Below are 63744 nucleotides of genomic sequence, written 5' to 3'. Positions count from 1 at the left end.
ATAGGTACCAGGCAATCAATCCATAGGAAGGTGTTAATGTTTGAATTATAACATCTCTGCATTATCAATTGCACAACCCTAACACTTCTGGGTGTGTAGAAATGAATTTCAATACACAGAATGAATGAATCAATTTATACTGCAGGTGAAATTCCACGAGATAAACATATATTTATTCTAAGTAAGTAGAAAGCTACATATTACACTGTCTGGGTAGAAATACCTGAAATTTCATGCTTTTGCATTGACATCAAGAACTCACAGCCACTTGGGCCAAGACCTAAGCCCAGCTGTAATGTCAATCCGCTAAAGAAGCAGAGAAAATTCCTGTGTTGCATTAAACTTTAGTTTCTTTCCAGAGCTATTATTTTACCAGATACTCATTATATGCATACTTCACTTCATTATCATTTTTTTCTCTGCAAGGTTAGTTCAAAGTGTAGGACTAAAACTTTATAGAAGGGAGTGACATAAAGAGTATGATCTGCATTTCTAATTATCCCAGTTAAAGATCACTTTTCCATACGTGGATGTTCAAATGAGTCAGCACCCCAGTGGACTGTGACATGTCTCAGGTGGTTAGAAATACCCTAAATTTCATCATTGAAAATACAGACACCCTGAAAAATTTATAATTCTGAATGAGTAGTAATGATAGTAATCATATTTGTATTAATACTATCTCTTTGAGTAAAGACTGGTGGAAAATTTGAGAGCTGGAAAATATTTATTTCCAATGTTCCTTAAAGGAACTGGATAGTTGTTATTCATAATAGGAGGCCGGCAATATTTGCATAGAAGAGACAGCATTCCCCAAAAAAGTTTAAAAATAAAAGACACTGTGGCCAAAGCAAATATTTCTCACTTGAAGGGAGAACGGAGTCATGGACTATGTGGATCAGTAGCCTAAAGACTCCATACTTACTACATAATAGGCCACGTTTCCATTTCTCTATGGTGGAAAACCTGGCAGCCTTCAGTGACCCCAACCAGAGGCTGGGGGCCATTTGTTATTTGGACTTTTCCAAGCAAACAAGTCAGCTTTTGTCATTTAACTGAGAACATTAGTATTTGTCACATTTTGAGGATATTTTGATAACCCATTCATGTTGTCCTCCCAAATACCTCACTCTCCTGGAGAGGCAACAACATATAGGAAATTTATAATCAAGATTGACCCAGGGTCACATTCTGGCTCCACTATTCAAACCCATGTGGGCCTGAGCAAGTCACTTACTTTTAGTTAAGCATTAGTTTCCTTATTAGAGAAAAAGAAATAATAAAAATTTCAACCTAGACTATTGCAAAATGCCCAGCCCAATGCCTGACATACAAGGCACTCAATAAACAGTTGCTGATAAAACTGTTTTTCCAGTATGGTACTGACTGGAGAATAAGGGATCCTTTGACCTAAATAATCTTGCAAGTTGTCTTGTACTCACTTGTGCGATGTAAAACATGACAGCTGGATACAGGGGTTCTAGAGGGAAGAGTTTTCACCAGGTTTATTCCAGCAGCCCTGGCCGCTTTGCCTTTCTTCCAGTACAAACACACTCAGTTCTTTCCACTTTTCTCTCTGCTCAGGGAGCATCTTACTAATGAGGCCTCTTCTGACCATCTTACAAAAATGTCCTCCTTATTCTGCTTTATTATTTCGGTGTGATACTTAGCATCACCTGAACATTTTTCTATTTATTGGTTTATTTGTAAACTGCCTACCTCCTATCACTAGAAAACAAGCTCCCTAAAGGCAGGGACTTTGTCTTGTTCATAAGTCTATGTCTTACAATACTGACTGGCATGCAGTAGATCAATAAATGTTTAATGTACAAATAATTTTCTCAAAAGAATAAACTGCCTCCTAGCAGCTAATGATCTGGAAACTCCAGAAGGCTGGCACCTCTTCCAAAATCCCTGGTGAATCTCCTTCAAGGAGGGGGCCTTCTGTGCCCACCTTCAGGGTGAAAATGAAAATGGAGAGTTTGAGGAATGTTTGCCCCTCTGATCTGTCAGTGGACTGTCTGTATCATATTGTCATACATATTTCTTTTACTTGTTTGGATAAGTGCCATCTCTCTTCATTTCAAGCTCTTCCACAAAAGCACCATCTCCATATGATTTTCTACCGCCACTGTTAGGTACTTCGCAAATGCTGAGGGATGTTGCTTTTTGCCCTCTTAATTTTGGCCTTGGAGACAACCTTTACATTCTAGAAATGGTAGAGAACAGGATGGGAGATTTCATCTATGTCTTTTGGAGATTTATGTTATTAAAAAGATACAATAGAACATGCAAAATTGATCATGGTTTTAAAATTTAAAAAGGATTATAGTAAGTTTTTACTCTTTTGTTACTGTCACTTAAAAATCTTGTGTAAGTTTGTCATGGTGACAATAAAAGCAGTGAATAATACTAGGATAATTCAAGAAAAAGCAGAACTTTACCTAATTATTTAGGAATGGTTGCTCTAAATTGCTATTTTCCTATGTATCAAATTAAATAATTAACTTTAAAATATTGATAGTAATCAAAATATACACATTCAATGAACTTACCCTCAATTGAAGCATATTTCTCTAGCAAACAGTACCATAGTTGGAGAAAAAAATATGTAAACTGTATTTATAACACTTACAAATTGTACACCACTTAAAATTGACTTTATTGAATTACAATTAAAGAGACTATTGACCTTCTGGATGTTGAGTGCACTTGGTTTTAACTTTAAACAATCAACTCTAGGTCAGTCGCTTCTTCAAGTCAATGTCCAGATTTTAATGGATAATTGAAGATTTCAAATCACATGCTCATAGCTGATTAATTGTGATTGACACGGTCCCTGCTGCTTAAGTCTGGATCAATGGAAAATTTACTCATATTCCAAAATTTGCTCATGCAGCAGTTTCCTTTTAAGTGCTGTCCTTAAAAAAAAAAAAAACTCCCAATCAACCTACACCAAAATGCCCTTTCTGGCTCAGAAAACAAGCAGTAAATATTTAATAGCCTTTTAAATGTCTAACTCTTTATAAAGTAAATTGTATTAAATTGCTGGACTATATGCTTTAAGCCCTCATGGACCAACTCTAAACTGCGAGATCCAAATGTTAGCAGTAATACTGTCTCCTTTGCAGCTTCTCAGGGAACTGACTACTACTAAGTAGTCCAGGAAAAAAAACAGTAAAACATAAAAAGATCCCACATAGAGCATTATTGATATGTAGTGCGTATGCTCATAAGCTACAGCAATCATTTCTAATGAGAAATACAGTATAATATTGAATAGTTATAAAGATATACTCTCAATTTCATTTCCAATATATGTTCATTAGCAATAGTGGAGGCTAAATCTTATTTAAGTAGAAATGAATTTCAATACACAGAATGAATGAATCAATTTATACTGCAGGTGAAATTCCACAAGATAAACATATATTTATTCTAAGTAAGTAGAAAGCTACATATTACACTGTCTGGGTAGAAATACCTGAAATTTCATGCTTTTGAGTGCCTTAATTCTTTTTTTATTTACAAAAAAGTCACACACCCAAAATGCTATTTTAAAATCAAAGAAATCTGCTCTGAATCTCATTTTACTATTTAATAGAGCAGCTGAAAAATGACTTAAAGATGTGGCCATATGGTGTGAAAATCCAGAATCAAGGAAAGAATGAGATACTGTAAACATGTAAAAAGCAATAAAAGGAGGTAACTCTGAGCTCAGTTAATGAAAAGCTGATGATGGAGACTGTCTTTTATTGATTACATTTGAGGACACTGACTCACTGGTGTTTTCCAAAACATGAATTCTGCATTTTAAGTGTTTGAGAGATTCAGCTAAGTCTCTTTCTCTCAGCCTGAAATTGTTTGCACAGAAAGACACCATAGAATAAATTACTGAACCTTCCAGCACAGCTCAATTAGCTGAACGAAGCCGGGAGAGAAGAGCTCCAATCTGGTAGCCACAGAACAGAACCTGGCACCATTTTTGCTTAAAGAGTTTACAAGTGGATCATGGGGCATTTAAAAGGCAGCCTGAATTTAAAGGTAAAGACAATAGAAAGAGGCCGGGTGTGGTGGCTCACGCCTGTAATCCTAGCACTTTGGGAGGCCACGGCGGGAGCATCATTTGATCTCAGGAGTTCGAGACCAGCCTGAGCAAGAGCGATACCCCTGTCTCTGCTAAAAATAGAAAGAAATTACCTGGACAACTAAAAATATGTAGAAAAAAATTAGCCGGGCTTGGTGGAGCATGCCTATAGTCCCAGCTATTTGGGAGGTTGAGGCAGAAGGATCGCTTGAGCCCAGGAGTTGGAGGTTGCTGACGCCATGGCACTCTAGCCCAGGCAAGAGAGTGAGACTCTGTCTCGGAAAAAAAATAAAAATAAAAAAGACAATAGGAAGAGATGTGAGGAGCTCAAACTCACTTCCTCCTGCTGGTGTTTCCATAGGAAGTAAGTCAGGTGTTTGCATTCTCGAGTCATTTCTCATCTGTTTTTATGAGGAATTCTGTTGTCTCCACCCCTATCCCTCACCTCACACAGAAGCTGAAGCCAGACTTTCCGTTCCCTAGAAGTTCCACACGGTTCTTCCCTTTAACTATAACTCATAAATGTAAGTCAACTTCATGCAATGAAGCCTCAAGCCAGTTGATAAAATGATCAAACCATCTACACGTAGAGAGTTGTCTAGCTCTGATCCCAAACCAGGGCTCTGAATTCAGTTATTTGTACGTTAATTTATTCACCAAAGATCTTCTAAGGCCAGACATTGGAATTACCAAGTTGAATAAAACAGTCTCTGCTCTCAAAGAGCTCACAGCCTAGTGGGAAAAACACCCTTGCAAACAAAATTTATAATAAATGAGTTGGGGGAGGGCAAGGGCAACATACGTAACCTAAACATCTGTACCCCCGTAATATGCTGAAATAAAATAAATAAATAAATAAAAATAAATGAGTTAAATACCTTGGCCAAGGTTCATAAAGTTTCCAAAAGCAGCTTCCAAATTGGGGAAGTGCTACAGGTTCCGCTGAGTTAGGGTTTATCTGTACCCTCAGAGCAAATTTAGAGATTTAGCTTTGTAGGAAATAAGGGGATGCTTTAAAGCCATCTGAGACATTTTCCTCACCTCCTTGAAAGAGTGGAGTGACCCTTCCCATCCACTCCTTCTGGCTTACAGAACAAGGAACGTAGACTCCCTGCCCCTTGGTTCCCTCAAACCACTTGGTGACAAGACGACAATGAGGAGGAATGATGCTGACGGTCTTAGGGACTGCTAACGCATTCACAACTGACAGTGGCCCTCAACCATACAGGATCCCACGGTCAAATCAGTCAGTAGCTGTGGAAGTTGAGAAAACCACAAGATAAATGCCGAAAGCCCCATGTCATACCAATGGTGTTTTCTTACAAATAGATGACATCCTCATCAGCAGCAAGTGCTGAAAACACAAGGACTGACTGAAGGATAGGAAGGGTGGGCCTGTGAGCAAATCTTGCAGAAAGGAAAGAGAGATTTGCAACAGCTGAGGGGAAATCCTGACACACCAACCTCCAAAAGCAGTAGGCCTCCTTTCAGCCCGACGTTCCCTCCTGCCTGGGGAATTTGGCCTCGTTCCAGTGGCAGTGCCTCCATGTGCTATCCTGAAAATAAAACAAAGGATCCCATTCATCATATTTTTCAACAACTGGTTTCTTTTCTTAGTTTGAAAGAAAAACTTGGCGATCATAAAGCTGAGTTTTTTATTTTTATATATTTTCTTCTTAATGTCAAAATAAACTGGAAAAGAAAAAAAAATAGCCCAATGGTAAGAAAAGGAAAACACACAAAATCCTTCAGAGTTTAGTTGGCCACACACTGCCATTCAACTGACACCAAACTGTGGAACGCTTCACTCTCATTTCTCCCAACCCGAAGAGCCGACTGCCTTCTGCTTCTGTAAGATGTGGCTACTTAGAGAAATTCAAATAGGCTCCCAGTGTTAACTATGCTGCATATTTACTTTAATCAAAGTGACATTTCCCAGATGGTGTCATCCAGAAACCTCATCTGAAATGAGGACTATAGGAGAATTCGGTTGTACATTCCAGGGAAAATTGAATACAGGTGTTCTCCCATTTTAAGATGACTCAGTTTATATCAGTACAAAACTATGAAACAGATATATTTATAGTATGAATGTCTGACCCCCAAGGATATCTGGTACATGAAATAGGTACCAGGCAATCAATCCATAGGAAGGTGTTAATGTTTGAATTATAACATCTCTGCATTATCAATTGCACAACCCTAACACTTCTGGGTGTTAATTCTGAGCCCGAATGGTGTGTAGTTCCAGACCCTTCCCTTGCCTAGCAGAAGAAAAGATGAGGAAAAAAAGTGTCTGAAGCAAGAAGCCGCTCCAAGGTGCCTCTGAAAATTAGTAGACCTAAAGGGACGAAGTCACTGAATATACACACTGAGTCTCTAAGCTGTAAATAAAACAGCTCCCTCCTTGAAGTTTCCAGTAGAATGATGAAATTCCCTTTAGTAAGTAATTGTGATATGAGCTATGAAAGAAAGGACAGACATGATGGAACAAATAACCTAATCTGGTGGTCTTAAAAGACTTTCTGAGAAAAATGACATCTCCATTGCTCTAGGAACTACAGAGCAATGGGCTAAAGAAAGGGCTTCAGAAAGGACAGAGCTAGACAGAAACCCAGTCCTGCCAGATGTATACCCTCAAGAAAGTTACTTTTCTGAGCCTCCGTTTCTGTACCTGTAGAATGGTAATAATATTCATCTCAGAGGGGTGTTGTGAGAATTAAATAAGATAACCTACATGTCAAGTGCTCAGCATGTGTTTAGTACACAGGGGCAGATCTAGGTCCTATGAAGCCTGAAGCTTATACAATTTTGAGTACCATCTTTAAAAAAATAATCCAAAAATAAGATTATATGTGAATTCAGATTGAGAAAATAAGTCATGACAAATTACACTTTTTTAAAATACAGAGATACTATCATTGTTATAAATTCTAGAAAAATAACATTTTTATTGGTCATCTATGTAACACTTTACATGTTTTCCACATTTTTGTGGCTGTGTACTCTTTGATCACCTATTCAAATAACGATCTTTCATTTTATATGAAGAAATATAAAGCTAATTCATTCCTTTTTCTAGAATTGATGATAAAAATATGTTTTTAATCATTAATGTTTGGGATGCAACTTTCCCAATATGCAACTTCCCACAGAGACATACTTGTTCTTTTTAGTTCTACCAGATTTGTGCCCCTAAAAACAGGAATTCTGGCCAATCCAATTTTATATTATTATCATGAAAAAAGAAATAATGTGGTATATTTATAATTGCACATACTACAATCAACACATATATTTCTATAGCAAAGAGCTTCTGTTAGGATGGACATTATTAAATATCATATCCTTTGATTAGAACTTTATGCTTCTAGGATGAGAAAGATTTTCCCCAGACTAGCTTCTGGCTCTGTACCTTTGAACCTTGTTTCTCCTCCACTTCTCGTGTACTGGTGATGCTAAGCACCGCAGCACTCACTCGTGATAACCCTCTGGCCCTGCTGTGAGTGTCACAGCACTGGCTGAGCCATCACAGGTGCTGAGAGGAGCATTCCTGGAACCGTTCCTGTGCTGGAAGATCCAGCAATGACTTACCTACATGTGGAAGTGACTATGAACCAAGTGTATCCCACTAAAACCTAATTATCCCCAACTCAACTTCCCCTCTGTCTGGGTCCAAAAATGTCTAGAGCTACTCCAAGAACCAGCTACATAATTTGTGGGGCCCAGTGCAAAATGAAAATATGGGTCCCCTTCTTTAAAATTATTCGTGACAGCAACAGCAGAATATGGAACCAAGCGCAGGACCCTGTGCTGCTGCACAGGCTTCGAGCCCATGAAGCCAACCCTGGTCGCTCCAATGCCACTTGTCATGAGGGGAACTACACTGAAGTAGAGGTGGGAAGAGACAGCAGTTTCAACAGATTGTGTCTAAAATACCTTACTTTTGCACATTTTACAAAGCCATACAGCCATGCGAGCATATTCCGGGGCCTTGTGAACATATTACCCACAGTTTATAAGGGCTTCATGCAAGTGAGGCACCTAGAGCCAAAGTGTCATTAGCATAAGGGTAAAATCTGCTCATGCTGAAATACAGCAGGTGCTCAAGAAATACTCGTGAATAAAGCTCTATCCTCAGGAAATTTATAGTCTAGTCAGCAAAACAAACAAGAGAAGATCAATAAAACCCTGCCACAATGTGTCAAGTCCAAAAATTATAATTGCATAAAATGTGGGGATGTGAACTCAAAGTAAAAGAAATACACAGGTGACTCTGCTCGTTTGACAGCCAGAAGTTCTGGAGTTTTGGCTGCCCTTTCTGAGTCTACCCGGGTCCTAGCAGCAGTGTTGACCTCACCTGGTGGCAATTTTCCTCCCTGAGTTAAATACTGATGGGGACCCTTCTGGGTCCTCTGGTGGATTTGGCTACTTGAGGATAGTGGGAGTGATTGCAGGCATTTCCCAATTAGTTGGAGCAAATTTGTGTCTCAACTCACAGAAATTCAGCTGGGAAAAATCTGGGGATGTGGGGTTCATCCTCCACTCGCCCACTTAATGAGAGAGGGTTGTGCCTAGCAGCAAAGAAGGCAGTCCTGCAGAGAAGACATCGACAGTCCAGAGGAAGAAGTCACAAAACTAGGAGCTGATAGGTCTTGCAGGTATAGAAAGGAAGAAATGGGCAAGAACTCAGTACGTGATAATTGTGTAAAAGACAGATCTGGAAGAAATTTTAAATGAGGAAAGAGTACAAAAGGATTAGAGAGAGGTCTAAGGTCTGGAAGAAGTCTCAGGATCCTGAGGTGGGCCATCCTATAAAACTGCCATAGAGGGGTGGGTCAATCCATGTTGTGAAAATCATGTAACAGTACCTAACACTCAGTCGGTACTCAATAAAAGATAGCTACAAATAATGATGCCAAAATGGTTCACTCAAGACTTCTTTTCCTATATCCTATTTCATCTTCCTTTTATCCTTGTGAACTACTGGAGTGGATAACACAAAGGAAGATAAACACTAAACATAATTTTGGGATAGACAGAGAGTAATACTGATCAGTTACCTAAAAGCCTTTACACTTACTAGTAACGATACAGTTTTATGACAACGGGTCATTGCTACATTATATTAATATCAATTATTACTTTTTCCAAAGCAGTTAGTCTTCATGGAGATACAGGCATCTCAGAAGTTAGGGAACAGTGACTGGTTGCAGAGGGGGTTTCCTAAGAAAAAGTGGATAAGAGGGTTCACAGGTTTGGGAAAGGTGTTTGGCTGGGAGCTGCCACCGGCTAAAAAGCATCATCTGTGTGGCAGGTGAAGACGGCTACAAAAGGACAGACAAGTAACTATTATAAGATTGAAAAGACTATAATTTTTTAAATTATATAATTATATTAATCTATATTTTGAATGGAATAAGCTACCACATGAAAGACATTCATTGGGAAACTCCACCCAATGTCTTACCATGGTATTTCCAATCCTCTCCTCTAGTCAACACTCGCACGCCCTACTCATTGAAAGAATAGCAAGAATGTCAAAGGAAACACAGTATTTGACAATAAGAAGAAGTGAGATAAGAGAATAAAGTCCTAATGAGAACAAAAAGAGAGTAACCACCAATGGGCTACTTTCCTCAGGAACTGGGTCCACACCGAATACTTTCTGCCTTCTTCTCCACACCCTCTCTGTGCCCCCCAGACACCCCCCATGCCCACATGGTCTGCTGATGGGTTTGTTTCTGCCAGGATCCAGTCCAGGCCCAGTTAGGGAAACAGAAACCACACGAAGTATTAAATATTTCAAGAGAAATCACATCAAAAATTGCTCAACAGATGTTGGAGAACTAAAAAAGCAAAAAGAGAACAAAACATGAGGTCACAGAGATGGCACTGCAGGAAACACTACCCCCAAGGCTGAAGGAACAAAGCGAAGAGGGGAGTCCTCAGAGCCTGGACGCTTAAAGCAGCCCTGGGGCTCACGCGTCTGAGGAGGTGGCACTGCCTGGCTGAAGCTGCGGCCTCGGAGGGACGGATGAGGCAAGCTCTGAAAGTGAGCCTGGAACCAAGAGCCACCATGTTGTGGGGGGAAGAGCCACTGCCGAGGTGGGGCTTGCAGAAACAGGAGGTCAACAGGAAGGAGTGATCCCTCGCCCTCCTCCAGCCCTGCAGCCTCCCTGACCACCCTCTGTTGGCAGAACCTAACAGGGAACTGGCTGGCAAAGAAGAAACATGGTTTGCGGAGTCCCAGTGTCAGAAAGCAGAGAATGAAAGGGGTGTGTGGCGCTGAGACAGTAGGTTGGCACCGCATACACTAGAAACGTGGAAAGAGAAATCCATCTCACAGTTAGGTCTGTATCTCCCATCTCAACTCACAGTATGCTAATTTGTCTCAAAAGACTGCAAATAAGGACAAAAGAAGGGGCCAACTAATCCAAAGGCAGTCTGAGTTCAATCAGAGCCATGCTTACCAGGACATTTGCTTACACCTTGGAGAAGCATTCTAAGAGATTACTGTCAGTGTCCTAACTGTTTTACCTATGAAAAATGGGCTCCTTGGAAGCCATGTGCAGGCTTGCTTAAAACAATAAGCTTTTCTAACCCCCCAAGCACAACATACTCCGGGAGCATGGTCTGGATGCTTATCAAACAAGTTCCCGGGCTGTTCTCTGAAGTTTCTGGGCAAGTACAAACAACAGAGGCAAATAAATGCCTTTAAAAGCAAGGCAGTGGAGCACGTACCCTGTCAGTGAGAGCCTCGTATTCCCACAGAGTAAACAGTAACATGAGAATATTTATACGAAACAAAACTGTGTATCAAGCCTGCTTTGGCTCAGCCAGAGGGAATGATAAATTCCTTGCAGATCTCTCATAGAGTGGTCCTTTGTTGACCACGGACGCCACTTCCAAGACAGTACAAACCAATTACAGAGCAAGGCTTTTCATTATGTCAAGGAATGAAAATATTACCCCCCATTTTGTTTTATTTCACAGTTATATTTTACTTACCCCACCCCCCCCTTATGTTTAAATAGTTTTAATTTATCGTGAGTCAAGCCCAAATTGAGGTTGGAAACAAATGACAACTCCCCACTGCGCCCCCACACACAAAACCTTATCACCCTCATAGCCCAGCTTGTTGCTTTCCTTATCCCTCTTTTAAGAAACTAAAAGTTGAAGTTTAAAGTTGGGTAGAATGAAAACACAAAAAAGACGATTAAAAAGTAAATTCTGTTTGTCCACATTGATTTTGGCCTGTTGACAACCAGCGTAAGTCATGGTCAATGTCAACTGGCAGGAGATGGAGGTTAAATGAGCTATGAAGCCACATTCCATACAATGTCCACTTTGTGGTAAGATTAAAAAAAAATACTGAACAAACATTTGCACAAACTGTGGGTCTGCTCCTAACAGGCCAATCTGAGAAAAGGTCAATATGAGTCAGGGTGTTTGTCAGATTTTTCTCAAAGCAATGGGATAACCGTTCTTAGTTATTATAGATCCACCCCGGCCACTTCTGCCACCTCATGCCTAGAAAGAGCTGATGGCAACACATCCATCTACCAGAAACCCTCAGCAGTTTACAGCTGGTTCTGATTTTCTAAAGAACCATGATGGAGCAAGGAAGAAGGGGAACAGAGAAAGACAATAGAAAGAAAAGCGGAATTAGAATATGAATGAGAGGTAATAAGTGTGATTGTGCTGGTTTTGAAAATTATTTATTTATAATAAAAATAGTAAATTATTGTTTTTAAATAGATAGCTGGATCAAAGGCTAAATTTAATCAACTCTATTTTAAACCACTAACTAAACCATATGTAGCACCAGAATCCATTATAATAGATTTAAAAAGGGTAAAACAGGTCTTATATATTTGTATACATTAATGGAGATTAGAAATTTGCCAACATTTTATTTAGAACATACAGACTTAGTAAAATTATCTCATTCAGATGTTTGTTTTTTACTTAACTTTTGTGGAACAAATATATACTTTTGTTCTTTTTTAATTGTGGTAAAATATACATAACATAAAAGTTACCATTTTAACCATTTTTAAGTGTATAATTCAGTGGCATTAAGTACATTCACCTTGTTGTGCAACCATCACCAGTATCATCTCCAGGACATTTTTCATTTTCCAAAACTGAAACACTGTACCCATTAAGTAGATGTTTGGATTTCAATCAGCCTTGCTCAAGGCCAGCAGTCTGGAATGCAGTGACAGGAACCTGGAGAAGCTGATTCAGGTAGCTGGCAAATGAATCAACCCCTCCCACAACCCAAAATGAATCAGTGGTATCATGCGCTTTTACCCACTCTCATCTGTTTAACACTGATGCCCACCACTGAAGTAAAGCTCTAGAATAGATCTGAAAAGACTATTAACATGTTTCATTTTTATATTACAGCTTACAGACATTTATTTTCCCCAAAATACAGCCCTCAGTCAAGGTAGGAATTATTTCCCCTATATTACAGATAATGGAACTACTGCTACATGAAAGGTAAAAGCAAGGACCAGAACCCAAGCTCTTCAGCCCATCATCCAGGGCTCTTTCCACCAGGCCACGTGGCCACTGCCAAAACAAGGGAAGAGCTGGGCACCACTGCTTCTCAGCTCTCAGAGGCTGAGAAACTGACTTCATTGGGTCTAACTGGACAGCGTTTTCTCTCTTCACCAGAGCAACTAAAATTCCTTAAGTCTGAAAAACATACCTAGTCCATCATTTTTGCCATCTTCATTGTAATTATATTGACAGAGAAAAGAAAACACCCACAGAATTGCAATTCTGGAACAAAACAAATGCAATCAGATTCAAGAGTCAAATATAAATAAAAAATATTAGAATAGATCACTGGATCCTGTAAAAAGATTGAATTCAACCTCTTTTATTTTTAATTCCTTAAAATAAATTCACATTATGTGCTCTTACTAGAGAAGATCATAATCTTTCTTGCTAAGCACAATTTGTGGAAAAATTCATTTCTCTGTGTTTTATGGCTAGAAAGCATCTTGTACTAAAGCAATATAAATACTAAGAATTTACATAAAATTGCCAGAATCAACAAATAGATTCTTTTAGTTCACAAAGAAGCTACACATTTTGATTTCTTTCAAATACAAGTTCTCTCACTGATACCTTTCTCTTTCCTCAAAAGCAATATATTTCCTAAACTTTTAGACCTTCCATTTAAATTCCAAAAAGAATAAACACTTCCTTGAAGTCATGCCCACCACAACCATGCACCTCCCTATATAAACATTAAAGAGTTAGAAAATCTGGCTTGTGGTGTTATCCCTTAATGAACAATAGGTCATCCTAAAAGTGGCAAGGAAAAAAAGAACAATCATGCTTCAAAAGAGATATTTTTATTTTATAATTTTCCCCACTTTTTAGTCACTTGGTACTTGATTTTTTTTAATGCGTACTTTTAAAAGAATGTTTACTCAAAAAATGAGAGTTGAATATGGAACTTAAGATTTCATTCAGGAAAACCAAATCAACTCCATTTTAGATGTTTTTTTTTTTTTTTCGCAATAATTTGGCCACCATAGCCATTTTACCCAGCTAATTCAGGAGAGCTTCTAAAGCTCACAAGTTACTAGCACCTGATATCAAGTAGGTTCTTTCAAAGTTTTAACGATGACTAGAAATACTATAGGGCGACTATGGATATCTATGAACGTTTGTTGTCGTTGCTAAACAAAAAATGCTTCCAATTTTCCAATACACAGCTACTACCAAGCTCTTTGTAGCTTCCCCATATCTTCACTGGCCAAAAGAAACTTGTAATGACTAATAATTTTCCATAAAATTTCAAGGAAGCCTTAGATTGGATCACATGAATACACCACCCCGAATCTTCCAGAATTCCCCAATATTTTCCTTTATAGCATATTCAGCACAGTCCTTGCACTCTTGGGGCGTAAATCCAACTAATGCTCCCCCTATGGTACCAATTCCCCGATCACCTGCTAACTTTTTAACTTGAGCTTCTATGTAATGAGGAGACACATAAGAAAAATGGTTGCCATGGACGCTGTAAGTCATATATTGAGAGTCTTGTGAGATTTCTGTAGCTTCTTGGTCTTCAAAACTCTCCACATTGCAAGCTATCTCAATTTTCCCTTCGTGGGGAAAAGCCATCGCTTGGACGCCCTTCAATCCATTTGCACTGGAGCCACGAATGACACTAGCGATCTCTCTTCCCGAAGACAGGTCTTGAGAATCTATGGTAACGTTGCAGTTCATCACGTATGGGCTAGCACCGACACCTAAATCATTAGAAGAGCATGTTAACCAAGCATAGAAAAAGCCTTATTTTGAAGATTCTATCTTTAGCCAATTTTAATCAGAGGAGTTTCCTTTACCTGGTTTTATCTTAAAATACTATAAATATTCCTCACTGTCAACTCCAGAATTTTCTAAAGGTCATTTTTTTTAAGTAATAGAGGTATTTGGGCTATAATCAGATAATTTTATCTACTCTAAAAGTATCTGAAGGATTTTTTTTTCCTAGAAGAGCTCAGAAGAGCCCAGACTTTCCAAAATACCAAGAGAGAAACGAAACAAGCACACTTGAGAAGAATTAAGTACCATCAGCAGCAATAAGCCTTGGATTTGCATTCATTTCTAAGGCCACCTCTACAAGGGTTGGAATTCAGTGCCAGGCCTAAGGGTCTTGGAGACAGAAGTAAATCACACCGCGACCCTTTCCCCCTCAAACAAATACCTGTCATTATTGAATTAAGTTAATATCAGATTAAAGTGAACCTCAAAACCAGTCTCGGAGCTCACTAAAAAGTAGCAAACAGCCTTAGAATTGGGAAGAGCAAAGGGACTCTCGTGTTTGATGATGATGTGAATTTGGCAGGATTTGGAACCAAACAAGACACGAGAGTTCCCTAAAGTGGACATACAAACCTCACGCCCTTCTTCTGTGCAACCTGTTGAAGGCACCTCTTTCTTCCATCCTCTGCTTCTCAAGAGACTGGGGCTGCCATCGCCATTCCAGAGCCCTGTTATTCTAGAGCTCAGGGGCAGATATCACGCTTTTTCCTGCCTCAGGGATGGTGCAGCTCGCGTTACATAAATAGCGCTGCTCTAATTATAGTTTACATTATAAGATGGACAACTTGGTTAAATTAGCATTGGTATAAAAAGCTTAGGCTTGCAATTTCCTCATTTTGGGGGAACCAGCCCTTTCTAAAAGCAAAGTTACTAGGGATAGATGGGCTAAAAGGCTGACCTCATCTTCAGCATATGATCATTCCTCAGCTACTATTTCAACATTATTTTACTGTCATTGCCTTTTCTTGCTACTTTCAAACTTATTGCTCATGATGTCAGTATCTATCAGCGATGTGCCTTTGGGTTCACTTTTCCCTGAACCATGGCGGTTTGGGGGCTTTGTTGCCTAGCCTGGCTACTCTCATACTAATAGACGTTTTACAGAAAATCAGCACACGTAAACCACATTTCATCTTTTCCCCACACATGTACATAATGAAATATTTCAACTCCCGAGGCTGGGCCTCTTCCTATTGGGAATTCTGCAGGAATGAATCAGATTACAGTATTTCCCCATAATGCTGATTTCATAAAAATTAAATTTCCTAACAGTCAATACATCTCTTTCTCATAATCTCATGCACCAATCACTTACTCTAAATATCTTTGAGAATTATATCAGTTTTAACATTTAACGGAGTACAGTTGGAATTATTTTTGTCAATACTCATGTTGCCATTCATTAACAGAGAACATCCAGACATAATTTCTCTCTCATCTACCCCTCCACAGGTAATGTTACAAACAGTCCCATTTCCTAAAATCTGATATACATACCCTACTCTGGCTCCAGATGAGGCAACATTGTTACCATCATTCCAACAAATAGTTGGATCACACTCAGGTTTTGCTGAAGAGCATATACACTATACTCTTCGCCGTCAGCACAACTATTCAAAATCCATAAGGGCCTATAGTGCTTCACTATTGTGCTTTGCTATTCCATACTTGATATGCCCAATCAACATTCAGATATTCACAGGTAATTTATCAGCCTGGGGGAGCAAGTCACTTTCAAAGAAGTCCCTTCATATGGACCCAGGGCTCTTCCTGCACACTACCATGGCAGCAGTCATTCACACGGGACTTTTCCTGAATCCCCTACCCAGAAAATTCCAAGGCATCTCTTAACCACCATGTAGCCAATAATGGTCCCCTTTTTAGAATTTCTAAAGTTGATCATTCTTGCTATAAATAAGCTCATTCCCCAAAACAAATTATTAAAGATAGAACAAGTTTAGATGTTAAGCTCTAAGCACAGAGTTCCATAAAGAATACAACATGTATACTGTACAGCATCCCAACACTGATTTACTCGATTAAAATGAAACTTTGTCTTTAAAAATTACTTAAAAAGCATACTTTAAAGTTATTTTTTCCTAGAGAAAATAAAGTTAAACATCAGAAGGAACTTTTATATGCTCTGTTAAATAAAATAAGAGGTGGCTGACCACAGTGGCTCACATTTGTAATCCCAGCACTTTGGGAGGACAAATCTCAGCGCTTTGGGAGGCCAAGGCAGGAGGATCATTTGAGCCCAGGAGTTCGAGACCAGCCTGAGCAACAGAGCAAGACCCCCATCTATACCAAAAAAAAAAGTAAGCTGGGCATTGTGGAATACACCTGTAGTCCCAGCTACTCAGGAGGCTGAGGCAGGAGGATCCCTTGAGCCCAGGAGTTTGAGCTTGCAGTGAGCTATGATGATGCCACTGCACTTTAGCCCTGGCAACAGATCAAGACTGTCTCAAAAAAGAACGGAAAGAAAAGAAAGAAGGGAAGAAGGAAGAAAGAAAGAAATGAAGGAAGGAAGGAAGAGAAGAATCACTTAACACAGAATAATTATTTTTAATATACGCCCTTGTTACGTATATTTTAAATTTTTCTATTAAACTTTAGTTACATAAATAATTTTATTTTGTTCTATTGCTACATCTTACTCAAGCAGTGATTAAATGGAGATGGTTAATGAATCTGAAAGGTTTCTGACCTAATCCGGGTAGCAGTTTCCTCTCTGAGTGGTTATGAGGCCATGACCCATTTCTCCATTGGGGGAAAAAAAAAGAAAGAAAGAAAAGAAAATTTCTCTTTCTGCCCAAATTTATGCTTTTCCAATTTCCTCCATTTAACCGTTCCAAGTCAAAGCCAATATGGTGATCCAATTATACTGAATCAAATTCTGTGTTTAAATCCAGCAGTCCCATTGACCTTATTTAAATGCTGAATTTAATTTTTTATGTTAATTTAAACTACTAAGAAGGTATTTTAAATGAGAGATAATTAATCCCAGCAAATCGTATTTCTAGTTAAATGTCATAAATTAAAGTAATTCCATTTTTTGCTCTAAAATTAGAAACCTGATGTGAAAGTTTGCTTCTCAGTTTGCGGTTTCGCTCCGCTCCTGCCTCCCGCAGACTGGCACTCGGCTGCTCTGGTGGCGGCACCGACCCCCTCACTGCAAGGCTGAAATTCCGATTTTATTCCAACACAACTGTCACAACGCCCTGAAGCAAGCTAAAAACAAGGAAAAAAATCTTTGGTATGATTTCACTTCCCATGTGTTCTTTAATGAAAAATTTATCATTCTAAATATTGGTGTTTACTCCTAGTTAAAGACTTTTTTTAATCAAAAAGAAAAAGAAACTGAGATTCAGTTGCTATTATTTCACAGGAAATATAACAGGCCTGATGTTTTCCTCACAATTCTGTTATTTTCTTGTGTGGAAACACTGTATTTATCATATACTGCACGGCTGGTGATTCAGATATTGTTGAGACCTTATGGTGAACCGATATAGATGTAAACTCTTTATGCCAGATTGTTTAAGCAGAAAAAAACCAAATGCACTTAATTAACATCTGATGTGTAGCTTTTGCAAACACAAATGCAATATTTGTGTTTGAGCACTGGCAGTAATGACTGTGAACTATGCTATTAATGTCTGGTTTAAAGATGCTTGTGGTAGGACCACGTCTGGAATAACACAAATAAAAAACTGCATTCAGACAAAACAATAGTGAAGAGCCCATTAGGAAAACGAAAAAGCAGAACTCAGAAGAAACACATGTATTCTTTCCCTTTAGATCAAAATTATTCTCAAAAATAGTTCCAGGAACCATCATATTCCATCAATCAAAGGTGAAAAAGTTCTATATATTTTACTTTCACTTTAGGAGATCAGAAGTTGCTTTGGGATGTCTTCAGAAATTCTATTTATTATATGAGGTCTGTCCGGAAAGTATCCAGCCATGCAACTGTTCTTGTTATAGTAATAATTTGGCAGGATACTTTCCGGACGGACCTGGTATTAAGCTCCTCTTTGGTGGCTAGTATCAAAACATGCATGAGGGGAGAGCCAAGGTGGTGTTTTTGGATATTTAGCATATTTATATCTAAAGAGAGAACTTCAAATTTGTGGACTGCATTACAGTTTGAATAAATAGATTCTCCACAACCAATTCAACTCCCTCTTTAAATAGTTTTTTACTGAAAACCTGAGTGCCAGGAACCATGCAGGTTGCTGGGTATAAAAACATGAAGAAGGTTAAAATAAGGTGAAACCCTGGTCTGCGGGCTGTCCTCTCGCCTTCCTCCTGGGACAGCATGAGCTTCGCCACTTGCTCCACCAACTAGCAGTCCCTGGGCTCCGTCCAGGCACCCAGTCAGCAGCACGTGGGCTGTGCAGGCACTGTGGGCTCGGGCTCCTGGATCTCCGTGTCCCACTCCACCAGCTCCCAGGGCGGCTGCGGGTCCAGGGGCCTGGCTTGGGGTTGGCCGGGGGTCTGGTGGGAATGGGGGGGCCATCCAGACCAAGAAGGAGACCATGCAAGACCTGAACGAGCACTTGGCCTCCTACCAGGACAGAGTAAGGAACCTGGAGACTGAGAGTTGGAGAATGGAGAGCAAAATCGAGGAACATCTATCTAGAGAAGTAACTCCAGGTCAAAGACCAGGGTGGCTGGGGAGATTACTTCAAGACCATCAAGGACCTAAGGGCTCAGATCTCTGCAAATTCTGTGGACAATGCCCGTATTGTTCTGCAGACTGACAATGCCCATCTTGCTGCTGATGACTTTAGAGTCAAATACGAGACAGAGCTGGCCCTACACCAGTCTGTGAAGAGCGACATCTATGGGCTCCACAAGGTTACTGATGATAACAATGCCACTCGGCTGCAGCTGGAGACAGAGATCAGCGCTCTCAAGAAGGAGCTGCTTTTCATGAAGAGGAACCACGAGGAGGAAGTAAAAGGCCCGCAGCTCAGATTGCCAGCTCTGGGTTGACTGTGGAGGTAGGCATCCCCAAATCTTAGGACCTTAGCAAGATCATGGTGACATACAGGCCCAGTATGATGAGCTGGCTCAGAAGAACTGAGAGGAGTGGACAAGACTGGTCACAGGGGAATGAGGAGAGACACAGCAGTCACCTCACAGTCCACTGAGATCGGAGCTGTGGAGATCACGCTCACAGAGCTGAGATGTACAGTCCAGTCCTTGGAGACCAGTCTGGACTCCATGAGAAATCTCAAGGCCAGCTTGGAGAACAGCTCGAGGGAGGTGCAGGCCTGCGAAGCCATGCAGATGGAGCAGCTCAATAGGGTCCTGCTGCACCTAGAGTTGGAGCTGGCACAGACTCGGGCAGAGGGGCAGCACCAGGCCCAGGAGTATGAGGCCCTGCTGAACATCAAGGTCAACTGGAGGCTGAGATCGCCACCTACCACCACCTGCTGGAAGACAGGGAGGACTTCAATCCTGGTGATGCCCCGGACAGCAGCAACTCCATGCAAACCATCCAAAAGACCACCACCCGCAGGGCAAAGTGGTGTCTGAGGCCAACAACACCAAAGTTATGAGGTGTCGAGGCCACAGCAGCAGGGTGCCCTTATACCAATAAAAAGTTCAGAGGTAATTGGACATCAAAGAATAAACTAAAATAAATAAAGTAAAAGTCTAGCCTAAATGTGGTATTTGCTTCAGAGTAACAAACAGAGCAAGGCACCAGACTCAGAACTTGGGTTCAAAAATATACACAGTTATTACACCAAAAGCAATTAGTTATCATTACATACTGGTACTTCATATTTTTTTAGAACACGCACTAAAGAGAAACCACAGCTCAAACAGGACATTTGATGACTAAAGCCATAAAACTTAAACATAATTGCTAAGTCCAATGCCCCTATGGCGGGAAGACTACAGGACTCTTACCCATGTGGCTGAATATACAGAAAAGAAAGTTGAGTGATGTTTTCCCGCTCTGCAAAGAATTGTGAACCTCATTCTATTGACTTTGAATCTTTCATAGTAATGATAATTCAGAAAAGGAAATGACAGACATAGGTACACATCAACCTCATGCAATGAAGCCAGCCCAGATGAGGGCGACCTCAGCTGACTTGCCTGCTCCCACGTTTTTCAATAGTACAACAGGGCCCGTCCTCATTTCAAGCAAAGTCTAAGTGCTTCGTGTTTCAATTATAGGTTACATACTTAGTTACACACAGAGACTTTCATTTTCCATCATCCCAACTAGACTTACTAGCATCAGAAAATAATGAAAATAGGCTCTTTAAAACAAGACTCATTCTAAAACTATAAAACTAAAAATTATTTTTCAAAGACCAGGCAAAATTTTGGGTGTGGAGTAAACTGGATTATTTAATGTCAAGAAAAGTACCTGATGATGACTTTCTTATTTATAAGAGAAAGAAGTAAGCAGGGCAGCTCTCAGTAACCCATTTAAATAACTAAACAGAAGCCCCTGATTCCAAGCTGTACCAATTACCTCCATCTATGATTCCTGAGGCATCATATGAAACTATAGTTCAAAGAATTTCCCTTGCATTTTCAAACAATGATGCATATATGCAGGCCATTCCTACAACCTATCAGACAGCAGTGTTTAAATTATCCCATAAATGTTTAGGGTTTTAAATATATATGCACCAAGTATTTATTTATAGATCTAAAAGTATCAGCTATTACCACTTTGCCCTTATTTATGTTCCCCATGAGCTGGCCAACTAGAAACTTTTAAAAGGAATTTGGCTTAAAAGATTTTGTGTGTTTGGCACTGACTATGGGTGTTAATCATTTCTGAGCTCACTTTTTTTTTTCTCTTCTGTTTATAATATTCTTCGGGAACTTCAAAACAGAAACCTGTTCCCTTACAGATTCTGCTTCCTCTCCGGTACTGTGTAAATTAATTTGTCACTGGAATGTCGACTATAGTGTTCAGTTGATAGCACCAATCATTTCTATTTAATTTTTGTAGGAAAAGAAATAAACGTAGCAACAAAGTATTGAGGCTTTTCTGTTTTGGTGGGAGAAATGGAAAAGTATATTGGGAAACACTGACACAACCAAAAAAAACATGTTAGGAAAATACATAAAGCCATTAAATTTAAAAATAAGGAAGAAATCGCTATTGTTGGGAACCAAATTCATTGGAAAATTAGATTAATAACATTTCTACCCCAATGAAAGAGGTGTTATAAATTAACTTCATAGAAGTTACTTCAAAAAATGAAAGCAATTTACTCCTTTCCACATGAAATTTTTAAGGAAGAATATGTGCAGTTAAGGTAACCTAAGATTTCACTGAAGAGCCTTAAACTCTACTATTTGGTTTGTGGAATATTAGAGATTAATTGTTTATCCACATCCCATATTCACTGCTCATCCTTGAACTATTTTATTTTTCTGCTATTAACACCTGCTTTGAGCCCACTGAATGCGGGATGAACAGACTGCCTCAACTCGGCAACTCGTGATTTTCATGTTTCTTCCACAAATGAAGGTTTTTACCTTTTGTCAGCAGACATTAGTGAAAAAAGACATATGGGGAAAAAACTGTGCTACTTTTCCTTCCTTATCATGCATTTTCCAGGAAATCTAATCCGAATGAATGTACTAAAATCTAGCATTTAAAATTTACCACTAATAAACCTTAATAATTACCCTTTGAGGAAGATGATGGAAATAATCACAACATCAGTTTAGAGATATTATGAACATAATTTGGGAGCTTTAAGAATTAAAATTTTTTCCAAATATATGATATAAATAAAATATATCCATATACATTTTACAATATTGAGATCATACCGTTTATACTACTTTGTGTCTTTTGGCCTTGACTCTGGCTGTTCCCTCTACCCAAAACTCTTGTCCCCATCTCCATGTGGCTCATGGCTCACTCCTCCAAGTCTATGGTCCAATACTTCCCTTATAATGGGGCCTAATTTGGATGATCCCATTTAAAATCACAGTGCAGCCCCATTCCAGAACTTGTAATGCCCTTGTCCTGTTCAATTTTTCTTTTGGCTGTAGCACTTACCATTTTCTAATGCACTACATACATTTATTAAGCTTGTTATTTGTTGTCTTGTCTCCTCACCTCTCCCACAATTACAATATAAATTCTTTGAAGCCATAGAAGTTCTATTTTGCCCACGGATGATACCGCCTGGCTGTTAAGTAGGTACTTAGTAAATACTTGTTGCATTCATTAACTAACTACAAACTCTCTCTACATTAGATTGTATTTTCCATGTCTCTAAAAATTCTTCTAAAACATCATGCTTGGGTATGCCATAGTTTATAGAATCATTCCCAATAGCAAACATTCCTGTTGTTTCCAGTATTTGCTGTTATAAATAATGCTTTGATAAAGATAATTGTACATAAGTACATTACCTTTTATTATTTCCTTAGGATTTATCACCAGAACTAGAATTCTTGAAAAACAGTTACATACATTTTTAGAGCCGTTGGTACGTATCACAAACTCACTTCTAAAAAGTCTACGCCAATTTACACTACCATTAGCAATATGAGTGTCTCTAATTACATCTTCGCCAGTATTAAATAATACCTTTAAAATACCATGTTTAAACATTTGTTGTGTCAATTTTGGCATCTTAAAGTTGAAACTTGGGATTTGCAGATTTTGATGAAATTCTCTATGATGAAATTACAGATATCTGTGTAGAATAAAAATAGAGAAAAATCAGAAATCCCAACAGGTTGTCCGTTTCAATCAAATGATATAAATAGGTGATGCTGGAGCAGAGGCACAGATTATCCCAACCACAGGCAACTGGCAGAGGAGACTGGGACACCAAGTTCACTGTGGCTTAAACAACCTCATATCAAGTTTGTTCTTAGGAGATGAAACATGATTAGTGATAATACTGGCATTTCGTCTTTAACTCAGAAATGCCTTTCATATCAGGTTAAAGTTCTTCCCAAATATCCACCCATTTATTCTGACAACACTGCAAAAACAAGAATTAGGTTATTCAAGTGTCTGCGTAAGCTAATGCTGAAACCAGTTCTGCTGTGCGCTAACACCTGTACCTGCTCCCCCTTCCGTCTGCCTGACCGTCCTGCCAGTCCACCTGGCACTGCGCTGACTGCACTCGCAACATAATCCCTTTAGTTAGAAAGGCTCAAATTAGAAACCAGGAAATAGATTTCTGAAAATTTAGTCATCAAACTTACACTTCTCCATTTGTGAGACAAATCATGGGAAAATATGTGAGGTTCAAATTGGCAGACAGCAATCAGTCTCTTCCTTTTTTCTATCACAAAATACTGAATGAAATACATTTATAGCAACATTTTTATAAATCTCCTCTTCATGGGGAATAAAAAAACAGCCCTTTAGTACTGTGTTGTGCCCCTTACAGACATTATTTCAACTTGACAATATTAACAGGCAGAAATTACTATGATGTGCATGTTACAGGCATGGGAATTGAGGCCTAACGAGACTAAGCAACTCCCCGAGGTCACACAGCCAGTGAACAGCAAGGCCCGGATTTGAGCACAGCTTCAAAACCTGTGTCTTTTTTTTTTTTTTTTCATACTATTCTACTTGATTATAGATACTCTTACCTTAAGATCAAAATTCTGTACCAGGGCTTAGCAACCAAAGGCCTGTGTGTAAAAGATCCTGAAGGGCTTTGGCATAGCTGTACCATGTTTCTTATGCCCGCCCCTTGCCTATCTAGTATTTTAGTAACTGCTAAGGTATTCACTGACCACCAAAATGTGATCTAACGTGGTTTAATTTGTGACCCCTACAGAAGATATTTGGGAAAGAAGAATGACACTAGGATGGTGGAGTGCAGGTGACGGGGGTGGGGTTCTGTCTTGTGCTAAGTAATCCCTAAGGGGTGGGGTGGGCGTGAGGGCTGGAGTGGCAGAAAGAGGCAAACGTTGGTGAGACCCAGGGGAAGGAAGAATTTCACTCCCTGGTGTTTGTTCTCTCTGTTCTACAAGCTTATTGTCTGGAAAAGCTTCTCTGCAGGGTAAGAAAAACTGATTTCCAGCTATAAGCACCAACTTGGCTACCCTTGACATTCAAGAACTGAAATTCATTCCTACCAGCTAGAGGTAACCTCTTCCTAAGTGCCCCCACCCCAAGTGTCTCCATCACGCCCCAGGATGCAACGCCACCCCTGGCACAGATGTGGCCCCGGGTTCCTGTCCCAGGGCAGGAGCTGCATGCACTCTCATCACCAGTGGTCGCGCTGCAGGGTTCGTTACATATCTTGAAAATCATTCTTGGGGGCCCTCATCAAATATCTGACAGAAGTTTCTAGGCTTATGGGTTAGCCTGGGGAAGACTAAGAGCCTACAGGAAACCATCACCTGATTCAGGAAGAAGCCAGTACTGTAACTCTCCCTGCATTATGAGGGTGTGACTCCGTAAAGGGGACCTCAGCATTCTGTCAAGTTAAAACAATGAAACAGAGCAGGGCAAAGACCATACTCAGAACCTGTCAAACCACATCTTCGGGCAGGGGCAGCTCCCAGGTCAGGCTCGAGAGCACTGAAATCCCTCCTTGTGAACCAGCCCAGCTGCTTCCTTCTCTGGACGAGACTGCGCTTCTCAGGCAGGTCGGCTTCACCGAAGAGAAACACGCTGCAGCCGGGAACGTGCAGGATCAGGCTCTCAGCAAGGCCTACGGCAGTGGGACATTTTGACAAAATTAAATCAAAATCGGACCCAATAGAATAAAACAAAATGTATCATTTTTTATTGTGGTAAAATATACCTAACACAAAATTTATCATTTTAACAGCCCAGTGACATTAAGTTGCACATTGTTGTTGGACCATCACCACTACAGCACATAATGTATATAAATCTTAAAAATCAAAGTTTGATCACAACTAAGTTTCCATTGAAGTTTAGTCTCATAATAAAAGTTTGCCTTTGTACAAAGAGGCTTGAATTTCTAACCTATTACAAATCTAATTTCACAAAGAAAATTTATCACTAAGATTAGTAGTAACATTGGTGCCTTTAGTTTTTGAACAATTTTAAATCAGCCCCAACTTATATATATTGTTAGGAGATATAAAAAGTTAAGAACGCAAAGGCCAGTAACTGCCTTGTCTAACATGGTAACCCCTAGCTACATGTGCTACTAAAATTTAACTGATTAAAATTAAGTTTTAAAAAATTAAGTTTTTCAGTTGCACTAGCCACACTTGAAGTGCTCCATAACCACACGTGAATAATGGTTTGCATATTGGACAGCACAGAAAAAGGACATTCCCATCATCACAGAAAGTCCTACTGGATAGCTCTGGGCCAGGTGTGGTGTAAGGAAGCCTAATATTTACACACAATCGGAGGCTACTCTCAACGACAGAACATTTTTTCATTCTCCTCTGCCATTTTCTGTATCTGGATTCCCTGGACCTGACTTTATCTTCCAAAGCAAAATGTAGAATTGTTTTCCTGTTTTTTTCGAGATTACTGTGTCACAGGACCTCTGCCTGTAGCTATGGCATCTTTTCAAGGGGCTAATGATAGTTCCCTTGTAAGCAAGGACGGATAGCATACATTTTTCTGTCTGATATACAAAATGTAGGTGCTTAGGGAATTTCAGCACTGGCCTGGGATGGCGGGACTGTGGGCCTCGTGCACTTGGAGGTACAACACGGAACATCAGGGCTGAGATGGGGCCGCTGGCCACAGTAAGCACAGGAGACCTCCCCAGCTGCCATTCAGTGTTTGTTATTGGTCTGTTTCTAATGCAGGCTGCCATGTTAATGTACGAAGCGAAATATGGAAGACACCAAAAACAGATTTTGTGCTGCTCGGGCATAAAAAGTCTTGGGAAAACTTCTTTCTCAGAGTCAGGGAGGGACTCCAGCATTGGAAGCCCATGATGTTGTAGACACCATGAAGCCAAGAAAATCTCCTAAGTGATTTCTGCTTTATTATCACTACTTTAACATATAGGCATACCTTAGAGATACTGCAGATTTGGTTCCAGACCACAGCAAGAAAGCAAATATTGCAATAAAGCAAGTCACAAATTTTTTGGTTTCTCAGTACATATAAAAGTTTACACTACTGTAGTCTACTAATTGTGCAATGTCTAAACAATGTACATACCTAAATAAAAAATTCTTTATTGCTAAAAAATGCTAATGCTCATCTGAGCCTTTAGTGAGTCATCGTCTTTTTGCCTGTGGAGGGTTTTGACTCGATGCTGATGACTGCTGACTGATCAGGGTGCGGTTCCTGAAGGTTAGGGGTGGCTGTGGCAGTTTCTTAAAATAAGACAACAACGAAGCTTGCCTCATCGATTGACTCTTCCTTTCACAAAAGATTTCTCTCGAGAATGTGATGCTGTTTGATAGCATTTTACTCACAGTAGAACTACTTTCAAAAGTGGAGTCGATCCTCTCGAAGCCTGCCACTGCTTTATCAACCCAGTTTATGTAATATTCTAAATCCCTTGTTGTCATTTCAACAATGCTCACAGCATCTTCACCAGGAGTAGATTCCATCTCAAGAAACCACTTTCTTCATTTCATCTATAAGAAGCAACTCCTCATCTGTTCAGGTTTTATCACGAAATCGCAGCAATTTAATCACATCTTCAGGCTCCACTTCTAATTCTAGTTCTCTTGCTATTCCCAGTACATCTGCAGTTGCTTCCTCCATGAAAGTGATGACCCCCTCAAAGCCATCCATGGGGGTTGGAATCAACTTCTTCCAAATTCCTGTTAATGGCATCTAGAATGGTGAATTCATTCCAAACGGTTTTCGATTTACTTTTTCCTGATCCATCAGAGGAATCACTATCTATGGCAGCTATAGGCTCACAACATGTATTTCTTAAATAATAAGACTTGAAAGTCAAAATTGCTCCTTGATTTATGGGCTGCAGAACAGATGAATATTATTCTCCTTGTATATCTCCATCAGAGCTCTTGGGTAACCAAGGTTATTATCAAAGAGCAGTAATATTTTGAAAGGAATCTTTTTTTTTTTTGAGCAGTAGGTCTAACAATGGGCTTAAAATATTCAATAAATGGCCAGGTATGGTGGCTTATAACTGTAATTCCAGCACTTTGGGAAGCTAAGGTGGGAGGGTTGCTTGAGGCCAGGAGATTGAGACCAGCCTGGGCAACATAGTGAGACCTCATCTCTATGAAGAATTTTTTTTTAATTAGCTGGGCATGGTGGCACGCACCTGTAATCCTAGCTACTCGGGAGGCTGAGGCAGGGGAGGATAACTTGAACCCAGAAGTTCAAGGGTAAAATGAGTTATGGTGGCACCACTGTGCTCCAGCCTGGGCAACAAAGCAAGACTCTGTTTCAAAAATTAAAAAAAAATTAGTAAATCATTTTGTAAACAGATATGCGTCATTCAATCTTTGTTGTTCTGTTTCTACACAGACAAAGTAGATTTAGTATAGTTCCTAAGGGCTCTAGGATTTTCAGAACAATAAATGAGCACTGGCTTCAAGTCAAAGTCATCAGCTACGTTAGCCTCTAAGAAGAGAGTCAGTCTGTCCTTTGAAGCTTTGAAGCCAGGTATTGACTTCTCTTTAGCTACGAAAGTCCTCGATGCCATCTTCTTCCGATACAAGCCTGGTTCATCTACATCAAAAATCTGTTTTTAGTGCAGCCACCTTCATCAATTTTCTTATAATTACATGATCTTCTACATAACTTGCTGCAGCTTCTACATCAGCACTTGCTGCTTCACCTTACACTTTCATGGTATGGAAACAGCTTTTTTCCTTAAACCTCATGAACCAACCTCTGCTAGCTTCAAACTTTTCTTCTGAAGTTTCCTCACCTCTCTCAGCTTTCGCCTTGCTCCAGATTAGGCTTTGGCTTAAGGGACTGTTGTGGCTGGTTTGATTTTCTATCCAGACCACTCAAACTTTCTCCATGTCAGCAATAAGGCCATTTCACTTTCTTATCATTCATGTGTTCACTAGAGTAGCACTTTGAATTTCCTTCAAGAACTTTTCCTTTGCATTCACAACTTGGCTAACTGGCGCAAGAGGCCTGCCCCAGCTTTCAACATGCCTTCCTTGCTAAACTTAATCATTTCTAGCTTTTTATTTAAAGTGAGAGACGTGCGACTCCTCCTTTCACTTGAACACTTAAAGGCTACTGTAGGGTTATTAATTGGCCTAATTTCAATATTGTTGTGTGTCAGGGACTAGGAAGACCCAAGGAGAGGGAGAGACAGGGTAACAGCTGGTCAGTGGAGCAATCAGAAAACAGGCATTTATCAATTAAGTTTGCCATCTTCTATGGGTGCAGTTTGTGGTACCCTAAAACAATTAGAATGGTAATATCAAAGATCACTGATCACAGGTCACCATAACAGATATAATAACAATCAATCTGAAATATCACAAGAATTACCAAAACGTGACAGAGACGCAAAGTGAGCACCTATTGCTGGAAAAAATGTAGTTTACAGACTTGCTCAATACAGGAGTGCCACAAACCTTCAATTTGTAAAAAATGTAATATCTGCAAAGTACAACAAAGCAGAGTGCAATAAAATGGGGTATGCCAGCAGTAAAGGGCCATAGCTCCAGGCGGTGGTTGAGGCCAGGTGCCTGGGACATAGTCAATTGAAGTTTGGGAATTGCAAAGTAATGTTTAGACAGTTAGCTAAATTGTCCCCCCAAATCTAAAATGGTAGTGGGGGGAGGCAAGAGAAACAGGAGAACTGTTAGGAAAGATAAGATCTGAACCTCTGAACATCTGACAACTCTCCAGACGGTTCTGTTCACGTGTATCTGCTCCAAGCATAATTTGGAGTGACTCACACTTTGGCTGCTGCAGTAGCCTAAAGCACAAACTGTGATCCTAAAAACCTCTCCTACTAAGTACTGTGACATGTTTTCTGGTCCTGTCCAGCTCTTTGCCTATCCAAACCAACATCTCCCTTTGGAGTTACAGTTCCAGGGTATGGCTTAAGTTTATACAGCCAGAATGCCTGCAAAGGAGGGTTCTTGGAGCTTAGTTCCCAAAGCGAAAAATAATGGGAGATATTTGTAGTAGCAACCCCCAGCTGTCTGCAACTGGGGCTTCGAGGGCAGGGGTGCATTTTGGTCTCATGGAAATATACACTTTTGAGGCCAGAAGATACAGAATTGAATACCATTCCTGCTCCTTACCAGCTATTTGGGATCTTGAACAATTTACTTGACATCTCTGAGTTTCAACTTCTCTATCTGTAAAATGGGGGTGGGGGAGAAGGTTCCTCTATAAAGCACCAACTCCTTGTCTAGAAATCTGTGAATTCAAAAGAAATTTTTTTTTAAAAAAAAAAGCATTTATCCTCCCTTTCCTGTATAAAAAGTATTCAGGGTAGTCAGATAGCCCAAGCTGATGAGAGAAAGAAGGTTTTCAACAGAAAAAAAATTCAACTAATAAATGTGGGAGTGATGATAGAATCAGAAAATCACCATTGTGCAACCCCTAAAAATATAATTGTTTTAGGCAAAAACTATCAATGAATGAAACCCTCATGAAAAGTCAATTAGGAACTTTACAATGGCAGACAAAGGCAACTCATGTTTGTATCACCAGAAGTGAGATACCCAGACGTCACAGCCTCCTGATGTGATGCAGTATGGGACACACAGCCTACCTTTGAAGAATTCTTGCCAAAAAAATTGAACTTCAAACCAATGAAGCCTCTAGAGCTAACTCAGAGTTTGCAGGAAATGTGAAGGACAAAGACAAATAAAATAACACCATGAGGAAGCAAACAGATTCAGAATATAGAAATTCTATTCTACAACAAGTAAATGATAGGAAAAATGTGGGGACAGGAGGACTGGTTTACATCAAAAGAGACTTAGAGACACAACAACCAATGTGATGTGTGAACCAGTTAGATCTAGATTCAAACAAGAAAGATGTTTGCACAGATTACACACTGGGTGTTAGATGGTGTCAAGGAATTATCATTTTGTTGGGTATGATAATGGTATTGTGGTTATGTAAGAAAATAGCCATATTGCTTAGAAATACATATGAATTATGTAGGGATGAAATAACATGATCTTTGAAATTTGCTTTAAAATTATTTAGTAAAACCAAAGGAAAGAACAGGGAGATGAAAGGAGAGAAAAATAACAGAAATTAATAAAAAAAAGAAAAGAAAAAAAAGAAATTACCCCATAGAATAGATAGAGAGATTAGATAAACTAAGAAAAGAGTCTAGCCAATGCCTGGTATATAGTAGTTACTCAGTAAATACTACCTTCTTTTACCTTTTGCCAGCATATACCATTGATGTGAATCAGAATTCTGAAAATTCTGAATACCTTTCTGGACTGGCATGTTTCTACTTACTAGAAATCACCCCATATTTTAACAATACTTCTCTTCCATTATCTCTTCTACATAAATTCATGGTGGAATAAGTCAATTTGATTTTTGTTCTCTAATGAGGCAAGAAAATGAAATATTACATTATTCTCATTACAATGAATAGATAACTGAGGCCAAAAATGAGATTTAGTGATAAAGACAGTACAATATACTATTTGTACTCAAGGAAATAACATTTGTGTTTTTAATGATTGCAACCTGAGGGCCTATGGCAGGTAGGTATCTGAGAGATACCCATGCCAGTTGGTCTTACATCTGAACCACCTGTTCAGAAAGAGTATTATGCCATCATGCAGTTTTGAAACAGGCCAAACAAAACTTTTGCAGCTTCCTTAATCACTCTTTACTAAAAGACCCATTTTTTTTTTTTCTTCCATTTTGAGTTTCTCCCACCACCATTATTAGTGGTTTGGATGTTTCCATTTTCTCTAGTCATATTCTGAAAGGGCTGATTGAATGGCAATACCTTTTTAAAAAAACATATTTTTATCCTTCATGTTTAGCTAACATTATTTACTAGAAAAATACTTTTAGCCATTTCTATACATGTATATTCAGCATTTTCTTTTCAGTCTCAACTTTACAGATGTCTATGAGTTTGGTTATATTCCTCTTTGCAAGGGAGAATCAATGCAATGAGGCATTTCTCAGTGCAAAGAGAACTTTAAGCTTCATATTCTTAACACAAATGTCTTTTCTAAGTCTGTAACAGACATAACTGTGGCTGAAATGTACTATTTTACTGAGAATATACAATTATAAAAGTAGTACATGAAGACAGTGCTTAAGAATCTGCTTAATTAAATGTATCTGCCTGCTTTATACTAACACACACTTCATGTCTACGGTGGTATTTAACATCATCCTTTTCCCTTCTGCTTTAGTTTCTTTCAGGAGCAATTTAGGACTACTGTTATAAATGGAGTTGAAACTGAACTGTTAAACAGAATTGCATTTCGGCAGCTCAAGGAACATAACTCATTAGTTTTATTACATGTTTGATACCAGCCAAAATGCACAACTTAGAAAAAAGACCTTAAGTCTGTCATTCCCTTTCCTCTGGGAATAAATTCTCTTTCCAGTGACCCACTGCATGAATATGTGGTTTGTTATTATTCTTCTTACACCTGTAGTCTTATGATACTTATGAAATGTTTTCATAAGCACATACCAATCAAAAAGAGTATTTTCCAACCCCTATCACCTGATACTCAAAGCAAGAAGAAGTGAAAAAGTACAAAATCTAAAAATTAAACTGGGTGCTAGACTTAAAATCTTACAGGCATCCTCTAGTTTTAGTATAGCTCTCTTAATATAGCCAAGTTTTTTGTTTAGTTGATTTTGTAACTTATGTATTTTTTAATGAGAAGGGGGAAAAAAATTCTCCACCAGAAGCCATAAAAATCCCAGATGATAAAACAGATAGCCCTAAAAGTTTTTGCCCAAACTCATACACATAAACTCAAACTGGATGATTAATCTCACTACAGTACATTTTAAAAGAGTGGCATTGGAAATACAGTATAGCAGTGTGATGCTGCGCTGCCTCTAATTAAGTGCAGACTAGGAAAAATTATTCTCAGTTTAGTCTATGAGAGGGGGGTGGTAGAAATTTCTCTTTTTGCAATTCAAAATTATTTTAAAGATAGAACATTTCTTTTCCAATGTCTTCATTAAACAGAGCTGTTCAGAATTGTCTCCCAACCATCCCCAAAGAGTACAAAGCTAACCAGTATTCGCCCCATATGCTCGGCTTTGAAGTGTGAAGCTGTGACCATCCCTCTAGACTCTTACACCACCATCAAAGCCGTCTCATTATGCCCAGTGCTGAGTTAAAGCGCGGGGCCGTAACCGCTCCAACACAAACACTGCATTAACAAAGCAACCGCAATATTCCTCCCCCACATGGCTAGAACGTGAAGAAATTTTTACCATATGTACACAGGCACGAGATACAAAAATTTATTGTGCTAGAACATCATTGAGAAGTACATTAAACATGCTGACTAGAACTGGATGTTATTCTAAGGGACTGGAAAAAATAAAATGCAGCTGATCTTTATGATGAAAGAACAGAAACATTAGGCTGAAAATAAGATCAAGTGCAATTCCTAAATCGCATTTTAACTGACATGTTCTGTTGCCTGTTCTTTCTTGAGGTAGCAGAAACAATTTAAGGTGGGGGGGCAACAAAACTCTACTGTACATCACTGGATGCTACTGTTTACTCTGTAATGTTTCACTTTAGGCCAAATAAGCTTACAAATAATGATATGCTGATAACAACATCTATGATTTGAAATGAACAGGCCTTGCTAAGAAAAAATAATTTCACTTGCATCTCTGAGTTGTCAATTTATTATTGGCACGGCAGTAAAAAATAAAATGCAAAGAAAAAAACTTGTTATCTATTATGGAAATGAGGTCAGGATAAGCACTTGATTGATTTTCATGTAAAATCAATCTGCAAAAAAACATTTTTAAGTGTTTGAACCTAAAAATTCCATTCCTTTATATTCGCTCTAGAAAAAAGCCTTGCATTTGTGCATAAGAGAGACTATTCATGAGTGTTCATCCTTACATGATTTGCAGTAGGAAAAATAGGAAACAATCTAAATGCCCACAAACAGGGGAATAGATAATATGTGATATATTCATACTATGATGAATAAATGAAAAGAATGAACTAGAACAGGGGTGGGGAACCTTTGCATGTTGGAAGGCCGCATTAATTTAGCTGTTATCAAATAAGGGCACATTTAAGAAACTTCAATTAGATATACTTAAAAATGTACATTATTTTGTAAAAATCTAACTACTATGTACTTAATAATTTCAAGAAATGAAAACTGTTTGTTAACTTTAACTAAATTTTGAATGATTTTGTTGTGTCCGTTTTTTGTTGGAAAGCATTTGAGTATTTGGTTGCAGCATGGAGGTCTGCAGTTTCAGTTGATCCTCTAGATGGGTATCAGTCATTTGTGACTTTAAGGGCATCTTGATTTGGGTTAGGTAGGAGAATGTAGATTTGCAGCAGTAAGTGGTTGAAAAGCAAGAAAGCATTCTTCAGGCATGTTGCTGAAGGCATGGGTATTCTACTGCATTTTTCTATATTTCAATTAAATCTTAGCATCAAACAATGACTTTAAAATGTTATCTACTGAGAGCTCCATCAATTCTATCTGTAGTTCTTTAGGTGCCTTGGTGATATCAACTAGGTGAGGCTGAAATGCCAATTTGAGTGTGATGTCATGATTCTCAATGTCAGTGAACCTTTCATTGTATTCTCCAACTAATAGGTCTATAACAGCTGCATATTCCTCAAATGAGTCACATGTATCATCCTGCTCATCAGTGACCTTTGCTAACTGGGGAAAATGCTCATCCAAAATTTCCTTTTGAAGAAGTGTTTTTAAGAGAGATAGCTTATTTTGAAATGCTTGGATTTTTTTGCCACGTATCATACATAGACTTAGTTTTACCTTGCAAAGAAATAAGTCACTTTTATCTGACATATCACACAGAAATGCTGCATTCCTATAGAAATATTCTTTCAATAATTCACCTTGCTGGTTCTGTTTTTCATAAAATTTAACTATCTGTTCTCGCAGAGATAAAATTTTGGCTAACCCCTGTCCTTGCAATAGCCAATGCACTTTAGAATGATACAGCAAATCCACACTGAATACCAGCAAATCCACACTGAATATCTCATCCTTCAACTTTAGCATGTTACGAAACTGATCGGGCCATGTTGCATTTGCATGAATATAGTTAACAATACTTACGATTTGTTGTAAAATGTCACTTAAAATAGTAGCTTTAGCACAGAGATTTTGCTGATGCAAGATACAATGAAAAGAAATGAGAGCATCTGGGTCTGTTAATACTTTTATCTGTGCAATAAACTCTTCATGTTTTCCTGTCATGAAAGGTGCACCATGTGTACATACACTCACTTAATTTACCAAATTCAGTCCAACATTTATCTTGAAAGTTGTTGAAAATATCTATTCCCCTTGCTCTGTCCACAAGAGTGCCCAAAGCGAGTAACTCTTCATAGCAAAGAAAATCTTCTGTTAGGACCCGAATGAAGTATAAAACCTGTGCAGAGTCAGTAATATCACTTGATTTCATCAAAAGCAATTGAATAATTATATATTTTCCTTTTGAAGTATTGCATGAAGTTGCTCTGTTAAGCTGAAAGCCAAATCATGCTGCCCATCCATTATGGTTCTCCTTGAAAGAGGTAGTTGTTTGTATTAATACTTTGAGGCATTATCAGGGTCCAAACATCCTACAACTTTGACAATGCATTCTTTCACAATTTCTACATCACTGAATGGCTTTTTTTTCCCAGCAATATAAGCTACTTTATAAGTTGCTTCAGTGGCATTATTTCCAGGTCTTATTGCTGCTTGAAAGAATTGTCTTTGCTGGCTGGGCGCGGTGGCTCATGCCTATAATCCTAGCACTCTGGGAGGCCGAGGCGGGCGGATTGTTTGAGCTCAGGAGTTCGAAACCAGCCTGAGCAAGAGCGAGACCCCGTCTCTACTAAAAATAGAAAATAATTGGCCAACTAAAAATATATAGAAAAAATTAGCCGGGCATGGTGGCGCATGCCTGTAGTCCCAGCTACTCGGGAGGCTGAGGCAGAAGGATTGCTTGAGCCCAGGAGTGTGAGGTTGCTGTGAGCTAGGCTGACGCCATGGCACTCACTCTAGCCCAGGCAAAAGAGTGAGACACTGTCTCAAAAAAAAAAAAAAAAAAGAATTGTCTTTGCTTTTTCTTTTCATCTTTTAATTTCTGCAATACAACCTTTCATGCCTCTCCCTCTATTTGTGGTCCTTATGAGTGTTATAATGCCGATGAGCATTTAATTTCTTTAATGTTGATGTTGCAGCATCACCAAGCAAGCAAATCATCTTATCTTTAGCAGAAACAAGATACTATTGCAATTCCCAATCCTCATTAAAAAATCTGTTTTCTTCCTTCAGTGTTCTGTTGGTCTTCTTTGACATCATGGCTGTTAAGCAGACAGAATTAAAAAATACTGTCAAGCTACGCAACTATTCACAAATTCCACTTCAAGCAGAAACACAGTACACTGTTGTCAAAAGCTGATAACAGACTGGCATACTCAGCCCTCATAAACTCTCGACAACCAGCCTCATTCCGTAGTGGCGCCAGTCAGGCGGGGAAGTAAGAACTAAATCATGAGTGTAGCAGTCATCGATTTAGCCCTTATGGCTTACTAATGTGCTAATTGTGCCAGTCAATCTGGGAGGATTATTTTGTTGAAACTTATTTTATTCTTTGGCATTTTAAATACATTCATTTTAAAAATAAAATAAAAATATAAAAGACAAACAAAACTGTATTCATAAAAATAAAAGGATTTGTCCTGTAAAATTTGGATTCAATCAAAAAGCTGCACTTAAGGACGCAGAAGGCCACAGGTTCCGCACCCCCGAACTAGAACTATTTGTAATAAGATGGATATATTTCTAAGACATCTTCCTGATTAAAAAAGTTATAGTATGATAGCATTTGTAATACAAATACATACAAGCAATACTATATTGGATTTATGGGTATACATAGTGGTGCTATCATAGACATATCGGTTTTCATCCACAGTTCCTATGGAGTTTCATAACTCCCATAGTCCTTGCTATAATGTTGGGGTGCTTCAGGCCTCAGGAGACAGAATCTCTTTCTGACCTTCTCCTGTCCTCCTTTCACTGCTGAAGGCAGGGCTCTAATCTGATTGTGGGTTGAAAGACTCTCATTCCAGAGAGGGTCTTGCTCCATATCCTGGAGGAAGGAATGCTACACAAAGAGGCCAGGAAGAATCTGAACAGACAGGCCTTGCTGGGTTTAGAACATGTGCTTTTGGTCCAGTCACATTTCTATACAGTTGGCAATCATGCCTATGTAATGAAGCCTCCTTAAAAATCCAAGCAGATGGGTTTGGAGAGCTTCCAGATGGCTGAATACAAGGAGGTTCCTGGAGGGTGGCACCCCAGGGAGGGCATGGATGTCCTGAAACCCTCCCCTAAAAGCTTGCCCTACATATCTCTTCATCTGTATCCTTTGTAATATTCATTACAATAAATCAGCAAATGTGTTTCCCTGAGTTCTGTGAGCTGCCCCAGCAATTACTCGAACCTAAAGAGGGAGGGGGTCATGGGAACCCAAGTCGAACCTTGTCGATCAGTCAGAAGCTCTGGAGGCCAGGACTTGAGACCGGTATCTGGGGTGGGAGTGTCTTGGGCACTGAGCCCCTGTGGGATGTGATACTCTCTCCAGGTTGAGAGTATCAGAATTGAATTAGAGGACACCCAGCTGGTGTCTGCTGCTTGGTGCGTGGGGAAAAAACCCACATTTGGTCACAGAAGTCCTCTTCTGTGTTGACTGCTGTGGAGTTTAGAGGAAAGCATAGTCTGAGAAGTGTTTTCCCAAAGCATATCGACATGTAAGTAAAAGCATGTAGAAAATTCTGGATTGGAGCATATTATACTCAACCATAACTTGGCAAGGGGAGATTCAGGGAACCAGGAATGTGAGTGGGGATGAGAACTGAATTTTAACCTTATCTGTAGTGCTTAAAATTTTGAAAAAGAGAATTAATTTTAAAAAGTTTCAGGCAAGGACTAATATAATAAATAAATGGTTGTGAGGACCCTTTATTCTGCTGCTGTCTTTATGGAAAACTAAGAGAGAGTTTTTTAATGTGTCTAGGTTTGTTTTTCAGCTATAGAATGAAAACATTGGACCTATCCTCTATCCTTATTATAAACAGAAGAATGATGTGCCCCCAAACATTTAATATTTCATATGCTTTCATGGAGATGTAGGTATTCATGAAAGTATATGGTACATTAGGAGTTTGGCGGATATTTTACATACATATTTTATATCCAGTAATCCAAGAAAGTTGTTGTTTCCTTGTATATAACATATTCTTTCATGGAGATATATATACAAGAAGCTTGTTATTTCTTTGCAGGGCATATGCTGATATATTTACCACTTTGTGCAGGCGTAATATCATTCCTTAAAGAACTATACTTTCTAACATATTTAACTTATATTGTATTCAGTAACTTACTTTATTCGGTCCTATGATGCTCTCTAATTGTTTCATGTACAGATTTCATGACCCCAGCTTTGTTGGGAGAAGATACTCTATTATACTTCTCTGATGGTCACAACAGCATTTACTGCAGGAAACGGAAACATAACAGGCACTCCAGTACTGTTTGGATGTTCCCAAATACCTCTCCATTTATCTTCATAATATTTCTCTGAAATAGGTACTGAATATCATTTTGTAAATGAAGAACTGATAGAGAAGGTGTTTGCTATAGAACTTAGAATTTTAGAGCTGAAAACACTTTAGACAGCTCCTGCTCAAGTGGTTTCCTAACATCTTGTCATGTACTCCCTTTTCTCCAAAAGCACTGTATTTGGAATCTTGGTACATAAAACAGAGAAGAGGAATCCATTCTCTTTATGGTGGAAGCAAATAGGCTGGGCTCCAAAAGCTCAGCACCCTGCTCGGCAAGACCATAGAGAATCACCAAAAACGACAGCTAGCAGGAGGCAGAGTACCAGGGGCTTTACACACAGGCATTGTTTCTCATAACCATCCCGACAGGATGATATTATTCTTCCATTTTATAGACACAAAAACCAAAAAGATTGAAAAAGAGACTAAAAATTTTTTTCTAAAGTCAGTTGCTAAACAAGTAGGAGATCTGGGATTTGAACTCAGGTTGTTCAGCTCCCAAATTCTTACTTTGCCCACTTACGGTGGGCAAAATAGGCAGAAACTCATGGGCAAATACATGTACAAGCAATGAGTGGGTGGGAGTGGTGTTGGGCCTTTCGCTTCCGTCTACTGCTTGCCCTTGTTAAGGACTGCTCTCTCTCTCCTACAGGAGGGCTACACAGAAGCTGAGGGTGCCCCAAAGAGTAGTTCAGATGGGACATGGCAAAGCCTTGAAGGTGACCAGAAATCCCTCTGCTGGACAATATACTGGTGAGGTGCACACAGCCTTCAACTCAAAGCCCATCCCCCACAGCAACAGAGAGTGAACTTGGCTCTTCCACCCATTCAGTGCTCCCTGAAACGGCAAATAAATGGTTTGCACGAGTTACTTTGAGTTACTTTGGTTTCCTTGCATGTGTTCAGCTCCCAAGCATCTTCCTGGCCATGGCCAATGCTCAACAATCTCTCAGTAGTCTCAAACCCAGCCCTACCTCTCTCCATCTGCCCCCAGAAATATGCAGTCCTGCCCTTCCCCTTCCCACACCCCCGCTTACCACCTCTCAGACAATGCCCACTTCCCCACACGCAGCGCGCCCTGCCCATTCCTGATGTTTCCTTCCACGCGGAGAGGGTTCTGCTGGTCTTGCTGTCTGCTGTGGGTTGAATCGCATCCCCCACAACTCTGTACCCCCTACTTAGATGTGGAAGTCCTAGCTCCCAGTACCTCAGAATGGGATCTCGTTAGGGAATCGGGTCATTGCAAATATAGTTAGTTGAGATGAGGTCACACTAAAGTAGGGTGGGCCCCTAACACAGTATGACTGAGTCCTCATCAAAAGGGGACATTTGGACATATACGATATACAGAGAGGCCACGTGAACATGAAGAGGGTCACAGCCCTCGGAGGGAACCACCCCTGCTGACACCTGGATGGCAGACTTCCAGCATCCAGAACTGTGAGACAATACATCTCTGTTGTTTAAGCCACCTGTCCGTGCTCCTTTGTCACTGCAGCCTAAGGAACCTAAAACACTGGCCTTACTCCGGGCACAGGTCTGCCTCTGCCGCCCTCTTCCTCTTAGTACCAACTGCCAGCAGGAAACACATCCAGTCCGCTCCTCCCTGACCGCCGCGCAGTGGAGGGCCTGTGCCGTCCGGTGCTGTGACCGGCCGGCTCAGCCTGTCTAGTTCTCTGGTTAGGTAGGCGCAGCCACCCATATTAGTTTTATCAGTCATAACGGTAGTATGTCCATCTCTCATCTGCCATTGTCTCCCGTGGAATTGATTCAAAATTTGGGAAAGGAAGAAGTGAACCATTTATCATGCCCTCTTAAACCCCACCCCAGGCCTCTTATCTCCCAGCAGGCAGGGAGTGAGGTGGCCTCCTTCTTTTGGTGTTCTTGTTCTCATTTTATTGCTATGGTATAACCCTTGTGGCCTACTTTCCCAAGCCTCTGCCTTCAATTGTCAAAAATTCAAACAGGAACACTGACCTACATCTTCGTTCTCACCACAACAATCCTATAACCCCCTCAAGGTAACAGATAATTCAGATGGTCCTGCACAGGCTACTGGGGAAAGAAAAGCACAATAATTAATATCGCAAGATGCTGTATTATTGGCCGGGCGCAGTGGCTCACGCCTATAATCCTAGCACTCTGGGAGGCCGAGGCGGGTGGATCATTTGAGCTCAGGAGTTCGAGATCAGCCTGAGCAAGAGCGAGACTCTGTCTCTACTAAAAAAATAGAAAGAAATTAGCTGGACAACTAAAAAAAAAAAAAATATATATATATATATAAATTAGCTGGGCATGGTGGCGCATGCCTGTAGTCCCAGCTACCTGGGAGGCTGAGGCAGGAGGATCGCTTGAGCCCAGGAGTTTGAGGTTGCTGTGGGTTAGGCTGACGCCACGGCACTCACTGTAGCCCGGGCAACAAAGCTCTGTCTTGTCTCAAAAAAAAAAAGATATTGTATTATCTTACTATTTTGCTTAAACTTAGCTTAGAGAATGAGTTAGATATGTAATTTTAATAGTCACATAAGAAATAATACTTAATTTAATTTAAAATGATGCTATAATTATTGTGATTTCATAATACTATAACCATATGTTGTTATCATTATTGTCACATGCTCTGAGTCTCCTGAGAAGCACATCCTTACTCCACCAACAGAGACCAGGCTGATGGGTTGGTGGGTGCACGAGGGTGTGGAGAGAAGAGACTTAGGTTTATACACTTAATCTTATAGGCCCATCAATATCACCAACATCATTATGTCATTTCCTCAGAGTTTTCTAATCCTATTGGCCTTGACACTGGATGTCACTGTAAATGCTAGGAAGGAAGGACAAAAAAGAAAAGAAATTCAGGAAAAGCATCTCCATGGTTAGAGGGCCTGGGCTCAGAAAGTGTGCATGGTATTCAGTCACCTGCTATAAATTTCCTACTAGGTCCACATTCTCTAGAAAACCATCAGCAATCTCATAAAATATCAAGCTCTGGGTGATACAGTTATCTGCTGACAATCGGAAAACCTAAAGCCCCTAAACTTTGAGGCCTCCCCAGGCTGCCTTTGTTAGTAAGGGGTGAATGTTTAATGTCTCCCAGAATGACCCAGGCTTAAGCCTGCATATCCTAAGAGACCCTTTTTTAGGTGAAGTGGTTGGTGGGGGAGGAGGACTCCCAGTTTTGAACTATAAATCTTGTATGTGGCTTCTAGATTGGGAAAGAATTGCAAGAAGTGTAGAGTCAGGCAGGAAAGATTTCGAGCACTCCACCTACTTGTCCCCGTCAGAAGACTGTTATAGAACATTTATTCCTGTCAATATTTCAATAAACCCTATTCAGTATGTATCAAGAGTGAGCCAGGGGAAGAGTAAAAGCCAACAGTAGGCTGTGTTACTGAGCTGGTCATGGCGGTGAGCAACTGGGACTCGGTTCTGCTGGGATGGGCGTCAGAAATGCCCATCTCAGGGGCAAAGGAGTAGAGCATTTATCCACCAGCTCCAGTCCCCCACTGGCCCAGGGCTGCCCCATAGGGTGTTAACTTGCTCACATTTCAGGTTGCTGCAGAGCCAAAGTGAGGCAAAAGAATGCAGCTTTTCCAAACATGGCTGGGTTCATCCATAATTGCTTGTTATTGCAGATCAAGTCAGTTTATCCCGGTTCTCCCATTTGGCCTCTCCTTCCTCATTAGTACCTCTGTTTTAAAGTGGTAGATAAAATCCTCTTGCATTTATTAAGCCTGTGGCAATATGTACTTATGAACAACCTGGTAACGCTCCTTCAGAGTTACAATGTACTGAAGTCACTGGAAATCAATCTTAATGTTAAGTAATTTCCCAATGCACCACCCCTTGTTTTTTCAGCTTTTTATACAGTGGCAGTATCCTATAATTCTCAAACCAAATACTAAGTCTAAGTACGCTTACACACACTTGTAAAATCGACTATTGTTTTTATGCTATGGCAATGAGGGGAGCATCAATATGGTGGCAAGAACTGTATCAGGACTCAGAATCTAAACTGACTGATCTCAACCAAATCCAATACTCTTTTATGAGACAATCTCCATAGCAACTGGAGAATCAGAGTAGAAATTCTTAAAGTGAAAAGTTGCTCCTGATTTGCCAGATCAGCCCATGTTTTGACAATCTGTAATAAGGTAATCAAAGGGTCTCAAGATTACCACACAAGTGTTGACTGCTGTGTGAATTTGTCATGGCACACGTCCTCCAAATCATAAAAATACGTTTAAAAAACGTCTATAAGGCTGATAATTCTAATCAAATTCATTAATGTTTTATATATTTTAAGTTAAATCAAAAAATAAAAATCAATTGTGTAAGAGCTATTTTTTTATTCATATAACTTACATAGCTACTATTTTATCTTTCCAGTCATCTAAGTAATAACTTCAATTTATAGGGCATTGTGAAAACATTATTTCACTTGATCAATAACATAAAACAAAAATCAAGTTTCTGTATCACTTACAAAATTTATCACTATGGTCCAGACTCTTAAAGCTAAATATTAAGAACCTACATGTTAGGTGAGCCTGTTTTCACTGGAAAGTCATTGGGAGAATTTGCCTAAGAAACTTCCACCCTGACCCCTCCCCTCCTTCTTCACTCAATCCTTCTCATGGAAGGTTGTATGTGAACGGGCAAAAGGGTCATATCACAAAGACACTGGCTCCTGCACATAAAAACACTGAGTAAGGAAGATGTAGAAAACATATAAGAAGCACTATGGTCCACAGTAATCCTGCAGAGAAATTGTCTGTCAAAAACTTATAGCAGTCCAGAAATTCAGACTAAGTATCTTTAATGTTGAGTTAGAAGTCAGACAAAAGAAGAATGAATATTCCTATAAATTTACCAACAATTCCAAATTAGGTGGATTCATTGTTCTTGAAAGGATTCAAGACAATTAAAAATTGCTAAGAATCAGGGAAGTAAGGACTTCTAGGAAAAGATGGGAATGTGGATCCAAATGTTTACTTTTGTTTCACTTCTTCCACAAACCCCAGGAAAAAGATGGTAAAGAGATTTCTTTTCAAGCATTTACTCAAACAAAGAGAAATGGAGGAGGAGGCAATCATATTGGAGTGGGAGAGCAAACATACAAGTGGTAGGTGATTTAATAAGGCAGCAAGAGGGACAGCAGAGAAGCAGCCTGACTTGTACCACAGACACCTGACCATGGTCAGAACTGACAGCCCCACTTTGGGAGGGAAGGTAGAGGGAAGCTCACAACAGGAAGATTGATAAGAAACCTGTATAAACAGCAGTCAAACCCCATCCCTGCTCCACATAGATAGACACCTGCTTTGGCCCACCCTGGCAGGATGCAAGAGGTAAGGCATGAGGTGTCTGGGCTGGGGAATACCGGGCATGGTTGAGAGCAGTGATACGTAATGAAAAGAAAGGAATTAGCCCTCTTCTGCCAGTCAGCTTCTAAACCACTGGCAGCTGTGTCTACACTCCAGGCTGAAGACTGGAAGGCCCTTCTATGGGGAACTTGAATAGCTCAAGAGAAAAGACCAAAAACTATTAAAGTGGGGTTCCCAAAGACACGACTCAGCCCTACAGCTGATAAACTCCACCTATATACTCAGAGTATCCATTCAGCCTTCTAGCAGCCACTCTTAGAGTAAGCAGCCGACTAGGGATCATCAGATATCTGAGGAAAGCCTTTAAGACAAACAGGAAAAGGCAACAGAGTGGAGGGGCAGGGAGGTGGAGGAGACAACACAGGAAAAAGAAATGCCCAAATTATCCACTGATGATGCCATCACAAGATAAAACCAGGATGTTATTTTAAAAAATAAAATAAAAGGAATATTTACAGAGTAAATAAAAGCACTTGGAAGTTAATATAGAAAAAATTTAAAAACTTATGGAAGGCTTGGGATATAAAGTAAGGAAATTTTCCAGAAAGTATCATAAAAATATAGTGGAAAATAAGAGAGAAAGTAAAAGAAACACATATGGAAGTAACATTCATTGGGTGTTAGGCAGGTGGGAAGGGGAGGTGGGGGTGGATAAATGCACACCTAATGGGTGCAGTGTGCACTGTCTGGGATGGGCATGCTTGTAGCTCTGACTCGGGCAGTGCAAAGGCAATATATGTAACCTAAAAGTTTGTACCTATGTAAAATTTTGAAATAAAAAGAAGTAAAAGAAATACAGAGGACCAGTACAAGAGTTCTAATATCTAAATAATGGAGTTTCCAGAAAGAATCGAGAAAATGGTAGAAATCATCAGTGGAATAATTCAAGAGAATTTCCAGAACTGAAAGACAAGAGTTCCAAGAGTTAAAAGGGCCCAGCAAGTATCCAGCACAATGGATGAAAGACTCATACAAAGGCATATCACAGAAATTGCAGAACAATGGAAACAAAGGGAAGATCTCAGAAGCTTCCACAGAGAAATGACAGATCACATACAAAGGAACAGGAATCATAATGGCTTGAGAAGTCTCAATAGCAACATGGAAATAAGAACTGAATGACACAATGTTTTCAAATGAAAATTATTACGAACTCAGAATTCTATACCTAGTCAAACTAACAATTAAGCGTAAAGACAGAATAATGGCATTTCAGACATTTGAGGCAAGGTCTCAAAAACATACTTCACTTTTTTTTTAGAAAGCTACTAGAGGATGTATTCCACCAAAACAAGGACATAAACTAAGAAAGAAAACAAAAGAGAGAGAGAAGACATGGGATTCAGGTTTAGGACAAGGGGATCTAACACAGAGAAAGGTGAAGGGAACATTCAAGACGATGGCGAAGGGAGATCCCAGAGTGACAGTTATCCTCAACACACTGAGGGCAACCAGTCCTAACTGGAACAGGTTAAAGAGTTCTAGAAGATATTTAAGAGATGAAATTGACAGAACACTCATTGCATGGAGTGTTCTATCTGAATGTATGGAGAGATGTAGTTATTAACAGAGAATCCAGGGTTAAACCAGTGATAAGTATAATAAAACACTAAGCAAACAGACAATCAAAAAGATAATGATCAACTCCAGCAGAAAGAAAAAGTTATGTAGAAAAGGTAAAATAATAATAACATTCTATAAATAAATAAATTATTCATTGTGACTAGTGTTTACATAGTTATAAGCACCATTGATCCAAATTTTGATATAAATATATAGAGAGAGGGAGGACTGGAAAGTGTTTGTGTGTGTTGGAGGTGAGGGGAGGGGTAAGAGGGAGATAAATTCTCATCTTCTGCAGTGAGAAGTCAATAGACAATGCCTAAAACTGAAAAACCAAGAAGTACCAATGTAAGTGTGATATGTGGATATCTAGAGTTCAGCGGGCTGCAGTGGCTCACGCTGTAATCCCAGTGCTTTGAGAAGCTGAGGCAGGAAGATCACTTGAGCCCAGGAATTGAAGACTGCAGTAAGCTATGATCAGACCACTGAATTCCAAACTGGGTGACAGAGCGAGACCCTATCTCTACCAAAAAAAAAAAAAAACAACAACCTTGTAAAAAATGTTGACAGTACTTACAAATCCCCTAAACTCCAATTTTGGATCCACCTTAAAATCCCCTTCCTTAAGGTTTAATAAGCAAGCTTATAACTGATAACCAAAAAGTTCTGAAATATATTCTTCAGCATTTTTGCATACAAAGCATACATAAGTTACACATATCTATCAAAGTATTAACTATCTTTTATGTCACCAGGATGCTATCCACTGCTCTTTGTCCAAAGAAGGTTGGCTAAATTATTACCTTAAAGTTGGTTTCCCTGGGAAAGCCTGATTCTAGTGAAAAACATCCTTTCACTGTTCTGAGAACAGCGGGATCCTAGAATGTGAATACTTCTGCCTCATAAGAATGCCTGAGCATGCTGTTACCAAAAAAAAAAAAAAAAAAACTTAAAAAAATTTGGATGATATTAGATGAACAGCTGTGTAGAAAAGGGAATGTAAAAATAAAAACTGCATGTTGGAGCATCAAAATAGTAACCATGTACAGTATATGACTGTTTTTAATCAGATGAAGATTGAAGCTATTACATTTCAAATCAAATGTTATAAATTAGTTCAAGAATGCAGCTGAGCTCTCATTTAATTAGAAATGTCCATGTTTAAATCATGAGGTATAGTAGCTGCCAATGAAGCAAAGGGCAAGGGAAGGCAGAAACGCTGTGTCCAGGCCCACTGATTCGCAACCGTCTCCCACACAGGACGCACATCTGGGGTGGACGAGTCCTGACGGAATGAAGAACTTCGTGTACCAGCTAATTTGAGATTTAATGTAATTGTCCGTAATTGTTTTGAAGACAATTAAAATCATTACTCTGGTCTGGACAATTCTGAACTCTTCATTTTTGCGTGAAACATATTTTCCCCATGCTGAATTTTAACTCTTTCTTGGATTAAAAAGTAAAGCAAATGTGGGGCCGAGATTTCCCTGGGAAACAACCCCTCGACTGTCAGGTCACAGGAAAATGCAGCCCAAGCAGTGAGGAACTCCTCTGGAAACAAGTCTCATTTCCTATTTCTGGTGCTTGACGTAGCTCAGCGAAAGTCCAAATCTACATCCCAAATGTTAGACAATTCACCGTTAATTAAAAATGAGGTAACATCATAGAGGGTTTCTGAGGTCACACAGAAAAGAATGCAATTATCCTAAGGCGGACTTTCCCCCAAAGATTATGAGCCTCTGCATCTCGTAATTAACCGTGGTACAGCTAGAGTCAGTCCTGGCGAAAGGTCTTTCTTTTCTCCCAATTTGCCTAACTCAAAAACACCTCAAGTGACACAGCTCAAATTTTCCAAATTAACCTTACCCCTGGGGCTGAAATCATGCATGTGACAGTTCAGCTCTAAAGAAAATCTTAGAGAGAGTTGTACATAGGGAAAAAAGAAAAAAATCAGAGGAGAAAAGGGTAGGAGTTAACATTTAAGTGGTTTTTCAACCTCATCATTACCCCCGCTCAAGAAAATAGGACACAGATGGGCAAAACACACCCTCGTTCTGCCCTGAAGAATCCAAGGGACTCATTAGAAACTACTGTTGTTGCCTGGTGCTCTCCTGTGAATTTGTAAGGGACAAAACTATTGATAATTTTTTTCTTTGCCACATCTCACAGCATTTAGCATTCCATAATGTCACGGGGTGGAAAGTAGGAGGATGAGTCCCAAAGACACCGTGCACCACCGCAACCCATGACCACTTACTGCTGACAGAATTGTTCAAGATCGACTTTTCCCAGGGAGTTGAGGGGTGATTAGATTGTCACAAGCTGCTTTGGTCTGTAAAAACAGTTTCCAGTAAGGAATAACACACAACCTCAAACTTTCTCTTACTTCTTGCCACCACCCCACACTCTTCCACTCCGACACCCGAGAGCGGGTAAATCGGAATGAGGTCCACAGCTCCCAGGCAAGGGTGGATTCCCTCTTGAACCTCCATATCGATAGCACGGAAGGCCTCCAAGCAAGCAGCCAGAACAGCACTGCCTAAAAATGTAAAATTGTGAAAAACAATTATGAAGCTTTCAGTTGCATCTAAACAAAAAGCCATGATTTTGTTGCCCCATTAGCTGCTTTTCTTTTATAAGCCATATAGAAGATTTTTTCATCCCAAGTAATAAAAGAGATCCAACATTTCTCCCCACCCTTGCCCCATCTCTCAACAGTCATAAAATTTCACATCTTCCGGCTTTTTTCTCCCCAAAGTGGACAAATTATGCAAAGTGTATTGATCTTATATCACATTGTTATTTTTTTACAATTGGTTAATTTAGATTTTTCTCTATTTTCTCCAATTAATCTGATCAAATTCCTTGTTATTTTCAGAATGCTTTATGAGTAGTTATAATATACACATAAACACAAATTTTTAAAAGCATAAATACTTATTTTAGTTTTGCTCTTATCCAGTAATTAGATTTTTCGTTGACTTATTATATGTAAATACATATTATAAACACAGAAGAGTTTTCTGTTAGTACTCTGAGTTTTTATTAGCAGTACAGTATAACCATTTTACCAATAGAGATAAAAGCAGATTTTAATCTTATATTAATTCAGAATAATCTGTCCTATGCTTGCATGGTGTTATCAGTTAACTTTTCCCTCTCTTGTCCAAGAAAACATACTTTATGAAAGAAAACAATCTGCCAAGTTGAAAATCACTTTATTTGAAAATGTGGGGATATTAATACAGGTTTTTGTTTAAACAACTGTGATTCTTCTAATTTAAATTATTCTACTCAACCTTACAACATCCCTATGAGACATGGAGCCCATTTTGACTCAACCCATGGCCCAACTCAACAGCTCAGGCTCCCAACACAAAACACACTGCTTAGCATGTCTCATTCCATGCCAACTTGTCAGGGACGGTGAGGCTGACTTCAACACTAGTACTGCACAAGTGAAAACCTGAAGATGTTTTTCTTCTGCACAAAGGATATGTGATCATCTTCAGCAAAAGAATGTTATTAAATCTTGGACCCCAGTATTCATTGTGATAAAGAAGAAATGGAGAATGTTTGAGATATACATGTTCAGAAAAATGATGAAATATAGTTTTATAGCAGACTACTTCATGGAGGGGAGTATTTAGATTTACACAGGAAATCAATGATTATAGAACATTCAGCTCTACCTGAAGCCTACCCTTCATCAAATAAAAGACATATATGTAAAGAAAAAAACTGAAATCTTACCCAACTTGTCAACAGAAGCTGCTATTGTAATGACTGATCTGTTATAGTCTTGATCAGAAAATATATTGAGCACTGTCACTTCAGGATGCTTCTGCCCTGTAAAGAAAACAACACAAAAGTGCAAAACATTTTTTTCTGTGATAAAACTTTACTACTTTATTTCTTCTAGTATAGTTAAATGTAGTTTAGAAGAAAAATTCTGGGATGTGACTTTTGGAAGTAACATTGTATAAGCACAGAATTTGTGAGTAGTAATGCCCACTTCTTCCAGCATCTTACTATATGACCAGGTGGCTCAGCTCAGACACAAGCCTTTGGTGTCTGTAAGAGACCTTCTCTTGGACTTGGTACTGAATTTGCCAAAGCGCTCCTAACTCGGTCTTAAATGATAGCCCCTATTTTCAACGGTCAAATCATATCACTCTAAACTCTGTTCCTTATCAACCTTGTCTCCTAGGCCTTGTCAACATTTCCTTCCAAAACCCAGAAATCAGACTATTTGGGTCAGGATCTGACATCTGGAAAAACTAGAATCGGCCAATTAGCGCTTACAGCAGAGGTTTCTGAGACACATGCACCTGTCCATTAGAAACTGTTCTGACTCCACCATCTCCTTTTCAGAGGCCACCAACAGCCTTCAGATGTTAACAACTTCCAGCTTTTGGTGGCTTGTGACTCATTTGAATATGTGTAACCTGGAGGAGAAAGCTGCCATTCCCTTGTATGGCAGCCATACATAACCCCAAAGTTATTTTTGAAGTTTACAAGCCCGGCTCAGGCTCCTTAAAAGTCCTCCTTATGCCTACAAAAGCAAATTCAAAGTGAAGGACAAAAGTTTTCAGGCGGTAATTAAACCTTTAGCTATGTTATTATACCTTGTCCCCTTGCTCCCTGGCAGCTTAACAATTAATCTTTTCAGAGGAAAGGAAAAATAAGTTCCAACCAGGAACTACGGAGCTTACGGCAGCCCTACACTATTAATTTTAATAATGTGAGAAGATAAACATATGTCACCCACTGATAGCCGAACGAGCATCTATAGAGCCCTGCCCTGGTGTAGGTCTAAAATTTATAACTCTATTGCTTTACCTAAGACCTTTCTAAGCCATTTAAATGTGCTCACATTGCTTAATTAGAAAAAATATATAGTTTATATAGTTTTATTCCACTCAAAAATAAGTGCCTTTAAAATATTTGTAAAACAACAGGTTTTCTTAACTAGTATTACTACTTTCCCTGCATTTTTAAAACTATAAAAGATGAAGCAAGAAGAAGATCAAGAAACCTTCTATTTTATGTAGTTTTTCAACATATTCTAGCTCCTGGAACAAAAAAGATATCATTTAATTTTTTTTTCATCCTAAACCTTCTTCTGAAAAGCTTTTATTCTCAGTTTCATATGATTCAATTGAATCAAATGCTGAAAGAATAAAACACTCTCTCCTGCAATTTCTTAAGCATGCATATAGGAAAAAATTACTGCTGGCAAGAGGAGCTGTCAGTGTGAATCTCAGCAGAAGTAAATTGTTTGGTATTTGTAATGGAGTATAATAGCTGTAATATAATTCCATTTGAGCTGCTGCCACTAATAAGCTGATAAAAACTGTGAGTTGAGACCCAGGCGTCCATCAGTGGATGTCTTCCACAAATGTCTCTGCACATTGACTTAATCACGGAGACAGGCAACTCAATCCCATTACATGTACTGTTTCTGACAATGCAGAGCCCAAGCTGGCTCTTTCCACAAAAAGCATGCAAAAGCACAGCTGCCTGCTGACTCCAAAGGAGTTTTCTTATCAGCCATTATCAGGAATTTTCATAGCCATTTCCGGCTCCCACAAAGTTGCAAGACAGTAACTTAAATGGGCTCATAGGGGGTAGGGGGGAACACTTCTTTCTCATGAAACGCAGTAATCACATCAAAAATGACAATCAGAAATTAAAATACACTATCTCGAATGCTTTACGGCTGTGACTCTAATGCTCACCTGTTGCCAAGAAGCTACTGATTTAATAACAAAGCAATTCCATTTAAATAACTTTAAGTCTGTAAATGTACTGTTGTGTGTGTGTGTGTGTGTGTGTTTGTGTGTGAAAGTAAATACAAATAATATCTAAGCTGTGTGCCATCACATGACCATTTTAAGAAGGGTGAAGAGAGAGTAGCCTCTCTCATAGTAATACTGGCCAAGGAAGTAAGGAGGCTTGAGTTCCAGTCTGTCACTGAATTGCTGAGTGATCTTACAGGCATCACTTAAATGCAATTGCCTAAGGGTCTTTATGCAGAGAAAATGGGGTAGAAATAATAATACTGTAATGATAGCATGGGGTCTGCTGGCAGGAGTGCTTTGGAAAGTACTTGGTACTTGGCAAGTTTATTTTTCATTTAACCTGCTGAATAAATAGCAGAAGGTACCATTATGCTCATTCTATTAATGATCAAATAAATGGCCCGTGGGGGAAACATTATACTTTTATGTAAATATAGCCTCCTCAGGAGCCTGTCAATATCCCGAACAGTGTGCATCTCGGAGACTCACAGAGCTGCACTGCTGAGTGTATGCAGGCATTTGGAAAAGAGCATATGTGCACATCTGAGTAACTGATCTGTCTTAGCATCCTGGAGTCGTGCAGAAGAAGCTATAACAAGGGGGAAAATCTAGGAAGAAAGAAAGAAAAGTGTTCTGTAGATACGCTGTGCAGAGTACAAAAATTACTATGTTATCAAAACACTACAATATTCGCTTCAATTGTCAGTTGTTCCTACCATTTTTGTCAAGAAGAGCTGCTTCTGCTATGTTCTCAACAATGTATTTTCTTCTGGCTTCTGAAATGTTTAGTAAACAGGCAGCCAAACGGAGCCCCAGTCTGGACATGATTTTTCTAGAATAGCAGAAAAATGGTTCTTTATTTCAGTCTCTGTAGTTGATTATTTTCTTTTTTTTAACCCTAAAAATCACAACTTTTTGGAAACCAGGCAGTCATAATGTGAACACTTCACTATGTCATTCCTAGCAAACACCTAAAGGATAAAACCCTAAGACTGACTCAAATAGAAAACCATGTGTGTATATGGCCATGCACATATGAACATAGTAACAACACTGGAAAATACCTGGCAAGTTACTCAGCCTGAATTTTGTCATGTCAATGAAACTTTTCATTAAAGTATGCTATCCCATTTTAAACATGATCTTCCTTAGCTTACCCGTTTTTGAGGTCTGCACTGTTTAATAGGTATTTTGTTGTTGTTGTTAAACTAGACTTACTGGGGAAATAAAAAAAAAAAGGGAAATGAGGGAGATTATTTAATATACTGATTCTCATAAAAACTATTCTGTGACAAAAAGAAAAAGTATCTCCACAGGCCATGCCATGGATATTAATTATATGAACACATAAAAGGGACCCATTTGGGTGCTTTAAATGACAACTGTTTGGTTGACTAAGTTGCTCCTTGTACTTTGATCTCCAAAGTTTCTAAATCAGTTTAAATCTTTTCACAGGACTGAAAAATGACACATACTCTGAAATATATTACTCAATAATGCCAAAAATGTGACTGATTCTTTTGCTGAAAATGGATTGTTACACAAGTTTTGGAGGTTGCTTTGAAGCTTTTTAGTATTCTAGAATGACATTTTTTGTATACCTCAAATGATAGTATGATTTAAAGGAATTAAAATATCTCAAAATAACAAGAAAATAATTCCCCTTTTCAAGATTAGGACATCATAATTTTGGCTTCTTTTAAATATCATAACTAAAATGAATGTGGCCCTCATGAAATTCATTTAACAAATATTTGATGACAGTCATTGTGTGTCAGGTGATGTTCTTCATGTGGGGAATACTGCAGTGAATGGTGTCCAACTCTGAGACAAACTTTAAACTTCAGAGTTTAAGCTAAAAGTTCTCTGGTGCAAATAATGGTACGGTCCATGAATAAATCCACTGGCTTCTGTCCGCTGGGACTATTGCCTAACGTCTTAACCTAGATGGAGCTTAGGGCTTCGTGGCTAGTTCAGATTTGCAGGCCGGTTTTCATATTGGGACCATCATCTATCACCGAAAATTCATAAAAATGTAACCATTAGGGTTTTCTAGACATTAATAACATTGTTGTAATAAAGCAGCCCAGACCTTTCATTTCTATGTAAACAAAAAATTGCTTTACACAAGGGGTGTGGGCGTCTTCTGGTTTTCATTTGTTTTCAGTGTGTTTATGTAGCTTAATTGTCTCATCAGGCACTTTCCCAACATAATTATGCTTTTTAACAAATGGTGTTTATGGCAACCCCTAACAGTGCAAAAGAAAGGATTAGTTTCATCCTCTCATTCCACATTTTGATTCCCTGTGGACAGCTAAATCACACAAAGATGGTGTTAGAAAATTCACCTTCATAGCAAAAGCTGAAATGAGCGGCAGTACAAGAAGTTTGGACAGCACTTTCCTCTAAGAAAGTGACCCAAACGCAAGCCCCCAACTCTGTGGTTAAGGACAGGGAGATCCTAGTCCGCCCAGCCCATCCCTTCAATTACCGTTCGATGACTTCCGGTGACAGACGAGAACACTACCCCCTCCCCACTCTACCCGGCCCGGAGTAACTAAGTAAGTTGGCCCGGCAAGTGCCAAGTACAAAGTGAAGCAGTTCACCTGCCCCGGGCGCACGCACCCCACTGGCACTTTTGAGGCCGCAAGGAGGCTCGCAGAGGCAGCGGGAACGCGTGCTCGGCGCCGGCACCCCGCGCTGCGGTCCCCCTGCGCGGTCCCGGCTCGGTTCCAGGGTGGAGTGTCCCAGGGCCACGTGGGCCGAACGGCAACCCGAGTGACTTCCGGGGCCCCAGGAGGCCCGCGGGGAGCGACAGGGGCGCCGGGCGCGCGGGCTCCGGCCAGGGAGGGAGCGCGGGGCGGCCGGCGCTCGCTGCCCGGGCCCGGCTCTCTAGCCAGCGGCCGCGCCTGCCGCTCGCGTTTGGGGACGGAACCGACCTGCACGCGCCGAGGGACGGCGGAGCGGCCGGACCGCCGAGCCGCAGTGGCCGAGCGTGACCTGCGCGCAGCCTGCGCTGCCGGCTCCGCCTCTCGGGCGCCCGGGCGCGCTCCCCGGCCGCGCACCGCCCGAGTCCTGCCTCGCCCTCCCTGCCCCGCCACCGCGTGCCCCGCGTCCCCGAAAGCTGGTCGTTCTTTTCAGTAGTGCCTTTTCGTCTGCTCTTCTTTATCGCGGAACTCTCCGCAATTCTCTGTTGCAAATGAACGACTTTTTAAAGGGCATTAGAAGCTAATGAGGTCTTTGCTCATTGATCGTGCACCAGCAGGGGGCTCTTCTCTGGTTTCCTTAGGAGGGACACACACCCCCCCTCTAGTAAATTCCCTCCTGGGAAATTACTGCCCGCGAGTGCCTGTGTCTATGAACTGGACCCACCCCAGGACAGAAGGAGTACTTGAACATACCCGTTTAGTTAAACTTACAACGAACATGAACCGGGCTTACTCATTTCCTTTTTTTTTTCTAGGCCAGTCAACCTTGAGAACACATTTCTCTTCCAAAAAATCAGGACCTGCTTTTTTTAATGTAGCAAGGATTAAATGTCACCATTTTGATCCAATTTTGTTCCTGTAGTGAAATAATCACTAAATAACTACTTTGACGGCATAAATTAATTTTTAAATCTATTTTTTATTTTCTAATTATAATTTTTAAACACAGATTTGAGGAAATTAACATTTATGTGGACATTTGGTTTCTAGCCTAATGTGGCATAAAAATAAGTAACATAATGAGTGTTAAAAAAAATCAGGTTCATGATGCTTCTCACATCATCATCATTGTACTTAGATGTCACAACAGTATTATGTGCGATTATGTCAAATCCAGCCTTCTCCATCTCAGAGTGTTGGCAGGTAGGAGGGTGGTTGGCAAGAGGAGGGGTGTTAACCTCAGGATCCTGGATCCATTCCAAGGCTGGTAATTACATTCTGCCAGCCAAAATTCATCCCATAATTTTAATTGGATAAATCCTTTCTGGCCTAAGCTACTGCTATGCCTGTCAAACTGTTGCCACATTTCACCCCAGAGGTGTCTGTGTTTTAGTTGCAAGAATCAGTCCCTTTGAGGTTGGCTTATCTGTTTAAATCCCCAAAGTGCTTTGGGATCCTATGGAATTAAATATATATTTAGGTATTTTTTATACTAAATCTGCATAGAAATGCATAAAGTAGATATATGCCCATGTTAATACCTAAAGACCAACGCCCTTCTAATGTCAGCATTCACTAGTTAATTTTGAGGGCTTTTAACCAGATCGATGTCCCTAACTTTCATCTTTCCTTTTGAGACCTTTTATTGCCTGTAGCTTTAGCTTCCATTTTCCACAAAGTACTGCAGTGTCCAAAAGTTCCTTCCATGATAGGGCAAAGAACTGAAGCCCCTGTATTTCACCTCTCCGAACAATTGTATGCTGAGACTACTTGCTGAAATGAGACAGTGTAGTAACATTACATCTAGTCTTATCATACCCTGCAAAGAAAACAGCATGACACCTAGGGGCTTCATGATACTAGCTGTAGCAACTGCCGGAAGGGAAGCTTTCCCCCAGTATCTCCCAATCCTCTCTGTGAGACTATCTCTCCCTTACAGGTTACTGGGGCATTGAGTAAGATAATGTTTCTGAAAGCATCCTTTTCTCCACCCTACTCAGGAGAGAAAACAGGGCCCCAGTGTTTTTCGTGGTGTGCAGTGGCTACCGCTGCCTGCGGACAGTAAGTATACGTTTTTGGGAAATACAGGGATACACATACCAGCCCATCCTGTGAGTAGTTTAGCAATAGACTGAATGTATTATTTTGTTCTTTTCAAGAATGAAAAGGTACTGTTGGTGTTAGTTTAGCTGTACCACATGTAATCCTGCTGATTTCATTATATAAAAGAGCTTTATGTCACATTTATATTGTGTGTATATCAAGTCTCTCATTTTTATTTAACTTATGATTCTTTGGAGAGATTTTGCATACTTTTTGAAGTAATGTATTACTCTGACTCCATGTTTCTGCTGCTAAGTCCGCTTTCTGGGTATTAGTTCTTATGGTTCCTTACCAGAAACGAATAAGCACTGGGACAGAGAACAGCTAAAGTTCCGAAGGGTCAGTGCTGTCGGTGATAACTACTGTTTCCTAACATGCATATTGGTTCCCTCTTAGGCAAAGAGGAGACTTTTCTTTACCCTTCCTTTTCATTTTTGCAAGCAGGGAGAGCTTAGTTTTTCTAGGAGCCTTTTTTGCCCCATCTGAGCTGAGAAAGGTAAAAGGGAGAGGTTGTGCTCCGCTGTGGCTCCACAGATGGACCTCAGCCCACAGCCTGGGTGCTGGGTGAGTAGGACCAGGCCTAGGGTGAGGCAGGTGAGGTACTCATGCCTGGGTGCAAAATTTAAGTGGGTGCCAAAAATCTCAGTGATGCAATATTTTTTAAAATTAAAATTAATGCAAAAAAGAAATTTGTGGTAAACAAAATGTCAAAAAGAGAGGATCCTACCCTGCACTTGCCCTCGACTCAGCCCTGTGGCTGCATTCCCCCCTGTGCAGGCCGTTTCTGATTGTAGGGCTGGGAGGAAACTGCACCACTCTGCCCAACCTGCATCCTCTCTTCTGCCCCCAAAATGGGCAACAAAACCAGAAACGTCAAGGGTAGAAATTTCCAGGCCAGCAGAGACATATAATTTGTAGTCTGTTCAAGAGTTTCTAGACTTCCATATATAGGAGAAGGCCAACTTAGTTCAAAAGAAGACAGACCCTTATTAGAACAGACAAAAGAATCAGCTCTATTTACCGGATACGTTTCAGAGTATGATAATTAGGTTTCCTATTCTGCTGTGGGATTTCGAAATGTTTTAAAGAACATTTATATTAATTCCATGTACCTATATTCTATTTACATTTTCTAGCAGTTATTTGTGTTCAGGAAAACATGAGTAGAGAATTATCCTTAGAAAGACTAATTCCTTACTGAGTGGTTAAACAGGTAAAAGAACAACAGTAACAAAAAAGACTAATTCCTAATGCAACTTCTTTCTTTGAAGATTTCACTTCCACCATATTTTTGCACTGTGTCAAATTTCATTCTGCCTTCATCCCTCTTGCCTCCTCATGGAACATGAAAAGATTTTATTTCTTCTTTCATATAAATGTGGTCTGATAAATGAGGGATTAAAAAAAGTGACTTTAGTTGTCATTCTAGGACAAGTTAGGTAAAGAAGTGTTTTTAATTACTTGTGAATTTTAAATTATTTGTATCATGATATTATGAAATATGCATCCTATTAGTCATTGTCTAAAATAGCAAATGGGTTTCACTGTTGCCATTTTTAGTTTGGAGTGGCAGAAGCTATGCTATTAATTTATTGTAAGTGAAGAAAAGGAGCTTCATGTCCAGAAAGAAGTTACAGCAACTAACAGAAACACCTCCCTTGCCCGTACAACTGTGTCTTAATTACATACATTGATCTCTAGTCACTTTTGTCTTAATGAAGGGAGAGGACCATAGAATTTCTAGAATTAAAAATTTATTTTTCACCTTAATATTCTGGAAATGTCCTTGCCTTTACACAATATGGACTGGATTCTTTCTCTTTAGTCTGCTGATGTCTTTATCGTGAAAACCGGTAGACTAGAATGTAAGCACAGTTATTAGCTTAAATTGGAATCACTTGTTATGCATTCTATTCATTCACAGCTGGAATATCTCATGTAGCTAGCCAAAAGTTAAAAGTCTGTGATCCACCCACCTCTCAATTCATTCCTTGCCTTTTTATACCTTCCATGTGGTCGTACAGTCATGCAAGTCGTCCTTTACTATGGAACCTAGGCATAGAATGAAATGAAATGTTTCCTAGAGCCTCTCTCCAAAGCTATTTTTTCATAACTATTAGTTACGTTGCAGATGAAAAGCAATTCCTAAAACAGACTTTGAATTTGTGTTGAAAATTTGTTTCAACTTATGGAACTATATTATTTCTAAAGCTATTATATGATACATATATATATATGTACATATATATATATATACAGAATATATCACTATATTCAGAAAAATACTATGAATGTTTAGAGACATTTTCCCCTAAGTAACATAAATTTTTGTTGTGGTAAGAAGTTTCATTAATAAATATTTACTTAAAAATTCCAATCAGTGGGTGGTGACTACCAATTTCCATTAATGAAGATGACACATTTTGTGACAGTCCAGTAGTGGCCCATCATGCTCTCTGCGCTTGTTGGCTCTTCTGTATTATTGTTGTTGTTGTTTTTAATGTCCCTATGTATATGCAAATGAATGTCAACTCTTACTGACACCAAGAGGATAAGATGCTGTATGCACAGGAATCAGAGACCCTAAACAGAAACATTCATGTAATGTTTGCCATGTCCTAATTCCGATGGGTGTTCAGAGACATACCTTGTTTTGGAAAGGAGCCCTTCTGAAGAGCACCAGTACTGCTCTTGGTTAGATCTCCAAGCCCCTGTCTCTGCAGGACATTCAAACTGAAGGTTTGAATGAAGTTTTTCCTGTTCGTTTGTTTGTCTTTTACTATGTATTTCAGTGTTTGCAGGGATTTAACTTTTTAAAATGTACCTTTTTATTATGTTTAAATAAAAAATGTCTAATTTCTTAGGAAGTAGAAAATATGAATTTTTTGGTGCTGTTTTTTAAAAATGTTTTCTTTATCCTGCCTTGTGACTCTCAGTTATTATTCAACTCTTTTAGCTTGAAGGTCTGTGCTCCTGGAAAACATTTGAAAATAAGAACTAGACCCTCAGGGCAGCAGGGACCTTAGAGGTCACCTGGCATCTCCTCATAGCTCTTTGTTCAAAGGATGTCTCACCTGGAACAAGGCCATAGAGAGAGAAGCACAGCTTTTGATGGAGCCAGGGAGTGGGGTGAGAAATTGGGGTGTCCCAGCAGTCATGCACCTTGCCCCCCCTTCTTCCATGGCTCGCTCCCTAAACCCTAAGGTGACTTTGAAAACCACAAATTAGTTCTACCACTTTTCTTGGGCTTGAAACACTTTTTATAGTATCAAAGGAAGTTCTTATCTTTTGAAAATTAACCCTCTGTCTTGAAACAAGGCCCATGATGCAGTCTTAAAATGCAAGTGCTGTGGAAAATCCACATTACTTTGTAAATTGTTAAATGGGTTTTAGTAATAATTTCTGTGGAGGAAAATAAATATGAATGGATAGTCAAATCTGAAATGATCCATCAAAGACTTTAATTAATACTCTAGGAAATGTGGTCCAGAAACCAGAAGGATAAAGACTTGGGGGAAGGAGGAGGGAGAATTCAAAAAGATGCAATCAAATATGGTAGACAATTATAGTTCAGACAACAAGCAAGGATGAAAGTGGCTTAGTTACTGTGTCATTAACCAGTTCCCAAGACTGTAATACAGCCCTGCCCTTCCCAGTGCCTCTGTCACTGTTAACATTAGTATTTTCACTTCTCTATTTTGGGCAAAAGGATGGCAGTGCTCCTTGTGAGAGATTTCTGGGTTCTTTGTATTTTATTTAGATAGGGGGCCCATTTTTGTTTTCTGCACCCCCATTCAATTTTTTTTTACTTATATCTCATGTTACTCCACTTGATCTATGGTCTTAAATTCTGAATAACTACAGAACTGTCTGCAGCAGTGGTTTCAGCCAGCCATATTTTAAAGCTGAATTTAAATTATAAATATAATAATGTGTAATGAAAAATATATAATGAACATACATTTTATAAGTTGGAAGCAGATTATATCAGATAATCATTTGACTGCTACTAATTTTACTCAAATAAAATTCACACAATTTTTCATCTTTAAGTTTTCATCTTTAAGTTAATGTAAGACACAAAGGACTCTCCAAAGCTTTACTTCTCTAAAACGCTAATACTTTTGAAGTAATTATTTAAACTATAGAACATATTTTAAACTAGTTTGGATCTAATTAGATTGTCTAAAACTTATTGGTAAAAATGGAAATAGTAGAGAAAGTTGAGGAAAAAATATTTTAAAAATTTATTCTGAGTGCAACCTCCGTTCATTATTGACATAGTAATAAACCAATTGAAAGACTGCGTATATTCTGCAGAATAACTTGATCTTCTCAAGAGTGTCCAGCCTTGAAACACCAAATATATTAGTAGAAATACATGATATTTTGTTTATTATAATGAAAGTAAATATCTGTGATAACACAATTTTTGTATATTAAAAATATTTTCCTTATAAATGTGATTTTTACTGATAGTTGTAATATAAATCTAATAATACACAGTATTTAATATATCTAATAGATTAACTTTATCATTATAAAACATAGTTTTAAAGCTAAAGGGAACCTGACGTGTTTCTCATCAAACACTTTAAGGGTGTGAAGTTTGGGCCTAAAGACGTTATGTGATTGCCACATGTCTAATATCACTCTGCTATTTTAAATTTTAAATTCCTGGGGGATGAAATCCAAGGCCCTTCCCAGAGTAGCCCTGTTCAATTTTCTAAAGGTTTTCTCCATTTCCCAACCCTCCTCCTCATTCTAATTTCATACCGTAACAGCACATGCTCACCAAACACACTTTTGACTATTATATGTCTCTGGCTTTGCTTGTGCTTTGCTCAAAATTTCACTCTATGACCTCACCCACCTACTCAGTAAACAACCCCCATCTCTGAGAAGTCTTCCTGAATTCCTCCCTCCTTCCCAGGATTCACTATATAATTTCCTTGCTCCCAGACCATCTTACACTTAGGAATGAAACACTGATCATGTTATATTATTGTTATATTATTTCACAAGCATCTCTCTCCCCTGTCAGATTAAATAGCAATAGGATAATCCTTATCTTTTTATGTCTAGAGCTTAGTCCAGTCTTCAATCGTGGTAGATATTTTGTAAAAATTTGTTAAAGAAATGGATTAATGGACTGATGAGTGGATAAGTACATGAATAAGTGAATGAATCAGTGGATTAATTAATGAATGAACAAACAAACCAATAAGGAAGTGAATGAATAGGTCAAGTTTCTCAATCTTGGCACTATTAATATCTTGGCCAAGATAATTCTTTGCTGTGGGGGCTGTCCTGTGTATTGTAGGATGTTTAGCAGCGTCCCGGACCTCTACCCACTGGATGCCAGTAGCAGCTCCCCTCAGCTCCACCCACGCAGCTAAGAAAAGCAAAAATGTCTCCAGATGTTGCAAAATACCCCCAGGGGCAAAATCGCCCTTGGCTGAGAATCACTGTAATGGAGGGAAGGACGACTGGACGCAGCCGTTCAGATGGAGGGCAGGGATTAGAAATCTGGTCTCTGTTTCAGCCCTGTACTTTTCCCATACTTAGCCCTGCTGAGATTCAAATTCAATTCTTAATCTTCTCACAAAATAGTTTTAAAATCTGAGATCAAAAACAGAGTTAACAGAATATAATTAGTGCAGTAGAATATTTAAAAGCAATGTTAGGACTAAAGGTATCTTACATCAATTAATCTGGTTTACCATTGCCTTTTAAAAACAGTATTTATCTGTAGTCAATATTATTAAATGATACTTATATGGCCCTTCCTACATGTTTGCTCCTAGTTTTTTTAAAATTTTCCAAATGCCACTTCATAGCACCATCTTGTGGATCTTAGAGGAATTCATTGATTTCAGTTTAAAATATCTAGTTATTTCCCCAGAGAAGAAGGAAAAGAGAAAAAACTATAAAAAAATAAGTTTTGCTTATTAAAATGTTCTATCAAACTCTGAATTAGGGACATAGTGAAGTTTTACTTTAGTTTTGGTATTGGGCCAAGATTTACTATTTGGTTTCAACTTCAGCTTCCCCTTTGGCCTTTGTAAAGTCAAATAACCACAGACCTGCGTCATGATCATTATGTCTGCCCCATGTAGGTTACCATCGTGTGCAGTCAGCAGAGCAGGGGTATGCCAACAAAGAAGGTCATCCTCACGTACTGGTTTAACACTTGAATATTCATTTTGAATGTACAGCTATAACTTGGAATTAAAATGTTATGTGCTGGAAGTACTGGAAGAGCAAAGTGTTGCAAAATTAGGGAAAATTGTGAAAGCTGGTAATCTTATATAGAAAACAAATAAGAATCTTTAAGCTGTTATATTAAGAAATAGGCATATAGTTTGACATTATTCATTCCTGTACTATGATGTCAAACTTTTAAAATTTGATTGCTAAGATTTTTTATTATAAAAATGTAATTACATTTCACATTTCTTTTTATGTTCCAAAAGTTGATTCTATGATGATATCTGGTGTCAGCCTCGGAAAAATGTTGATCTAATACTCAGCCATTTGGCATTCAGCCTAAATATGTATTTGATATACATCTAGGCTAAAAGGACAGTGAAATGTAAAGGGGATGATGTCAAACATAATGGATTTGAAGTAACTTCCTCTTTTTTAAACGTGAGTTTTTCTTTCTGACTTAAAAGAAAATATTCATCAAAAAATGCCAGGAGCATAAAATGCTAAGGGCAGTAATGAGGAGCCTGCATGGGATTACCAATGTGGAAAAAGCACTTCTATTAACAGATGTAATTAAAATCTAGTTTTATAGGCAAAATGTTTAATTGATTAAAATTCTTATTTGTTATTTTTCATCCCAATAAACAATCTTCCTTTCTCTATGACAGAAACTAAGCCTAGCCTTATCCTAAAAGATTTTGTTCCTTGATTATCTCCTTTGCTTATCTCTCCACATGTAAATATCAAGAATTATCAACTGGGTTCAGCCCAGAGCATTTGGGCATCTAAGCTCTATTCCTCTCTAAGATGAGATATCATTACTTTGGGAAATGGTAAGAATACAAGGGTGTTAAAAAGAGAACTTTTCCTGCAGGAACCTTGACATAATTGTTTTGACCCCAAAGTAACCATTTTATGTGGCAGGATAGTGGACTACTTTGCCTGCCTGTGTGGTTAAAAATAGAGCCCCAGCAGGTGGATCAGGTCAGCAAGATCGAACAATCACAACAGTATTTGTAATGACATTTAGCTCCTTTTAATGCACTTACATCTGTAAGGAGGCAATCCATGCTATGCACAATGTGGTTCTTGGCTTTGAGTGAACATAGAGATGTCCCTGATTAGTCAATATCTGCATAGTGGAAAGAACTTCAGACTTGGGATCCAGAAGCCATATTTCCAGCCTGTCGCAAGTGCATAACATCGGACAAATGACTCAGCCTCTCTGCATCTTAGTTCCCATATCTGTAAAATGAGGCAGCTGGACTGGGTGTTCTTTAATGTCCTTTCCAGCTTAATAGATTAAAATTCTATGAATTATTCTGTTGGGTAGGAGCGTAGCCCAGCTCTAATAGTCTCTTTCTGACAGTGGCACCAAGGAACGATTTGAGTAGTGTAGCCCTGCACAATTTAGGGATCTAACAAGACCATCTTTAACCTCCACTCCTGGAAAGCAAAGGTGGAAGTACTATCTGTGAAGTTTTAACTTTTCTTAAGACCTCTTATTTTCCACATATACCACAATGGAAAGACATCATTTTACTTGTAAATATTTTCTTCAGATTTCAGAGGATATATCCTAATTCTACTGTTCAAAAATCTAGGTTCTAATTTCTGAAACTTTTCTATTTTACAGACTATAATCATATATCCCAAATCAGTCTTTTCCCAAAGAGGATCTGCAAGACATCTACCCTTTTAAGTGTTCCACGATCACAAGAATGTTGGGTACACGATATATTGTCTTGTTGGATATTTGCAATGGTTGTTATAATTTTAACAATTCTGAAAGCTATTTTTGCCTTTATTTTCTGATTGCTTTTGTTTTGGGTTTGGTTTATTTTGTTTTCGTTAGTCAATTTCTTTTTGGCAGGATTTTTTTTT

General features: G+C 39.2%; 1 protein-coding gene and 1 pseudogene across 3 annotated transcripts; one reads left to right on the top strand and one right to left on the bottom strand.

The window, feature by feature from the left end:
* Positions 1 to 5628: 5628 nt before the first annotated feature.
* On the bottom strand, positions 5629 to 53698 carry LOC105818851. 3 transcript variants are annotated; one of them, XM_012654993.1, is made up of 6 exons: positions 53506 to 53698; positions 51616 to 51731; positions 48849 to 48944; positions 47482 to 47634; positions 14068 to 14370; positions 5629 to 5643 (listed from the first exon to the last, which is right to left on the bottom strand). In XM_012654993.1, the coding sequence occupies exons 2-6, from the start codon at positions 51722 to 51724 to the stop codon at positions 5639 to 5641; spliced, it is 666 nt and encodes a 221-aa protein (XP_012510447.1). In that variant the 5' UTR covers positions 51725 to 51731; positions 53506 to 53698; the 3' UTR covers positions 5629 to 5638. The 3 variants fall into 3 exon arrangements, with proteins under 3 accessions (XP_012510447.1, XP_012510429.1, XP_012510438.1); XM_012654975.1 differs by lacking the exon at positions 5629 to 5643 and having other exon boundaries at positions 13608 to 14370; XM_012654984.1 differs by lacking the exons at positions 5629 to 5643; positions 53506 to 53698 and adding an exon at positions 53391 to 53407 and having other exon boundaries at positions 13608 to 14370.
* On the top strand, positions 18768 to 20057 carry LOC105818873 (annotated as a pseudogene).
* Positions 53699 to 63744: the final 10046 nt, after the last annotated feature.

The sequence above is a fragment of the Propithecus coquereli genome, unplaced genomic scaffold (assembly GCF_000956105.1).
Source record: "Propithecus coquereli isolate 6110/MARCELLA unplaced genomic scaffold, Pcoq_1.0 Scaffold113, whole genome shotgun sequence".
Classification (NCBI taxonomy): Eukaryota; Metazoa; Chordata; class Mammalia; order Primates; family Indriidae; genus Propithecus; species Propithecus coquereli.
Note: the sequence above shows the minus strand (reverse complement) of the source record. Positions and strands in the feature narration are given on the sequence as shown.

Bases quoted from the DNA above. Each gene is read 5' to 3' on its own strand.
- LOC105818851 (XM_012654975.1), bottom strand. From the start codon at position 51,724: ATGTCCAGACTGGGGCTCCGTTTGGCTGCCTGTTTACTAAACATTTCA. The intron at 48,945-51,615 runs GTAGGAACAACT...TTTTCTTTACAG, and splicing joins AGCTCTTCTTGACAAAAATG to GGCAGAAGCATCCTGAAGTG. The intron at 47,635-48,848 runs GTAAGATTTCAG...TTACATTTTTAG, and splicing joins AGCTTCTGTTGACAAGTTGG to GCAGTGCTGTTCTGGCTGCT.